Below are 53,381 nucleotides of genomic sequence, written 5' to 3' on the forward strand. Positions count from 1 at the left end.
ATCCCACACAAAAAAATCATAATCATGGAATGAAAGCCCTATTGGCTTGAGGTATTTGTGTTAGTCTATTTTCTGTCACTGTGACAAAATACTTGAGAGAAATCAAAGGACGAAATTAAAGAAGGAAGGATTTATTTTGGCTCATGGTTGCAGGCATGGTCACTTGGCTCTGTTGTTTCTGGATCTGTGATAAGGCACAGCATAAAGTTGGGAGCATGCGTTGAAGCAAAACTGCTTACCTCTTGGCAGCTAGAAGCAGAAATAAAGGATCTAGGAACAAAATACACCCTTCAAGGGATCCTGCCCCATGCCCTGGAAAGAGGAATGCTACACAGAGAAGCCAAGAAAAATGTTGAAGCAGACATGTCTTGCTGGGTTTCCCCACCCAGTCTATTAGCATTAGATCATGCCTTTTATGTCCAATCATATTTTGACATGGCTGCCCATGCTTCAACCATGCCTATGCAAAGAAATCTTTATACCTCCAAGGACCTACTTCCTCCAACTAGGCCTCACCTAAAGTTTCCACCACTTCTCAATAACTATAAATCCATCAATGGATTAATCTATTGATGAGGTGAGAATCCTCTTGGTCCAATCCCCAAAGCCCCACCCTGAATACAGCTGCATTGGGAACCAAGTTTTCAACACATGAGCTTTTGGGAAACATTTCAGATCCAAACACAGCACAATTTTTGTCCCATCAGTTGACTTTTAGGCTATTCAGGGAGAGGTGACCTCTAGGAAAATAATTTTAAAATTATTAAAAAAAAATTAAAAAATTTATTTTGCAGTTGTAGGGATTGAACCCAGGGGTGCTCTACCATTGAGCTATATCTCCACTCTTTTTATTTTGAGACACAGTCTTGCTAAGTTGTTGAGACTGTCCCCAAACTTGGACTTCCTGCCTAAGCCTCTGGAGTAGCTGGGATTACAGGCACATACCACCACATCTGGCTGGAATTTAGCCATTTTTAAGAAAAAGAAACTGAGCAGAGATATCACCAGACACACACTTCAGAGGAAAGAGATTTCATAGATTTAGCTCAGGCAAGTTACTAAACAAAGAAACCCACTGACCAAAGCATACTCTCGAGAGAGGAAATCAGAGTACAGAATGTCTATATTATCTAAACTATCCAGTTTTCAATAAAATATGCAAAGAGATGGGAAAATATTATCCATTCTCAGGAAAGGCAACAATCAACAGAAATTGAGTGTCCAAAGCTGGATTTAGCAAGCAAAGGCAAAGAAACAATTATAAATATGATCAAAAACTAAATTCACATTTAAAGAATCAAAGGCCAGGCAAGGTGGCACATTCCAATAATCCCAGTGACTCAGGAGGCTGATCCAGGAGGATCCCCAAGTTTGAGGGCAGCCTCAGCAACTTAGTAAGATCCTGTCTCAAAATAAAAATAAACAGGGCTGGGGCTGGGGTTGTGGCTCAGCGGTAGAGCACTCGCCTAGCATGTGCAAGACCCTGGGTTCAATCCTCAGCACCACATAAAAATAAATAAATAAAATAAAGGTATTATGTCAAAAAAATAAAAAGGGCTGGGGCCAGGCACAGTGGCCCATGCCTGTAATCTCAGTGGCTCTTGAGACTGAGACAGGAGGATCACAAGTTCAAAGCTAGCTTCAGCAATGGAGAGGCTCTAGGCAACTCAGTGAGACCCTGTCTCTAAAAAAAAGTGCTGGGGATGTATCTCAGTGGTAAAGTACCCCTGGGTTCAATCCCCAGTACCAGAGAGAGAGAGAAAAAAAAATTTAGTTTTAAGAGTAGGGCACCTGGGCAATTTAGTGAAATCCTGTCTCAAAGAATAAAAAGAGCTGGGGATGTAACTCAGTGATAAAGTACCCACTGGGTTAAATCCCCAGTGAGAAAGAGATGTATATGGATACATATGGAAAAATATATGTATGTATATATGTGTGTGTGTGTGTGTGTGTGTATAGAGAGGAGGGGGGGTCCATGTCTATATCTTTACTTGACTGGGAATGTAGCTCAATGGTAAAGGACCTCAGGATTCAATCCTTAGGACAAAAGAAAAGAAAGAAACAAAGGAAGACAGGCATGGTGGTATGCACCTGTAGTCAGTCTGGAGGCTGAGGCAGAAGGATCTCTTGAGCCCAGGAATTCAAGGTCAGCCTGGGCAACATAGACCATATCTCAAAAAAACTAACAAATAATATAAGAATTAATGGCATAATAAGGAATACTAAACAAAGATGGGAGTGTTGGCACACACCTGTATCCCAACAACTTGGGAGGCTGAAGCAGAAGGATCAAAAGTTTGAGGCCAGTCTGGGCATCATAGGGAGACCTTGTTTCAAAACAATAAAACAAAATAATATTTAACATAAAAGTTTGCAGTAAAGGAGGAAGAGAGGAAAAAAAAAGACAGGGAACTTATAGAAAAACAAATGCCAAAATAGAAAATGTAAATTCATTCCCATCAAGAATTACATTAATTATGAATGGCCTAAACACCCTAAATAAAGAAACTGTGACTGGATGAAAAGCAAGATATCTACAAGATACATTTTAGGTTCAATGGTACAAATAAATTAATAGTAAAAGAATAGAATAAGGTATTTCATAGAAATAGCAACCATGAGAGAGCTGTGGTGGCTATATTAATATAAGACAAAATCTCTGAAGACTCCTTACCACCTAAAAAAGACTACTAGAAACAAAGAGAAATATTTAATAAAAATAAAAGGATCAATTCATCAGGAAAATATAAAAATACTAACATGTAGGAGCTCTAAAATGCATGAAACAAAAACTGACAATTGAAGGGAGAAATAGACAAGTCAATAATATAATAATAATTGGGACTCAATAGACAAGTCAATAATATAATAATAATTGGGACTCAATACTCCACTCTCAATAGTGGACCGAATAAATAGAAAATCAGCAGGGATCTAGAAGGTTAGAACAACACTACCAACAAACTTGACTTAATTAATGTCAGGCCCTCTGACTGATGACTTCAGAATTTATTGTTTGTTAGTGTACACACAGGACATTCTCTAGAGTAGACCATATATTAGTACATAAAACAATACCCAATATTAAAAGAATTGAAATCAGCAAACTGCATTCTCTGACCACATGGAATAAGGTTATAAATCAGTAACAGAAATCTGGGAAAACCCTAAGGATTTGGAAATTAAGAAGACTTCAAAATAGCCCATGAGCCAAAAAAGATATCAAAAGGGAAATTTTTAATTGAATTAAAATGAAAATATATCATATCAGAATTTATAGGAAGTAGCTGGAAGTGCTTAGAAGAAAACATCAGAAAAGAAAAAGAAAGAGAGGTCTTAGGATATTGTGAAACATGTATTTGGTCTTTGTTTCTGTTTCATGGCACAGACCCCCTAAAATCTCTGGAATCTCCAGAATGATCTTTTTGTTTGTTTGTTTGTTTGTTTTGGTACTGAAGATTGAACAGAGAGGTTCACTGATCAACATTCTCAGCCCTTTTCTTTTTGTTTTGAGACAGGAGACAGGATCATGCTAATTTGTTAAAACCCGCCTCCAAATACACCATCCTCTTGTCTCAGCCTCCATAGTTGCTAGGATTACAGATGTGTACCATTGTACCTGGGGAGGCCAATGATTTAACCTTTCCTACATAATGAAGCTTCCATAAAAATACTCTTAGTCTAACAAGGTATAAATTTCTACACAATGAATCCCTCTCAATGTTTGTTCCTCCTCGTATTAGGATTACCTACAAACTGTCCAAAAGTTTAGAAGGAGTTTATACGTTCAAAATTGGGCTGTGGAGTGAGGAAAACCAGTTGTGTTCCAACCCCAAAACATACAGCAGGAAACTGCTTTCTTAACTCAATACAATTCTGATACAAAACGTATGGGTTTTCTTCCCCTGTACCAGGCAATTCTCAATTATCTGCAATCACAAACCTGAATGTCTTATAATTTAATTCAGGGTTTTTTGTTGTTGTGTTGTTTGTTTGGTACTGGGGATTGAACCCAGGGACCCTTAACCACTTAGCCACATCCCCAGCCTATTTTTTTTTTTTTTTTTTTTTTTTAAAGAGAGAGGAGAGAGAGGAGAGAGAGAGAGAGAGAGAGAGAGAGAGAGAGAATTTCTTTTTTAATGTTTATTTTTTAGTTATTGGCGGACATAACATCTTTGTATGTGGTGCTGAGGATCGAACCCGGGCCGCACGCATGCCAGGCGAGCGCGCTACCGCTTGAGCCACATCCCCAGCCCCCCCAGCCTATTTTTTAATGTTTTGTTTAGAGACAGGGTCTCACTGAGTTGCTCAGGGCCTCACTGAGTTGCTGAGGTTGGCTTTGAATTCACAATCTCCTGCCTCAGCCTCCTGAGCTGCTGAGATTACAGGTGTGTACCACCACACCAGTCTTAATTCAGTTTTGACACTAGTCACCAAAGTTAGCACAGACCTTGCAAGTAAGGGCTCAGGCCCATAAGACTGCCCCCAACTTCAGATGTCAGTCACAGTATTGGGCAGGTACACTTCTGTCTGACTTGACTACAAATCAGAGGCTCCCACAACCCCCTCCACAGATTTGGTTTGCATGTACTGGGGATTGAATCCAGGGCCTCACACATGCTAGGCAAGTGCTCTACCACTAAGCTACCAGCTCCCTCCTCAAGTTTAGAAATTTGCTATAATGGCTCACAGAACTCAGAGAAACACTTGTGTTTATTGATTTATTATAAAGGATACAAATGAATAGTCAAATGAAGAGATGCATAGGGCAAGGTGTAAAAGGGTCTTGAGTGCAAGAATTTCCCTGTTCCCATGATGTTGAGGTATGCCACCCTCCTGACAAGGGGATGTGCTCTTTTTTTTTTTTTTTTTTTTTTTTTTGAATTTTTTAATATTTATTTTAGTTTTCGGCGGACACAACATCTTTGTTTGTATGTGGTGCTGAGGATCGAACCCGGGCCGCACGCATGCCAGGCGAGCGCGCTACCGCTTGAGCCACATCCCCAGCCCGGGATGTGCTCTTCTTTACTACCCTGGAGCTCTTAAGGAATTTTCAAGGAGATTTTAATCATATAAGTCTGATCAACTCTTAACTCAATCTACAGTGCCTCTCCCTCCTTGGAGGATGGGGAATGGAGTTAAAATTTCCAAGCCTCTAATCATGAACTGATCTTTCTGATGACAAGCTTCTATCCTGAAACTGTCCAAGAGCCCAACAAAAATCACCTCATTAGAACAAAAGATGCTTCTATTACCCAGAACATTGTGAGGTGTTTGGAACTTTGTGTTGGGAACATAGAGTGCCATACTTTAGCACTGAGCTATATCCCAAGCCCTTAATTTTTTTTTCTTTTGAGACAGGATTTCCCAAAGTTGCTGAGGCAGACTTCAAACTTGTGATCCTCCTGCCTCAGCCTCCCAGCTGCTGGGATTACAGGCATGAGCAACTGTGCCTAGCTTTATTTCTTAGTATATCACAGAGAATTCTTTTTTATATATATATTTATTTTTTAGTTTTAGGTGGACACAATATCTTTATTTTGTTTTTAATGTGGTGCCGAGAATTGAACCCAGTGCTTCATGCATGCTAGGCGCTACCACTTGAGCCACATCCCCAGCCCCACAGAGAATTCTTAAGGTCAAACTTGCACACATACTTAAATGTCTATGTCCTGATGGACTTCTATCTCCAGTTCCAAGAATACAATCTGTGGTCCCAAGGCAATACTTGGGGCCTTATTTTAAACTGTATCACCAGCCTAGATTTTTCATTTCTTCAGGGTGACTTTATTTTGGGTTTCCTGGCCTTTTCTACTCTTGGGCTATTATCTTGGCCTGCCCTGACTGGATTTTCTAATATAGAAGCTTAAATATCTGGGTTGGAAGTTTGGGTCCCTTCCCATCCTGATATCCTTGTGAATATTGATTAATTTCCTGCCTCAGACCTCTACTTGTAGGTCTAAGAGTTATCTTAAACTTAACAAAACAAACCCTCCTTGCTCCTCACCACCCTTAAACCTGTTTATCCCAAGTGCTCCTCATCTAAGTAAATATCTGCTTATAGATTCCAGTTGCTCAGGATCAAACCATTGTCATTCTTTTTTTTTTTTTAATAACTTTATTTATTTATTTATTTATTTATTTGGTGCTGAGGATCCAACCCAGTGCCTCACATACGCTACTCAAGCACTCCACCACTGAGCCACAACCCCAGCCCTCATGGTCATTCCTGACTCTTCTTTTTCTCATAACCCCCATCCAATCCATCAGAAATTTCTATCCAGAATCTGGCCACTAATTACCTCCATTGCTACCGCTCTGTGATCCTGCTCAGATTATTGTAGTAGCCACTTAGCTGTTTCTACCCTTGTCTCCCTATACTCTATTCTAAGTACAGAGACCAGAGTTGCCCTGTTAAAATAAAAGTCTAATCTTGTCATGAGTTTTCTTAGAACCTTCCAGTGGCTTCCAGTTTCAGACAAATACCCAAAATATTTACGGTGTCTGTAAGGACCAACACAATTATGGGCTCCATTTTTCACTCTGGCCTTGCCTTCTAATTATTTTTTTCCTTCCCACATACTGCTCCATACATTCCTTCTGTCTAGAATGCTCTTCTCCTGACATCTAAATTATTCACTTCTTTCTTCAAATCAGAGATATCTTCTATCTTAGTCTTCTATTACTGTAACAAAATACATATGACTGGGTAACATTATAAAGAAGAGAGATTTGGACTGGGGCTGTAGCTCAGCAGCAGAGTGCTTGCCTAGCATGCGTGAGGCACTGGGTTTGATCCTCAGCACCACATAAATATAAACAAATAAAATAGAAGCATTGTATCCATCCACAACTACAAATTTTGTTTTTTTAAATAAAGAAAGAAGGGAGATTTATTTAGCTCACAGTTTTGGAAGCTGAAAGTCCAAGATGGGATGGCTCCACTGGCTTGGTCTCCAGTGAAGGCTAAAGGCAAATGGCATCATGGCAGGGGTGTGAGCAAGAAGGGGAGAACACATTACCAGACAGAAAGCCAGGCTCAATCTTTTGTAACAGCTTGCTTGCATGACCTAACTCAGAGGTCCCACAAGAACTGCCTTATTCCCTTCTGAGGGCAGCACCCTCAATAACCTAAGAACTTCCCACTAGGCTTCACTTCTTAGAAGTCCTACCACCTCTATACCGTTAAACTGAGGAGAGAGCCTCCAACACATGAACTCTTGATGGACAAACCACATATCAACTATAGCACTTCTCAAGACTCTCTATCCTTCTCACTTGGCTTTATTTTTCTTGATACATAGTGTCTCTTTCCCAAATGCAATATAAGCACCTTAATGATTTTGTCTTGTCCTCAGTTCCTAGTATAGTTAATGCCATCCACATGCTAGGTGCCAAATAAATAATATAACTTAGCATTTCTAGAAAATCTTTATTTTTCAGAGAGCTATATAGAATACTAAATTATATTTAATTTTCTAAATAATGAGACTAAAATTCACTCAATCAGTTATGCTATAGCTAAAATCCAGGTTTTGCCATCTCAATCCAGGGATCCAAGCTGTTTCAGAACAAATATTAATCCTCACCCTGAAGATGGGGAAATTCTGATAAAATATTGCTAGGGACACTGGCAGAGGTCATGCTATCTAATCACACTAGAAGTCAGATTTCCCAGTTCCTAGCAATTGTAATGGCCCTGAGAGGTTTTACTCTTATCTCTGAGGAATCAATAAAGTCTTTACTATAATATTGTTATTTGAATTTTTATTTTCCCTGTCCCACAGTGTTTTTCCATCTACGTTTTACCCTGTCCTTTAGAGGTCAGAATTATTCTGTTGCTTGTTAAGAAAGTAATCACTACCTTCCCAATGAGCTAAACTTCTCATCTCAAGTCTCCATAACAATGAGCTTGGGGCCAGGCCATTTGCGCCTGTAGACCATGAAGCCCCCAGTGCAATGGAGCAAACCAGCACCAAGGAAACAGCTTGCATAGCTTGTTAGGTGACCTCTATTGCAGATAATTTTTTTTTTCCTCTCTGGAACAACTGTGGTTTACTATAAGTGATTTCAGTCAGAATAAAGAGGAAAAGCAGCCTGAATTTAAAAATTGTTTCTTTGTTTTGAACACAGTTTTTTCCTCCACACTATATGAGCTGGGCTCTCTGTCCCTTGGGCTCTGTACAAATAAACAGAGCTGCTGAGGGAGCATGGTAAGTTGATTTTTGTAGTTACAGGCTGTTCCACATCATCCATTTACAAGGTCAGTGGGGACCACAGCTTACCAACACAGAGAACTATGTAATTTAACACAAAGAAATCTTGATCTATCAGAAACATGTGAAGACTCTTCAGGGTTTCTAAATCACTTATATTCCTGACTGTAGTGGAACAACATATGCCAGAGGGTAAGGAAAAAAAGTATATGGATTAGAGGATCAAAATAGCAAAGTGCTATAAATTTATTTTTATAGCCCTGTATGAATAGATCCACATTTATTGGAGCTCTGAGCTACATCTCCTAACTGAGGAGTTTAGGGACAATTCCAGATTTGGATGATTTTGGGGAAATAAACATGTAATTAAAGTTGTAGATGTAAAAGTGGTTCCATACTAATGTTTTTGGAGAGGGGATAGTGGTTCAGAAGTGCTAGCCTTGAAGCCAACCTCCTGAAGAAAAAAGGAGGTGTTTCCAAAGAAGGCTGGGCTGAAGGCAGCATGGGCCAGTGTATGACCTTAGATAGTTATTTAACCCCGTGAGCCTCACTTTCCTCTACTGTAAAAATGGAGGTAATAACAGCTTCTACCTCATAAGACTGTCATGAAGAATAAATAAGTTAAAGCATGTAAATCCCTCAGTCTAAGGATGGAAGCCATGTGCAGTGATACCTGTGCTAGTGGTAGAGGAGCTGAGCTAGATGAGGGGTGAGATAGTAAAGAAGTCAGAGGGTGTTTAGAACCCAGGAGATAAAAAGGACTAGAAAAGAACCTTGAGGGCAGCTGTGAGTGTAGTTCAGTGGCAGAGCATGTACTTGGCATGCAAGAGGCCCTTGGTTTCATCCCCAATACCAAATACAAACACCATGCCAGACACTGTGGTAGTGCCCTATAATCCCAAAGACTTTGGAGGCTGAGGCAGGAGGATCACAAGTTGGAGACCAGTCTCAGCAATTTAGTGAGGTCCTAAGCAACTTAGCAAGAATCTATCTCAAAATTAAAAATTAAAAGGTCTGGGGTTGTAACTCAGTGGTAAAGCACCCCTAGGTTCAATCCCCAGTACCAAAACACCATAGAAAACACCATGAATGAGGGGATTAATTAGGATTCAAGAGGCTGGGAGAACACCTTTTCTTACCATGAAGAGCTGAATCAAGAGGAGCCAGGCTAGCTCTTGGGCTTTAGTTGGCTGTGAGAGAGGGTTCAGCTTTAAGCCAGGGAATGAACCAGGCTCTGAGAACAAAAAGACCTTTTTATGCAAGGACCAAAAAAAGAAAAAAAAAAAACTAAGAAAAATAACCTAATATGGACAAGTGTGAAGATAGGGATAATGATGTTTTGTTGTAGGAAAGTTTTCAATTTTACACTTTCCCCTCTGAAATTTCCAGAATTTTGGTCTATGGAATAAACTGACATTGTACAAAAGGTACACAAATTTATTAATGTGTATATAATAAGCACAGAAGCCATATATAGAGTATGAGACTCAAGGACAAGATACCTGAACCTTATATAGAGCTAAACAAAGGGATCAGGGCTTGGGCTTCTAGAGGTAAGGAAGGGACAGACTATGGAAGGTTTCAAAAAGAAGGTGCACAGTGGGTAAGGGATGCCTTTTTTATGCAAACAAAGTCATCCAGGTAACAGCCACCAATTCTGGGTCAGTTGTAAGACCCCTAGTCTCTTCTTCCTATGGAAAATATCTTTCCTAGGCAGAAGGGAGCTATCAGAAAAATTTTTGTCTATAGGGTGAGGAGACACACACCTATAATCCGACATACCAGAGACTGAGGCAGGGGATTACAAATTTGAACCCACTTGGGCAATTTATCTCAAAAGAAAATAAAACTTCAAAAGGGCTAGGGAGGGCTGGGGATGTGGCTCAAGCGGTAGCGCGCTTGCCTGACATGCATGCTGCCCGGGTTTGATCCTCAGCACCACATACAAACAAAGATGTTGTGTCCGCCGAAAACTAAAAAAAAATAAATATTTAAAAAAAAAAAAAAGAAGGGAAAGTTTATTTAAAAAAAAAGGGCTAGGGACTGAAATTGAATTCCATGCATGTATGAGTTTGTAGGGATGAACCCAACTTAAAGCTCTAATAAAAATAATAAGTAAACTGGAAGCTATGGAGCATGCCTGTAATCCCAGCAGTTTGGGAGGCAAGTCAGGAAGATTGCAAGTTCAAAGCCAACCTCAGCACAAGTGAGTCACTAAGCAACTCAGTGAGACCCTATCTCTAAATAAAATTTAAAAATAGGGCTGGGGATGTGGCTCAGTAGTTGAGTGCCCCTCAGTTCAATCTGTAGTACCCTCCACTCCTAAATGAGTGAATAGATAGATAGATAGATAGATGTGAAGTTCACTGGTACTAGTGCTTTTCTAGCATGCATGAGGCCTTAGTTTCAGTCTCCATTACCACACACACACACAGCCTCTGTCTGCATTGCTGTTTACAAAGGCAGATTTCTTTTTACAAAAGGACAGCTTTTTGGAGCCATTCCTATGTCTGCTGAAGTCTGTAGTTTCTCTGAAAAACAAAACAAACAAACAAACAAACAAAAACTTGAAATATGTACAAGAAATAAATTAAGGGTGAGATGTTTTAATCTCCCTCATAATAAATGTTAAACAACCAGCTGGGAGTGAGGTGTAGAAGCCTAATTTGTACCACTCGCTAATTTCCCTGGTGTAAATACATCTACCATCACTAGACTGAGGATGTAACTCAGTGGTAGAACACATTTTTAGCATGCATCAGGTCCTGGGTTTGATCCCCAGCATTAAAACATTGCTGACTTCAAGCTACCCAGGTAATGTCTAGCTGGCTCATGAAATTCCTAAAAATCCAACAATGGGCTTTAGCAGGCTCCAGCATACCAATGAGTGGGGGATTAGCACAAAAGAATTATAAGGGGGTGAGATGAGGGAGTGGGAAGACTTGGGCAGGCACTGAAAGAGGCTGATAGCTTTCAGCCAAATTTAACTATCAGACTAACAGGAGACTATTCTTTGCCTCTTAAGTTTCCTAACTGTAATTTTGCCATGATATTATCTCATATTGAGGCTCTATTTTCCTAATTTTGTGGGAAAAACCAAATACTTTGTGTACTTGAAAATGGTTATTCTGTGTCCTGGGTGCATGCAGAGGGGGAAGGAAGAAACAGCCAGAAAAGTGAAAGGGAAAAGATTACCCTGAGATTCAGAGACTCTAAGAAAACCCTCACTGTCTCAGCTGATGACAAGAAGTTATAATCACAAAGAAAGAAAAACCCTCAGGGAACTTCCACTTTGGGCTCCTTGAGTACTTTTTATGTGTATGAATAAATAAGATTATTAAATAAACATTGTTATAAATAGAAATGTTTTCCAGACTCCAGTATATAGTCCACTTACTAGAATCAAGTAGATAATTGAAGACATAAGACATAATTTTCTTTCTTTCTTTTTTTTTTTTTTTTTTAACCAGGAATTGAACCCAAGGATTCAACTACTGAGCCACAACCCAGCCCTTTTTCAATTTTTTTTTTTTTTTTTTTTTTTAATTTTGAGACAGGATCTCACTAAGTTACATTGGGCCTTGCTAAATTGCTGAAGCTGGCCTGGAATTTGTGATCCTCCTGCCTCGGCCTCCCAAGCCACTGGGATTATAGGCATGCACCACCATGCCCAGAAAATTAAATTTTCTGCAAGAAAAATTTACCTGTGTGGTCTAAAGGAATGGGGGAGGGGGAGTTTAACAAACTGGTTATTAATTATAAGAAATATTAGAAAGAACTTACAAAAGAAGGCTTGGATGTAGTGATACAGGGTGGAAATATAGAGCAAATGCAACCTACTCAGTTATATTGAGTCACTGGGAGGAAAGGATTCCAAACCATTGTATTTTTAGGAAATGCAAAGCAGGTCAGAACAAGCCAAATGAGACCTCATTGGAAAGACAATGTGAATTTTCAGAGATGATAACCAATCTTCTGTGGTAATCTTCCAAAGTGGAGTTAGCATGGCATCAACGAGGTCCTGGTGAAAAGGAAGTGGCCAAAACACTGCTCAGATCAGTAAGGAGAACTTGAAAGAATTTGTAAAGCTGTGCTCAGAGGTCCATACCTGTAATCCCAACTACTCAGGAGGCTAAGACAGGAGGATCACACCTTCCAGGCCAACCTGGGCAACTTAGACCCTATCTCAAAATAAAATTTAAAAAGTGGCAGCAGAGGTGTAGAGGTGTGATGGGAGGAAAGGTGGCTGACATGTGGTAGAACACTGGCCTAGCACATAAGAGCACTTGGGTTCAATCACCAAAAAAAAAGAATGTATTACCTAGAAAAAAATGTCATGCTATTTTGTACTTACTAGGGGTAAAAAGGAAAAAACAAACCGCCTTTTAATACATAGATTTAATTTTTTTTTCTTTTTCAATATTTCTTTTATGGGCTAGGATTGTGGCTCAGCAGTAGAGCACTCGCCTAGCATAAGATTATGCTTTTGGCCTTGGGTTCAATCCTCAGCACCACATCAAAATAAATAAATAAAATAAAGACACTGTGTCCAACTACAAATAAAAAATAAATTTAAAAAATTTCTGTAGAGCTCATGTATAATGGCATAATTTGGTGTGAACATACTTTATATACAGAGTTACAAAAAATTAAGCAGTGAATGGATAATTATAAATATAATGCACTCCACTATTGTCATGTATGTAAGAAATAACTTTTAAAAAGAAAGAAAAAGATATATTTTAAAACTAAAAAAAAATTCTTTTAGTTGTCAATAGACCTTTATTTTATTTATTTATATGCAGTACTGAGAATCGAACCCAAGGCCTCACACATGCTAGGCAAGTGCTCTGCCACTGAGCCACAACCCCAGCCCTTAAAGCACAGATTTTTAAAATGCTTTTATTAGAGGGATTGGGGGTATAGCTCAGTGGTAGAGTACTTGCTTACCATGCCCTAGGCCCAGGGTTCAATTTCCAGCATTGCAAAAGAAAAAAATGTTTATTTTAAAGAAGTTTGTTGAATGCAAAGAGTCCTGGCTATCCTTTGGATGTCTTAAAAGTCAGACAAATTCCCTTTGTTTTTTCTTTTTCTTATTATACTAGTAGTAAGCTTGCCTTAAGATAACAAATTCAATAAATGTCTTTTCTAGGACTTCCTGTCCCTATGAACTACAGTGAGTAACAGTAATTGGCTTAGGAAGAGGGCCTAGAAGAAAAGACAACTCTTCTTTTTTCTTTCTTATTTATTGATTGATTGATTGATTGATTGATTGCAGGACAGGGGATTGAACCCAAGGGTGCTTTACCATTGAGATATATCCTCAGCCCTTTTAATTTTCTTTTTCTTTCTTTTTTTTTTCCTTTGGTGGGGGGAGGTAGTTGTAGATGGACAGCATGGCTTTATTTTATTTTTATGTTGGTGCTGGGGATTGAACCTAGTGAGAGGCAAGACTCTGCCACTGAGCTACAGCCCAGCAGCCCCCTTTTAATTTTTTGAGACAGGATCAAACTTACCAACTTCAAACTTGTCATCCTCCTGCCTCAGCCTGCCCAATCTCTGGATTCACAGGTGTACACCACCTCACTAAACACAACTCTCATTTTAGGCATTTATTCTGAGTTCTACCTCTTATGGTTTGAGGTAAATCATTTCAAGTTCCAGGACCTGATTTCCCACTGTCAATAATAAATAACTTTCTTAGCCAGGCATGGAGGTGCTTGCTTATAGTCCCAGAATATAGGGAGGCTGAAGCTGGGGAATCACTGGAGTTCACAAGTTTGATAACAGCCTGGGCAACATAGAGACCCTGTCTCAAAAGTGAAATAAATAATTTTTTTTTTCTTTCAGTACTGGGGATTGAACTCAGGGGCTTATGCATGCCAGAAGCACTCTACCACTGAGCTATATCCCCCAGACCTTTGTATTTTTATTTTGAGATAGGATCTTGCTAAATTTTCCAGGTTAGTTTAAAACTTCTGATCCTCCTGTCTTAGCCTCCCTAGTAGCTGGGATTACAGGCATGTGACACTGCCTTTGGCTCCAATTTCTTCCTTCCTTCCTCCCTCCCTTCCTCCCTCCCTCCCTTCCTCCCTTCCACTCAGGAGCACTCAATCATTAAGCCACATCCCCAGCCCTATTTTGTATTTTATTTAGAGACAGGATTTCACTGAGTTTCTTAGCACCTCACTTTTGCTGAGGCTGGCTTTGAACTCATGATTCTCTTTCCTCAACCTCCTGAGCCACTGGGATTACAGGCTTGTGCAACCGCGTTGAGCACTTGCCTAGCTTGCTTGAGGCCCTCAGTTCCATCCCTAGCATCACATACACAAAATAGAACAAAACAAAAACCTTACTTTTGAAGATTTTACCAAGGCATTATTGGAGTAGATAATATTTTGTTATAAATTGTTATATGAACACAAAACATTCTTATACCTTATTTATTTGTAACATGTAATTTATAACTGAGTACAAATTCCTCAGTATTACTAGTATTTTAGCACAGAAAACAGTTTTTTAAAAATATTTAAAGGGCTGGGGATGTGGCTCAAGCGGTAGGGTGCTCGCCTGGCATGCGTGCGGCTCAGGTTTGATCCTCAGCACCACATACAAACAAAGATGTTGTGTCCGCCGAAAACTAAAAAATAAATATTAAAATTCTCTCTCTCTCTTTAAAAAAAAAGAATTAAAAAAATATTTAACTTTTTTTAGTTATTAATGGACCTTTATTTTATTCATTTATTTATATGAAGTGCTGAGACTTGAACCCAGACTCACCACATGCAAGGCAAGCACTCAACCACTGAACCATAACCACAGCCCCAGAAAACAGTTTAAAAATTTTTTTTTCACAATAATTTTATTCTATTTATTTATTTTTATGTGGTGCTGAGGATCAACCCATTGCCTCACACGTGCTAGGCAAGCGCTCTATATACAGCTCCAGCCCCTGAATTCTTTTGTTTTTTTTTTTTGAGACAGGTCTCACTGTTACCCAAACTTGCAATGCTCCTGCTTCAGCCGCCCAAGAAGCTGAGATTACAGGTGTGTGCCCTTACACCTGGCATTTTCCTTTTACTAATGTTTGTGGATATGCTATGTGCCAGCAATTTATAGACCAGGTTCTCAATGGGAATGGTGGCACATGCCTATAATCCCAACTATCTGGGAGGCTGAGGCAGGAGGATCACAAGTTCCAAGCCAGTGTGGTCAATTTATCTCTGTCTCGAAAAGAAAAATAAAAGGACTGGAGATATATAGCTCAATGGTAGTACAGCTCTCAGTTCAATCCCCAGCACACACACACACACACACACACACACTAGTTTAAGTTCTCCTGATCCAGAATAGGTATGTGTTGAGGGCCACAGCTGAGTCAGGATGACGCATGGCATATTGCCAGAAGGGAGTGGTTGAGAGGTGAGGCCAGTGAGCCATTGAGATGATGATGGTTATGTTAAGCTGTGTATTCAATTGTATATTTGACCTTTACTATCCGCTACTTTGGAGTTCCTGTGGAGTTCTCACGGGGTTCCGAGGGAGAGTGTGCTCGGACCGGACCCGGACCCCGGTGGTGAGGAGAGTGTTCCCGGGGAGCGTGTGTGGAGTGCTGGTGGAGTTGCTGTTTTGAACCTACAAGTGCTTCGTGGTGGCTCGGTTATTTGTGGCCAGCCAGACTGCGGCAGATATGCTTCTTTCCTTTAAGCATTGTAACACTCCATCAAAATCCCAATCTATAATGTACTGGTGACTCTTAGAACCCTTGACTGAATGAAACATGTTTTCACCTTTGCTCATTTTGCATAGCTCACATGGACTGCAGAAGCTGAGTCTCAGCTTTAAAGGATGTTAAGTTGGAAGAGGCTTTACAGATAATCTGTCCAATCCCCCCATATTTCACATGTACACCATGGAGTCTGAGGAGGAGAAATGTCTATCCAAAATTATAGAGCTAAAAGTAGCAGAGCACTGAACTAGGTCTTCTGTCTCTTTGTTAATAATTCAAAATGTTGGGACTGGGGTTGTGGCTCAGTGGTAGAGGGCTTGCTTAGCATGTGTGAGACGCTGGGTTATTCTCAGCACTGCATATAAATAAATGAATAAAATAAAAGTCCATCAACATCTAAAAAAATAAATAATTCAAAATGTTTTTAGTGAATTCTGGAAATTTTCAATCAGAAAGTAAAGTCAGTTTCTGCCTCTCTTCACTCAGTAATGTTTAGAATAAAGATCTGTTTATATAAAGGTTAAAGTTTTAACTATCTACCCAGGAATGTTTTCCCCTCCAAAAAAATTCCAGCAGAGGGCAGCAAGCCTAAATGTGAATCCCAATACTTAAGATGACTTTAAAATGCAGAGAGGCTGGCTACTAAGGAGGCTGAGGCAGAAAGATCATAAGTTCTAGGTCAGCCTGGGCAATTTACTGTCTCAAAATAAAAAGAAGGGCATCATGGGGCACACCTCTAATTCCAGCAACTCAGGAGGCTGAGGCAGCTATTCTTGAACTTGGGTCCTATCAAGAACAGCTTCTATAAGTTAATGAAATCCTGTCTCAAACTAAAAAAATAAAAAGGGCAGGGAATGTAGCTCAGTGGTAGAAAGCCCTGGGTTCAATCCAGTACTGGAAGTAAAAAGGCTCACCCCTGTCTGGGGGCCTTTGTTCCAACTGCTTGACGGTTCTAGGACTATACTCCCAGGTTAAATACATGACATTTGAGTCTGTTCAAATCTCACATATTAAAATTAATGCTGGGGCTGGTGTTGTGGCTCAATGGTAGGGCGCTTGCCTCGCAACTGCAAGGCCCTGGGTTCCATCCTCAGCATCACATAAAAATAAATAAAGGTATTGTGTCCAACTACAACTAAAAAATAAATATCTGAAAAAAAAAAAAACTAATGCTGCCTACCTTGTTATATTGCAGCTTCCTTCCTGCTCCATGCCCAGCACACTCATTCTCCTTTATTTTATTTGTGTGTGTGTGTATGTGTGTATATATAAATTTTTTTTTTTTTTGAGGAAAGGGTAAAGGATAGTTTGTTGCTTTGCCAGCAAAGGAGAAACACGTGGGGACTCCTGCCGCAAAGGCTGTGATTCTGCCCATTTGCAGGAACAGGGGCTTTTATAGAGGTGATTCAGAGAAAATGAGATTAGGGAGAAGAGATCAGGAAGGAGATCAGGGAAAAGAAGATCAGGGAGAAGAATTTTAGGGCATAGAAGATCAGGGAGAAGTTTAGGGAAAAGAAGATCAAGAAAGAGAAGTTTAGGGAAAAGAAGATTTGGAAAAAGAAATAAGCATGTAAGTTTGAAAGCCACAAGGGATATAGTCAAAGTATCAAGTGAACCCCTTTACAAATTCCCCACTGTCAATTTCTAGCTTCCATGTCTATGGAAAGTGGATGATGACATCTCCAAGCTACTTCCTGCTGGTAGGGGCCATGTTGGGGGAAGTAACCCAAAGTCCTTTTTCTCTATCAGGTGGGGTGTGGACAATTAAGGGCATTCAGAATCAGATCAGTCCAGAGGTCCACAGTGGCAGATGGCTGGTGACTGGACAAGGCATATATAGGGCAGGGATATTCTATATTTTTCTATAGCATTCTTCACTTTCTAGCAATTAGATAAGTTTTTAAAAATATTTTGTTAGTTGTCAATGGACCTTTATTTTATTTATTTATATGCAGTGCTGAGAATCAAACCCAGTGCCTCACATATCCTACAGAAGCACTCTACCACTGAGCCACAACCCAGCCTCCAATTAGATAATTTATGTATTGAGTTTACTGTATCACAAGAAAGACTTACAACAAATTTAGTTTAATGATCTTAATTATCTTGTGATTTTGTGATTAATCGGATTTTGTAATTCTAGAATTAGGCAATATCTCACACTATATTAAAATAGTTAAGTGTGCTGATGAGCTGAGAAGAGGACATTGTTTTTTTTAGACAGAAAAGAATTGAAAAAAGCAAAAACAACAAAAAAGTGCATTGGTCATTTCAAAGTTACTTTCATTGTAAAGACAGGATGGGAAGACAGAACAATAGAAAAATAAGCCAGACATGTTGGCCTATACCTGTAATCAGAACTACTCTGGAGGCTGAGGCAGGAGGATCGAAAGTTAGAGACCAGTCTCAACAATTTAGAGAGACCCTGTTTGAAAATAGAAAAGGGTTGAGGGGCAAAAAAAAAAAAAAAAAATCCAAAAAACAAAAAACTTGATTGGTTAATGTTAGGAATATTAGGTTCCTTTTTTTTTTTTTTTTTGTACCAGAGATTGAACCCTGGGGCACATAATGGGCACATCTCATCCCTTTTTATTTTTTATTTTGAAACAGGGTCTTGCTAAATTGCTCAGGGCCTCACTAAGTTTTTTTTTTTTTAAAGAGAGAGTGAGAGAGAAAGGGAGAGAGAGAGAATTTTTTTTAATATTTATTCTTTAGATTTCGGTGGACACAACATCTTTGTTTGTATGTGGTGCTGAGGATCGAACCCGGGCCGCACGCATGCCAGGCGAGCGCGCCACCGCTTAAGCCACATCCCCAGCCCGGGCCTCACTAAGTTGCTGAGGCTGGCTTTGAATTTAGAATCCTCCTATCTCAGCCATCTGAGCACTGGGATTACAGGTGTGCACCACCACACCTGGCTAGGTTCCCTTTTGTAAGAACCTAAAGCATAGGGAAGGAACTTCATTATCATGTCTATTGATTGTTTTTAATTATTTGTTTGCTTGTTTTGGCAATACTGGAGATTGAACCCAGGGCTTTGCATATGCTAGGTAAGTACTATACCACTGAACTATATCTCCACCCCTCATACCCATTTAAACTTGTCAGTTTGGGAAATATGGCTGTTATCTCTCTCCTCATGTCTCAGAAGACCAGATAACCTTAGTTTTGATTTGGTAAGGGTTTTTTTTGCAGGGACTATGTGCATGTGTGTGGTACTAGAGGTGGTACTAGGGGTGCTCTACCACTGAATGACATTCCCAAACTTTTTTTTTTTTTTTAATGTTGAGAAACTGTCTCACTAAATTGCCTGGGCTGGCTTGGAACATGATCCTACCTCAGCCTTCTGAGTAGCTTGGATGACAATCATGCACTATGCCATCCTGCCCCATTTTTACTTTTGTGCTGGTCTATTGGGACCTCATATAGGAGCTTAGTTCAAAACAATGACCTCCAATTTTTATTTAACAATTGTTTGGCAGATGCAGTGATGCATGCTTGTAATCCTAGTTACTCCGGAGACTGAGGCAGGAAGAACATAAATTGGACGCCAGCATTGGACAATGTATGGAGACTCTGTCTCAAAACAAAAAGTAAAAATGGGCTGGGATTTTAGCTCAGTGATACAGTGGCACTGGGTTCAATTCACAGTATTGTAAAAAATAAAAACTGTCTTTTCACCATAAAGCCCTCTAGAATAAAACCTCCAGTTGGTTAACATATATATTCCCTAAGCATCTAGATAATGTGCTAAATATACTTTAGTTGAAATATTTTAGTTGAAAAACTACTAATTTAAGAATGAAGGGGCTGGGGATGTGGCTCAAGCGGTAGCGCGCTCACCTGGCATGCGTGCGGCCCGGGTTGGATCCTCAGCACCATATACAAACAAAGATGTTGTGTCCGCCGAAAAATAAAAAATAAATATTAAAAATTCTCTCTCTCTCTCTCTTTAAAAAAAAAAAAGAATGAAATATTTAACAGCAGATTAAGACACTAATTATTCCAAATTCAGAATATTATACCACATAATATAGTGAGTGAATAAGCATTTGATAAGTGTAGTGTAATTTGAAAGGAAGCTCCACAGGTATTTCTTTTTTTCTTTTTTAGTTTTAGGTGGATACAATATCTTTATTTTATTTTTATGTGGTGCTGAGGATCAAACCCCGTGCCTCACACGTGCTAGGTGAGCACTCTACCACTTGAGCCACAACCCCAGCCCCTCCACAGGTATTTCTATAGGTGCCATTTGTTGTGAGCTGGCATGTACCTTGAATTCTGCCTGCTCTGTATCCAAAACCCATTTTCACTTTCACTTTGCCTTTCTTACTTCAGGAAAAAGCCATGTAACGTCTATTCTGCAGAACAATCACTTTTGTTCTCTTAATATTTTCATAAACTCCATGTCCTAGAGATGGTTAAGGAATTTAAGAGCTAAGATTACATGATGAAGGTGCAGAAAAAAAAAAGAATAATGAAATAAAATAAAGGGTGCTTCTGAGAAATCAACTTTTGCAGGGCTGGTCAGAATGATATATTCAGCAAGAAGCAGAATAAAGGTAGTGCTGAGGGGCACTCATACAGAGCTGAGATCTATCTCCCACCGTGTGACCTTCAACTACTAGTTATTTCCTTGAGCCCCAATTTTCCTATCTGTAACATGGGGACAATAGCAATCAGGTCTTGTGGAAGGATGAAATGTGGTAATGCATATGCAAAAAACCAACTACTCTGCATCACAAACAATAGAAACATGGAAGCTACCAGATCAATGGCGCACTTGTATTCCCAGTGACTTCAGAGACTGAGGCAGGACGATGGCAAGTTCCAGGCCAGCCTGAGCAATTTCATGAGATCCTGTCTCAAAAAATAAAAAAGGTGCTGTGGTTTGTAGCTCAGTGGTAGAGCACTTGCCTATCGTGTGTAAGGTACTGGGTTAGATCCTCAGCACCACATAAAAATAAGTAAAATAAAGGTACAAAAAAATACAACAAAAAATTTTTTTTCTTTAAATAAAAAGAGCTGGGGATGTAGTTCAGTGGTAAAGCACCCCTAGGTTCAATCCCCAGTACCAAAAAACAAACACCAACAGGTTTATTTAAAGGGTAGGTAGGAAAATAAGTAAAGAAAGACAACCACAAAGGTGAAAATAAAGGTTTAAGACCTGTTGGTGATCATTAAGACCTACAATAGAAAACAAGGCGTTCTCTGGAGATCCTTCATTCGCGGGGAATGAGGGGCCGGCGGCCAGGACAGAGCGTTGGGAGGAGAGGGAGAGGGACTCTGCGAAGAGGAACTGGCAGGCGTTAAGCCTCCCCCCGGGCGAGGCCAGGCCAGACCTTGTAGGAAACTAAGGCCGATGGCAAGTCCGGGGCGCGGGGATGGGGCGGAGTGGGTGGCGGGAAGGACTTCCCTCCTGGGCGCGGCTGCGCCCCGCTTTACCTGGCTTTTCCCCTCGCTAGGACTCTGCGCACCTGACAACCCCCACTTTCTAAAGGTAGCGCAGACGCCACGCCTTCCTCTACCCACCAGTCGCCGTCCCAACCCCTTCCTGCTCCACCTAGCCAATTCTCCGGCTTTGGCCATCTTCTCTCCTTCCTGGATCCTTACGCAGAGTTTGGTTTGAACTTTTGAACCCACCAATCAGCGCTGCGCGCCTCTACCCTTTCCGCTGGCCCGGGCGCCGGGCTCCGAGGCGGGGCCGCAGAGGCCCGGGGCGGGGTCCAGAGCCGGCCCTCCAGACACGTGGCCGCGGGAGGGCTATAAATGGCCCATCCCGGCAAGTCGACCTCTCGTAACTTCTCCCCCGGACTCCTTGGTAGTCTGTCAGTGGGAGCTCCTGGTCGTCGTCTCCTCGCCTCATCCCGCGCCGCTCAGCCCTACAAGAGCCCGTCATGGTGAGTGAGGGCCACCCAGTAGTGGGGCAGGGAAGAGTTAAGTGTCCCAAGCGACGACTGGGTCCGCGGGCTGCACGTGGGACTGCTCCTGCGAGGGCAGCCGACGGCTCCCGCCGCCTCTGGTCAAACTGGCTTCCAGCAGCCGGCATGAAAAAAGCCGAGTTCACCGGACCGATACCGATTCTGGCTCGAAGTTGCGTCCCCAAGACTTTTCTTGGTGTAAACAGAAAGCCCTCGATCCTTGTGAAAGGGCCTCTCCAGGCCCTGCCACCACTCTGGGAAGGGTAGGGCGCCTTTACGTTGGTCCCCAAGGACTTGAAGCCAAATTTCTCCCCACTTTTCCCCAAATGACCTCACCTTCACACTGCCTTAGACATAAGGCACGGGAGGACTTCCGGGCACTCCCTCCACGCCCTGTGGCTCGCTGCTGAGTCACCTGTGGCCGCCTTTGGAGAGTGCTTCCAGTTGCACCAATCCACCTGGAGAAGGAGAACTCCTTTAAAGGGTATAATTAACTGTCGCGTTGCCTAATCCTACCTTTCTAGTGTTAATTTAGTGGAATGTTTATAGCTGAAGCTTTCTACTTAAACCAGCTTTCAGAAACAAGTCCGTAAAAGGATATTTTCTTAGAAAACTGTAGAGTAGGGCTGGGGCTGCAGCTCAGCGATAGAACGTTTGCCTAGCATTCGCAAGAACCTGGGTTCAATCCCCAGTAATGTGCAAAAAAAAAAACCAAACAAAAAGCCCCACAGAGTACACTAGTACCAACAACGTGTTCTTAGTTCAGTTTTCCAGAAACATGGAACTGGGGCTCTGATTTGGATTCCCAACACACACAAAAAGAAACTATGCACAACTTGACCCTTATTTAAATAGCTTCTCAAAGGTATTTGAAAAAACTAAGAACACCTGTTGACGGTATCTAAAAGATAGTTGGGTTTTTTGGTTGTCCCCCCACCCCCCACCCCCGCCCCGTCTGTACTGGGGATTGTACTCAGAGGTGCTTTACCACAGAGCCACATCCCCAGATTTATTTTTTCTTTTTTTTTAGACAGCTTACTAAATTGCTGAGGCTAAGGACAGGAGGTGTGGCTCTGCGGTAAAACCCTTGGGTTCAATTCCCAGTACCCCCCCCCCCCAAAAAAAAAAAGTATCCATTGTATTCAATGTTTGGAAACAGTATACTTTTAAAAGCTGGAGAGGATGGATATAGTGAGTAGCTGACCAGAGAATCTTCAGACTAACTAACCACTGTTGTCAAAAGTGGGGCTGGAGTTGTGGTTCAGGATTAGAGAATTGGCCTAGCACCTTCAAGACACTGGGTTTGATCCTCAGCACTACATAAAAATAAATAGTATTGTGTCAAAAAAAAAAAGTGTGCCTGATTGTAACATGCTTTGAATGCTTTGCACCAAGAGGAAACCAAAAAGAAACAGGTAAAAGTGATTGAGAAACCAATGGATTGTTTGAAGGGCAGGAGAGCAGAACAGCACACCTGTTTAAGCAAACTGATTAATACAAATTTTTTTTTTTTTTTACAAGTGATAGTGGCTGCTCATCCAGTTAATGCTAAACTAACTGGCTCACCTGCAGCTTTATTTCATCTCATCAGTGGCCCATGAAGAGTGGAAAGCAAGCAGTGGCCACTGACTTTGTCTGCTAAGCTTCAAGAAAGCAGTTTAAACAGTGTATGGTCCATGCCTGAAATCCCAGCAGCTCAGGAGGCCTAGCCAGGAAGGTTATGAAACCCTGTCTCAATTAAATATAAGAAGGCTGAGGATGTGGCTCAGTGGTTAACATTCCCCGCCCCCCAACACACACACCCATTCAACCCCAAGTTTAAAACTGGTGATCAATGAAAGAAAAGTTGGATGTCAAGGTTTAGTTAAAGTGCTTTGTTAGAATGAGTGAGTCTTAGGTACTAGATACTGTATTTCTTTGGTTCTGGTTGAGGATCATCATGGACAGATAATCTGGTTTTTTCCAGCTTTGGGGGCTGTGGAGTTTCAAAGTCCAGATAAACATGATGCAATAGTAAATAGTCAAGATCTCTTTAGAACAAACAGCTCCTATTCTCCCTATGGCTCCTAGAGCTAAGCAAGTAGACACAGATAATATTGAGCTTGCTGGTATGGCTGGAAGAGCTTGATTGATTGTTTTATGGGGAATGTAGGTGAAAAGGAGATGATAAATCAAAGGTTGTGAGTAATGTTTTTTTTTTTTTTATTATTGGATTATGAAACTAGGCCCTTGGAGAACATGACTGATTTTTTTTTAAGTTTACTAATTGGAAGCTTTTATTTATTTATTTTTTTTAATTTTTTATTGTTGGCTGTTCAAAACATTACATAGTTCTTGATATATCATTTCACACTTTGATTCAAGTGGGTTATGAGCTCTAATTGGAAGCTTTTAAAAACTTTACTATTTAGGAAAAGTAATGGGAGATTATTAGTGTCAATATTTTGAAAGTTCTCTGCTAGTCTCTAGATTAAGCTAATCTGATTTGTGATAAAAATAATAAATATCCTTTTGTTTTCCTCTTAAGTCTGTGAGTACAGATTCTATCTTCATTGCCTTATTTTACCAAACAGGAATGAGTTTGGTGATTTCTATTTTTTTTTTTTTTTTAAAGAGAGAAGAGAGAATTTTTTTTAATATTTTTCAGTTTTTGGCAGACACAACATCATTATTTGTATGTGGTGCTGAGGATCGAACCCGGGCCACACGCATGCCAGGCGAGCGCGCTACCGCTTGAGCCACATCCCCAGCCCCTGGTGATTTCTAAATACCCATGTTCACCTAGGAAAGGAAAACAAATAGTTCTCCACTATTCTTGAAACCAGATTTTTTAGTGCCAGAGATATATGTACATTTTACTAGGAAACTTAAATTTCTCAAAGCATTGCACTAAAAGTCCTGGCAACCCTTTTGACTTTATTAACACTCCCCTCTCTCCAAGATGGGCTGATGGTAAAGGAAAAATGTTCTTCCTAAAGATTAGATTCTTCCACAGGGAAGAGGCTGCCTCGACCACATATTTTAAATACAGCTAGCTACTGCTTATCTAGCATTTTCTCCATGAGTCATGGCAGGAGTTTGTTGGTTTAAAAAAAAAATTCTCTTTTTTCCCTTTTTTTGCACTCAGAGTGAGTGCCCCTGGATTAATCCTATCACTAAACTATATCCTCAATCCTTTTTATTTTTGAGATGGGTCTCACTAAAGTGCTGGACTGGCCTTAAGTTTGTGATCTCTAAATTAGGTCTTCAGTAAAGATTTTTGCTTGTGAAATAGTCCCTGGGCAGGAATAGCCTCCAAAAAGTCTTTGAAGGTTAATTAGTCATTTAGGTGTGAACCCTTCCCAATTTCTCATCTGATGTGTCATATTCTGACATTTTTCCTTTCATCCTCCCACAGCGTGAGTGTATCTCCATCCACGTTGGCCAGGCTGGTGTCCAGATTGGCAACGCCTGCTGGGAGCTCTACTGCCTGGAACATGGCATCCAGCCTGATGGCCAGATGCCAAGTGACAAGACCATTGGGGGAGGAGATGACTCCTTCAACACCTTCTTCAGTGAGACGGGTGCTGGCAAGCACGTGCCCAGGGCAGTGTTTGTAGACCTGGAACCCACAGTCATTGGTGAGTTGATGGATCTGTCCTGGGTTCTCCATTGATCACATAAAACATATTGTCTTTCTTACCTCCCATCCTCTCACCAGAGTTGAGCAGGTTTGTGCAGGTTATTAATGAGGAGTGACTGGTTTCCTTTTCCAGATGAAGTTCGCACTGGGACCTACCGTCAGCTCTTTCACCCTGAGCAGCTCATCACAGGCAAGGAAGATGCTGCCAATAACTATGCCCGAGGCCACTACACCATTGGCAAGGAGATCATTGACCTCGTCTTAGACCGAATTCGCAAGCTGGTAAATATAGCTTTAAAGTGGGATGAATGACAGTTTTATTTTATAATTTTAGAGACCAAACTGTGATCATCATTCTTTTGCAACTAAAATGAGATTTGGTCTGCTCACTAAATTAATTGGGCTTCTTAATTGTATAGTCCTGGGTTATGGGAGCAGGAGCAAATAATCTTTTCCCTACTTCTGCATGTTATAGGAAGCAGATTTGGGGCAGTTGGTGATCATTCGGTAAAGATAGTTTACCTGGTGTCAGGATGAGAACCAGGAAGGCTTAACATTTTCACTAACAAAACAATTAAACTTCCATGCTTCAAGCTGAGACATACCCCTTTTTAGATCATCTTAGTCACGATGTGTAGGTGGCTGACTCCTACATGTAGCCAATTGATTGTTCCTGCAATACCAGCTACTTGGGAAGCTAAAGGATTGCAAATTTAAGGCCAGCCATGGCAACTTATACCCTGTCCCCAAATGAATAAGGGCTGGGGATCTAGCTCAGTAGTGGAGTACCCCCGAGTTTAATTCCCACCCAGTACTCCCCCACCACCACACACACAAAAAAAAGAAAAGAAAAAAAAAATCTGGGCTTGTCTCTGTTAATGAAAGTCAAGGAATAGAGGGTGTAGTTCAGTGGTAGAGTACTTCCCTTGGCATGCAGGTGGCTCTGGGTTCAATCCTCAGCACTAGTGTGGTGTGGAGGAAGCTGGGGAATTCAGAACCCAAGAAGCCAGTGTAACATTGTCTAGAAACAGCCAACAAGGGGAACCTCCAAAAAAAAGCTAAAAGAGTTGGGAGAAGCTTCCTTATGACAGAAACAAAAATCAGTCATTGAAACTTTGAAGTTTTAAGATGTGATCACAGAAAAGTAATACCCTAGTTTGTCTCAGATCTCAGCATTGCTGGCTCTGTGGCAAGAAAATCTTAAGCCACTTGTTTGTCTTAGGAAAGTTAAGTGTGTTGTTTAGATGATTTTAATTAGGAGCCTGGCAATCAGATGACTCTTTGCTCCTTATGCATATGGGCAGCCTGTAAGTAATTAACCAAAAATCAAGCACTGAAACTTGGGTAGAGTAGCTTATCAGGAAAATCACATTATACTAAACTCAGCCCCAAAAGAATGTCCTTGCACCACCATTTATGGCTTCATTTTTTTCTCAGATGTTTATCTGAGGCTTCTCAGCAAAATTGGGTTAATGGTTCCTATGCTTGCAAATCAAGCTTCAGTTATAAGTATGGTCTGAAAATCAAGAAGGATCTGCCTTAAGGGACAAATCAACCTAGTATAAGCCATTTAGGGTTCTGTGGTGATGTTTAGTTCCAAAACCATTGCATTTTTCCTTTGTTATTCTGTGTATAGGATGTTTAATGGGTATAATCAGCAGACTAGGATCTGCCTCATAGATGGATCTCATGTGTTACTCAGAGTATGGATCCACCAGATAAGTGAAATGAGGGATCAGTAGATAATGTCAACAAATCTGAGCTCCTTTAAGAAGGATTATCAGGGCTGGGGTTGTGGCTCAATTGTAGAGTGCTTGCCTCAAATATATGAGACACTGGGTTTGATTCTCAGTACAATATATAAATAAATAAAATAAAGGTCTATCAATAACTTTTAAAGGTCTATCAATAACTTTAAAAAATATATTTTTTAAAAAAAGGATTGTGTGCTAGGTGTGGTTGGGCACGCCTATAATCCTAGTGGCTTGGGAGGAGGATTGAGAGTTCAAAGCCAGCCTCAGCAAAATTGAGGTGCTAAGCAACTTAGTGAGATCCTGTCTCTAAATAAAATACAAAATAGGGCTGGGGATGTGGCTCAGTGTCAGTGTTCGAGTGCCCCTGAGTTCAATCCCTGGCATCACCCCCGCCCCAAAAGGATTGTCAACACAGTACTTCCTTTGAAAGGTCAAAATGCTGTTTGTTAGTCAGAATATCCCATATGAGTGGGAAAACTCCAGTAATCTGAGATCTCAATGAATTTGGTAACAGTCATACAGTGAGGAACTAGTAAAGCCAGATCCATACCCAGCCTGACTATCACCAGAGCATCGGAACTTGACTATTTTGTCGTATTTTAACTCAAAAACCCCTTCCAGGTCTTTAATATTTATTCTTAAGTTTTAGATTGATTTATGTGGTGCCTCATGGATGCTAGGCAAGCACTCTACCACTGAGCCACAACCCCAGCCTCCCTTCCAGGTCTTTGAGACATCCTTATACTTATCTGATAATCCAAGACCTGTGGTGACTCTCCAGCTGATAAGTTACCAGAAACAGCCCTGCCCTCTTTGGTGGGGGTGGAGTGTCTCACTGAGTTGCTTAGAGCCTTGCTTTTGCTGAGGTTGGCTTTGAACTCTCAATCCTCCTGTTTCAGCCTCCCAACCCACTGGGCTTACAGATGTGTGCCACCATACCCAGCCAGAAACTGCCCTCTTGGTCCAACACTTGGATCTGTGTTCATCCTAGATCTTTTGATTCCTCCTCAGGAAGTGCAATTGTATCATTTTTTTAAAAAAAGCTTTTATTTTTCTATACTAGGGATTAAACCCAGGGGCACTCTACCACTGAGTTAATCCCAGTTCTGTATTTTGAGACAGGATCTCTGCTACTACATTGCTAAGGCTAACCTTGAACTTGAGATCCTCCTGCTTTAACCTCCTGAGTCACTTGGAATATAGGCATCTGCCATCATGCCCAGCAGTATATCACTTTTAAATCTGCCTTTTAAGCAGATTTTCCCTTCAGTTTTAAAAGCCCTGTTAGTAAACTGGGCATGGTGGCACATGCCTGTAATCCCAGTGGCTTGGGAGGCTGAGGCAGGAGGATCACAGTTCAAAACCCTCAGCAATTTAGTGAAGCCCTAGACAACTTAGTGAGACCCTGTCTCAACAAAAAATAAAAAGGGCTGGGGGTGTGGCTTAGTGGTTGATATGCCCTGGGTTCCATCTCCAGTACCCTAAAATAAAATCCCTGCTGGTCTAATCATTGATTTATAGAAGTTCATTACCATCTCCACCAGATGTCTATCAATGATAAAATTAACTTTTTTCCTTTTTTTGCAGGCTGACCAGTGCACAGGTCTTCAGGGCTTCTTGGTTTTCCACAGCTTTGGTGGGGGAACTGGTTCTGGGTTTACCTCCCTGCTGATGGAACGTCTCTCTGTTGATTATGGCAAGAAGTCCAAGCTGGAGTTCTCCATTTACCCAGCCCCCCAGGTTTCCACAGCTGTAGTTGAGCCCTATAATTCCATCCTCACCACCCACACTACCCTGGAGCACTCTGATTGTGCCTTCATGGTAGATAATGAGGCCATCTATGACATCTGTCGCAGAAACCTTGACATTGAGTGCCCAACCTACACTAACCTTAACCGCCTTATTAGCCAGATTGTGTCATCCATCACTGCTTCCCTCAGATTTGATGGAGCCCTGAATGTTGACCTGACAGAATTCCAGACCAACCTGGTGCCCTATCCCCGCATCCACTTCCCTCTGGCCACATATGCCCCTGTCATTTCTGCTGAGAAAGCCTACCATGAACAGCTTACTGTAGCAGAGATCACCAATGCTTGCTTTGAGCCAGCCAACCAGATGGTAAAATGTGACCCCCGCCATGGTAAATACATGGCTTGCTGCCTGTTGTACCGTGGTGATGTGGTCCCCAAAGATGTCAATGCTGCCATTGCCACCATCAAGACCAAGCGCAGCATCCAGTTTGTGGATTGGTGCCCCACTGGCTTCAAGGTTGGCATTAATTACCAGCCTCCCACTGTGGTTCCTGGTGGAGACCTGGCCAAGGTACAGCGTGCTGTGTGCATGTTGAGTAACACCACAGCCATTGCTGAGGCCTGGGCTCGCCTGGATCACAAGTTTGACCTGATGTATGCCAAGCGTGCCTTTGTTCACTGGTACGTGGGTGAGGGGATGGAGGAAGGAGAGTTTTCTGAGGCCCGTGAGGACATGGCTGCCCTAGAGAAAGATTATGAGGAGGTTGGAGCAGATAGTGCTGAGGGAGAGGATGAGGGTGAAGAGTATTGACCTTGCTGCTATGATTTCACACTCCATTGTCTTGGATTTGTCTTATCTGTCTCTTTTAACCCTGAGCTATCAATAAAAGCATTTCCATTTTAAATGTCAAACTGGCTTCTGAATCTCAGTGAATACTTGACCTGCCTAAGACCAATTGAGGCTGACAGATAAGCTACCTGAAGAATTGACTGATATTGCAAATACCTACTGTGTGCAATCTAGACCTGAATTGATGAAGGGTCATAAAGTTTTTTGTTGAGTCAGTCCCTCTTGAACTAAGAGGCTGTGAATCACCTGTAGATATTAAAATGAAGACTGTTAATTCTGTAGATTTGGGGTTTTTGCTTAAGGTACTATATTTTATTACTCATTAGAAGGACTTGCTATGTTAATTTGTTTTATACTTAGACAAAACTTACAGTGGCACATACTGAATTAGAGTTATTGGTTGGAGTAAGCAGGTCTAGCTGAGACAATTTTAATTGTCACAGGTTGATGGTTGATAATGGTTTGGGTTTTTTTTTGTACTGGGGATTGAACTTTACCAAGGGAAATTTACCACTGAGCTACACCCTCAGCCCTTTGAAATGGTCTAAGTTGCTGAGGCTGGCCTCAAACTTGGTGATCCTCATGTCTCAGCCTCCTGAGTGAGTCACTGGTATTACAAGCGTGACCCACCACAACAGCTCCGTTTTGGTATTTAAACCTAATGTATGTTGTGGAGAAATTTTGAAGTAGGGAAATTGTTTCTGTAGAAAAGATTGAAGAATATTCATTAATTTGGACCCTCTACCAAGCACCTGTTAGAAGCAGTATGGTACTTGAGGTCAGAGGGATAAAAGCACACCTATGTGTGTGGCTGTAGAGCTTGAAGATGGGTATTCATGTGTCTGGTGTGATCTGCAAATTTTGAATTGTCAATGACTGAAAAGCCAGGTGGTGTGCAGAGGAAGCCAAGTTTGATGCTTGGGTGCTTCCTGCATGGAAATAACTAAACATAGTGGCCTAAGATGGATGGGGGCATGCAGAGTTGCAGACATAAGTCACTTGTTCTCCATGACTTCCCTTACTCTGATGGTACATCATTACCATCTCTTCCCTGCTGGTGTTTTGTACTCCTTACCACTGCTTACTTCAGCCCCTCTGAGGAGCACATCAAGACTGGGGATGTGGTTCAGTGATTAAGTGCCCCAGGGTTCAATCTCTAATACCCACCCTCCCTACCGCACCCCCCCAAAAAAATTGCATGTTATATATGTGAACATAGCATGACATACTTTTAGTATCAGATAATCTTTGTGCTCAGTGAAGTTTTTTAGGGGTTTATGCCCCATCTCTAAGGACGAATTGACCTATTGGTTCTTCTCAGAAGGACCACATTCTTTCTGCAGCCAGAGCAGGGGAGAGAAGCTAGAATGAAAATAAAACTTGGAGAGGTTGGCCAGCGGGTTTCCCAGAGACCTCCTAGTCCAGGAGATCTGGGTACCACAGTTCAAGCACCGTAGCAAACAGGATGCCTTCATAAGAGAAGGAACAAATTGCTTCAGCCAGTGTGACACCCCACCATACCTTAGAGATCCATTCTCTGAACCAGTGTTTCCAAAGCAGTGTGCCTTGAGAATGGGATTAAGGGGTGCCCATGCATGATCCCTTCAGCCTTCAGAATGATGTGGGGAGCCTGGAGAACTGGAAGCCCTTTGACCAGGAGCAACACCCTCTAATTACCTCAGAAGCCTTACAGATGAATTGTTTTATACTTGTGTCAAGATTTGAAAAGAGTTGGAAAGCTTTCAACAGCCACAGCAGCATAAGGTGAGAGAAGAGTTTAGCTGAGAAAAAAATGTTACAGTAGAATAGAGCCTGGGGAATTGGAAGAGCAAAGTGCCACGGTTGGGGAGGGATCTGCCCTTGTAATGATGATTTCTCCTTTCCTGTGTGGGTGGGAGAGTGAATAAAAGTTAGCCTGCAGCAAGAACAGATATACCCCAAGGTCGAGGTCACTGCTTTGTTGCTGACAATCATCTGGTCTGCCCTTGAGCACAAATGGAAAGTCTGGACTCAAAACTGCAGCGGATGCTGATGCCTGATGGGAATAAATGGACACAGCCTAAGAGGATACAGGCTTCTGAGGTTGGCTGTGGCCCCAGATTCTGGCTATCCAGACAGAGGGCATAGACTGCCCTTACCTGACCTACTAGAGGAGCCAGCTGCTTCCACAACATGGTGGCTGCTAATCACTTGAGGGTAAGAGGACCTGGGCGGAGCTGCTCTGACCCCAGGCTGAGGAAGAACAGAATGATTTTGAGGGACTGGAATGCCTGCCTATGGTCTGCAGTGTTAAAACCTTCAGGCACTAGAGAGTTAAAAGTCCAGCTTTTGCAGTGATGTATGCCTGTAGTCCTGGCGACTTGGGAAGCTGAGGCAGGAAGATCACAAGTTCAAGGTAACCTGAGTGACTGAGATCCTGTTTCAAAATAAAAGGCTGGGGACTTAACTCAGTGGTAAAGCATTTGCCTTACATGGGTGAAACTCTGGGTTCAATCTCCAGTACTGCAGAAAAGAAAATTAAAAATTTAGCTGGGAAAGAGCTCTGCCTTCAGGCCTCCAACTTCTATAAGGTTGTATGGCTTACCTGATTTGGGTGGTTGGTAGTGGGGAGGAGAAAATTCATAGCTTTGGTGTTTTTGTTTTTGCATTATTGGGGATTGAACCCAGGGGTGCTCTAATACCAAGCTACATTCCCAATTCTTTTTATTTTTTATTTTGAGACAGGGCCTTGCTAAATTGCCAAGGCTGCCTGGACTAGTGATCTTTCTGCCTCAACCTCCTGAATCTCTGGGATTACAGGTGTGCACCACAGCACCTGGCCAACTTCAGTGTTTTATAATCATCACAGGGCTGTTTACCCAGGGAGGGGATATTATTATATCCTTTGCCAAAGCTCAGAGAGATTAAATACCTAGCCTAAGGCTACAGAGCAGTAGAATTTGACCCCAGAATTCTGACTCCAAATCAGACTCAGAGGAAGTCACCTCCACATCTGGCAGCCTTTTCAGGCCAAGGACATGAGGCCCACAGAGGTCAGGCCCCACTTAGCAGGAAGGGCACTGGAGTACTGGATGGAATCACAGCCACTAAGAGGAGATCTCATTATGTCATTATTGTCAGGACACCTCCCAGGAGTCCTCCCAGGCAGCAGGTCCCCACCGTCAAGCCTGAAGCTTCCCTCCTGAGGGCATTTTTGTTCAGGTCTCCTAATATTTAGTGCACCGATTCTCAGATCATGGGGTGTTACCATGTCCCAGCTGCTGCCACTTGCCTGGATTCCTGCTGACAAGACTCTAGGCAACATGCAGCAAGACAGCTCATACCTTGAATGTTGCCCCCAGAAGCCCCGGGGCCAGGATGACCAGTATCTGTCACCTGAGGCTACAATGTGAAGCTGGCAAAGATGACCCGGGCAAATGGCTCCTGGGTGTCTAGGAGACTTGACAGCAGAAGCTGAAGGGAAGACAAGCCCTGTGTTGGGGTGGTGGGAGTAAGAATTTGCCTTCAGCCCCATGGAGAAATTTTCTTTTATTGACATCTCATTATCCTGTCACTGCCCCCATTCATTTGAAGAGCCTACGAACCCGACGAAGGTTCTGGGAACATGTCTTCCTCTAACACCCCCTAAGTCTGTAGCCAAAAGGAAATATTCAGAATCAACACACCTTATAGAACTGGACATGTCTGTCACAATAGAGAACATGCATTTTTTAAATACTTGTCTCACCAGAAATTTTTTGTTGTGGTGGTGAGCTGCTGCTGAGGATCCAACTTAGGTCCTCACAGAAGGTAGGCGAGAGCTCTGCTACTGAGCCACACCCACAGCCCCCCAAAATTTCCTCTTCTCTTTTTAAATTTAGGACAGGATAGGACAGGCAAGGCAGCGCATGCCTGTAATCCCAGCAACTTGGGAGGCAAAGACAAGAGAATCACAAGACCAAGGCCAGCCTCAACATTTTTTGGACTGGGGATTGAACTTGGGTGCACTCAACCACTGAGCCATATCCCCAGCCCTATTTTGTATTTTATTTAGAGGCAGGGTCTCATTGAGTTGCTTAGCGCCTCATTGTTGCTAGGGCTAGCTTTGAACTCACCATCCTCCTACTTCAGCCTCCTGAGCTGCTGGGATTACAGGCGAGCACCTCCATACCTGGTTCAGCCTCAGCAATTTAGTGAGAGCCTGTCTCAAAATAAAAAGGGCTAGAGATGTGGCTCAGTAGTAAAGCACCATAGGTTCAAACCCCATACCAAGTAATAATAGTAAATAAATAAATTAGGACAGACCATAGAGAGAATAAAAAGTTTTCCTAATTACACAAAAGTTTTGTCTACATTGACAAATCAATTTGAGTCATGGAGGAAGAGTGGGTACAAATATGATCTCACTGCTGTCACCCTGGGCCCTTCTCCCTATGCTTGTCTTTTCTTATCAAATATCTCATTGGGCTAGCAGATGTCTAGAGAACATAATTTTTTTTTTTTTTTTTTTTTTTTTTGTGGTGCTGGGGATTGAACCCAGGGCCTTATGCATGCAAAGCAAGTACTCTACCAACTGAGCTATATCCCCAACCCTTAGAGAAAGAGAGAGAACATAAATTTTATCATTCTAACAATCATTTCCAGTTCTTTACATTTGATTGATTGACTAATTCATTCATTCGTTCGTTCACTCAATGTTATTGAGGCACTTATTTGGTGCAAGTCAATATTTTTGTCCCCTTTGGATTGTACATATAGATTACACATGCACAAACCTAATTCAAGGCAGTATATGCCACATGTCACAGAAGAGACTATCACATGCAGCAATCACTATTGCATATCTATCCCAAAACCATTCTTCCAGACTCACTGTTGCACCTGCCAAAACAACTGGGTTCTCTTCAGGTGTTAGGCACTCAGTGCATCAGAAGGGGCATGGCCTCCCCACCACCAGAGTCAATCTATGTCCAAACTAACCAAGGCAATTCTAGTGCTCTTACCACGGATTGGTTAAGGAAACAGCAAGTGATGAGTGATGTAATTATGGAAATGAGGGGTGAGGTAATGTCTGCTGGTTGGGGAATAAAAGGAAGGTATTACTGGAAATTTTTTTTTTCTCTTGAATAGGAATGCAGAGAAAGGATTTTCTCTCTTCCAACCTTTGGACATTATTGTGGGAGTATATGATGCTTGCACAGGATGCTTCAAGTTGCTGCAGTGCAGCCATCTTGTAACCACAAGGGAACAAATATGAGAACAAAAGCTAACAACTTGAGCATGGCAGAGCAGAAAGATGAACTTGAGTCCATGATAGGGTGCTGAGCCCTTGACTATATTTCATATAGTCAGAAACTGTTCTCTCTCTCTCTCTCTCTCTCTCTCTCTCTCTCTCTCTCTCTCTCGTTATTTTATTTATTTATTTTTTATTATAGGAGATTAGGACACTGAGTTGGCATTCTCAGGGATTTGTGCATGTTAGGCAAGTGCTCTACCTCTCTGAGCTATATCCAAGCACTTGAATTGGCTCTTCTATTGTTTACTGCAAAAAAACAAAAAAGATTCTAATTAAAATAAAAGCTTTATGCAATCCTTCATATGAAATTTTAGTAAAATAATAATAAAAAAACTAAATTCCTTTTACTTTGAAACAAAGTCTTACTTTGGCCAGGCTGGTCTCAAATCTCTGAGCTCAAGGAATCCTTCCACCTCAGACTCCCTGGGATTAGGCTATGCACAAGACAGCTGGCTTAGGGCCCCTTAATTTAATTCAAATGATTTTTTTTTTTCATAGTACTGGAGATTGAACCCAGAGCCTCCTGTATGCTAGTGAGCACTCACCACTGAGCTACATCCCCACTCCTTTTTATTTTATTTTGAATAGGATATTGCTATGTTGCTGAGGATGGCCTCAAACTTGAATCTTCCTGCCTCAGCCTCCTCAGTAACTGTACACTCACAGTACATGTGAGCCACTGTATTCAGCTTTAAGGCCCCTTTAAATGTGTGTAACTCCTTTTCCAGAGCAAACAGTACCTTGAAAGAGTAAAAATTCCATTTGAATTCATCTTCCTTCCATTCTTTCCAGGAGTCCTGGCCAAATTCAAACCAGAAATCAAAAATGTTTGCAAAATATATGCCACTGTCTTCCTTTTAGTAGGCAACTATGAATAGGGGCTTGGTTTATCTGTGGAGGTATGGAAGAGCAAGGAGACTGGCTCAGAATCATCACCCTGAAGCCTGACACAAATAGTGAACCTAACCCCAGGACCTCCCACATCTTCTAGAGAAGATCATTGAGCTGTCCTTGTAGACAAAGGGTGGTGACATAAACAGGTTAAAGATCTCAAGGTGAGGTCATCCTGGATTACCTGGGTGGGCCCTAAATCCAATGATCTCTGTCTTTATAAGAGGGAGGCGAGAAGACATAGAAGCAGAAGACCACATGAAGGCACAGGCAGAGATCAGAGTGGGCCACAGCCAAGGAATTCTGGGAGCTCCCAGAAGCTGGCAGAGGCAAGGACAGATTCTTTGCCCCGATAGCTTTCAGGACCATGGTTTTGGACTTCTGGATTTCACAACTGTGATAAAATAAATTTGTCTATTTTTTGTTTGTTTGGGTACAGGGGATTGAACCCAAGAGTGCTTAACCACTGAGCAACATCCCCAGCCCTTTTTTTAATTTTTAATTTTAAGACAGGTTCTCTCTAAGTTGCTAAGGGCCTCACTAAGTTGCTGAGGCTGGCTTTGAACTTGCAATCCTCCTGCCTCAGCCTCCTGAGCCACTGGGATTACAGGTGTGTAACACTGCAACCTGCTGGCAGTTTATTTTTTTAATATTTATTTTTACTTGTAGGTGGACACAATACTTTATTTTTCTTTATTTTTATGTGGTGCTGAGGATCGAACCTAGGTGAGTGCTCTACCACTGAGCCACAGCCCCAGCCCATCCCCAGCTGGCAGTTTTAAGCCAACAAATTTGTGGTAATTTGTTATGACAATGCCAGGAAACCATTTAACACAGTAGCACACACCTGTAGTCCCAGCAACTCCAGAGGTTGGGGCAGGAGGATTCCATAAGCCTAGGATTTTAGGCCAGCCTGGGTAACACAATGATATCCTGTCTCCTAAAAAAAAAGTCATTACCTTGATTTATCCAGGCTTCAAGCTCTGACTTCTGACTCATCTCCACCCCTCAAACCTTTCCTACTCTCCACCCTTGCCCACTCGGTTGAGCCTCACCAAGCACAGCCCAGCCTCATCCCTCTGTTCTGACTCTTCCCTCTGCCCAAGTGACAACCAAATATAACTTGTGATCTTTGAATCATAGATTAAGAGAAAATAGCTGTGAAAATTTTGAATTTGAATATGGCCTTTTTACTAGATAACACTTATATTGATGTTAAAGATCTTAAATTGGCTAATAATATTGTGATTATGTCATGCTGGGACAAATTTGACAATTGGTAAATCTGAGAGAAGGGCTTACTGGGGTCCATGGTAGTATTCCTTCAACTTTTCTCTGGGTTCCATGGAAATTTAAATAAAAATCATAATCCAGGGCTGGGGTTGTGGCTCAGTGGTAGAGTGCTTGCCTGGCACACCTGAGGCCCCGGGTTCGATCCTCAGCACCACATAAAAATAAAAAAAAATTAAAAATAAAGATATGTGTCCATCTACAACTAAAAAAAAAAAGTTTAAACAATCATAATCCTCAATCCATAATACTCAAAATGTCAGCATTAGAAATCAAATTTGAAATGCAGATTATAGAGTCAGAAAATCTGGAATCTGCTTTTTAACAGCCCCTAGGGATTCTGAGGCAGGTCCCAGTCCACACTTAAAGTGTTGCTTAGCATTTTGTAGTGGAATGTGCTTACAGGTCCAGCCCCTTGTCTTCTCCAGCTGAGGAGTCTCTGGCTGGAAAGGTCAGGCAGGCTGTGGAGATGCGGTTTCATGGTAAGAGCAGGAGTGGAGGTTGTGGGCGGGGTAGATGAGGGGCTGAGGTCCAGGATAGCTTTTGCCCTCCTGCTCTAGCTTTGCCTTCTGAGGGAAGAGAGGAGGCTCCTAGAGCCCAGGGGAAGAATGCTATTGCAGCTCCGAACTTCTAATACTAGTACTGCTACGACTCCTTTTTATACCTCCTTGGATAATTCTCATCTGTAAAAAGGATGCCTCAAAAAATAACTGTGAGACATCCCCCCAAGTTAAAACGTTCCAGTGTCCCTGAGTCTTCCACTCCTCCAGCACAGATGTATTCAGATGGCAGACACGTTGTTCTGGCCTCTGACCAGCAGGTGGCAGCAACACATCTTTTTATCTTGCTCACCAGCACCTGAAAGAGATTCAGGTGCCTCACATTTGCACTACAACACAAGAAGCAAGTTTAAGATCTGATCGCTATCCTCAAAGATCATATTGTTAGGGAATGGGAAGTCAGACATATAAATCAATAACTATTTCACTAGCTGTGTGACTTTGAGCAAGTTACTTAACCTTTTTGTGCCTCAATTTCTTCCCATTGTATTCTGTAAAATGGGAATAGTATCTAAATGATAGGGTTATTGTGAGGATTGGAAGTAATAAAGGTGTAAAATGCCTACCATGATACTTGGCATCTATGAAGCTTAGTTATTACTAAATAATTCAATAGGAGAAAAGATGAAATGGAAAAAGTGTCCAGGGTACTCCCTAACTGGGAGGGTTAATGCCCCCAAATGGAAATAATGGGGAAAGAATTCCACTGAAGCTATTCTGTCAGTGTGGACCCTGAAATCCACTGGGCTTGAAAATCACTCCTGAAAAGTGGGGAGCTGGATTCTTTATGGGTGAAGCTCCACTTGGATCCCAGAGCCCAGCACATCAGCAGGGCTGCTCAGGGCTTGATTTCCTAGAAACAAGCACTGTAAGACTCCAGACAAGCACCGTCATCTCTCTGAACCTCAAGTCCTACCTAAGTGGTGGGGAAAAGGGACCTTGGGAACCAAAGAACAGTGCTGAATTCCTAATCTGGGACAGAAACACCCCCATTGCCAGGGATTGCACCCAGTGGCATGCTACCACTGAACTATAACCTCATAAAATACACCTTTTTGTATTTTATGTTGAGACAGTGTCTCGATAAATTGACCAGGCTGGCCTTGAACTTGTGATCCTCCTGCTTCAGCTTCCAGAGTAGCAGGAACTACAGGTATATGACACAGGGCCTGGGTGGCAAAGGAATCTTGGGGAGGACACTAGCTTTTCCCTGGTATGTGGAGTGGAGGTGTGAGCCAATCCTCAACCTAAGGAGCAGGACCCCAGATGATAGTACTCTTGTCAGTAACCTAAACTTTGTTGTTCATCTTTCTTTTTTTTTATATTTATTTTTTAGTTTTCGGAGGACACAACATCTTTGTTTGTATGTGGTGCTGAGGATCGAACCCGGGCTGCACGCATGCCAGGCAAGCACGCAACCACTTGAGTCACATCCCAGCCCCATTGTTCATCTTTCTTGAAAATCCCTATGTGCATTCAATGGTTGTTTCTCTCAGAGCCTTCAACAGAGCAGCCAAGGGAGGCAGGAGAATATGGCTGGTGCTTATACAGCATGTACTATGGGCCGAGTACTAAGAGCTTCACATATTATAACTCATCAAATCCTCCCAACTCTATGAGGTAGGTACTATTATTATTATCTCCATTTATGGATAAAGAGGATGGGGTGAATAGAGGTTTAGCCACTTATGAAAGCCCAAAGCACACAGCTTATCAAATTGAGCAATCATGTTCAGAGTTCTGGGACACTAAGGAAGGATGAGGCTACCCCTGTCCCCAGTCATCAGCCAGGCATCGCTAGGCTCCTTCCATCTCAGGTCCAGCACTGCTTTTGGCCACTAGTTGAGACAATCCAACAGAAGCCCAGATCCTCACTGCACTTAGGGGCTGACAGTATCACTTGGGAGATTAGTAATAGTAAAATAATAAAAATGTAGCTCAGGGGCTGGGGTTGTGGCTCAACGGTAGAGTGCTCACCTCGCACGTGCGGGACCCTAGGTTCCATCCTCAGCACCACATAAAAATAAATAAAATAAAGGCATTGTGTCCAACTACAACTAAAAAATAAATATTTTTTTTAAAAAGTAGCTCATATTTGCAGCCTTTACAATGTGTGTCCTAAGCATATCCATATATTTATTCATTTAATCTTCCTAATACTACAAGGTAGAAGCTACAGTTATCTGTATTTTGTTGAGATGGAGGAACAAGCCAGGCATGGTGGCACAGGCCTGTATTCCCAGCAGCTCAGAGGCTGAGACAGGAGAATCATGAGTTCAAAGCCAGCTTCAGCAACTTTGTGAGGCCTTAAGCAATTTAGCAAGACCCTGTATCAAAATAAAATATAAAAATGACTGGGAATGTGGCTAAGTGGTTAAGCACCCCTGGTATTGAAAAAAAAAAAAAAAGATGGAGGGAAGCCTAAATTTGTACAATAGAGAGTAGGGGGACCTGGAGAAGAGTGGCAGTTGGATTGGATCTTACCCATGACTTTTCCCACCTGTCTTCCTGCTCTAATATCTCCCAGGCCTGGCTTCTTTCCAGTAAGCAGAGGAGCCACCTCTGCCTGGCAGTTTCCCCTCCAGGTTCTGGTCTTCCTCACTCCATAACTGGCAGAGCCCTACTGAAAGACCCTCTGGTCTCCTCTCCTCTGAGGCATCTGAGGGTGGGAGGGGCTTAAGTAAGAAAGGGGATAGGAACTCCACCAGGGACTCCCCAGCTTGAGTCCCCTCTACTTTCAGAGGCCAGGTCTACACCAGCTCCCTACAGACAGGACTTGAGCTGGTCCTCCCCAGGCCTTGCCTGCCCTTCAATACAGAGTGCAGTGCTGGCTTTCAGTTAGTTCCTGGAGGGTGGGGCTGAATATGTGGTAGATGAGGCTTCTCACCAATGGCTGCTGGGGCTCAGAGCCCAGGGCTGCGGCAGAAAGCACCAAAGTTTCCCCAGCCCCCTCCTCACACCTGCCAAGCTCCTAACCAGAAGTTAGGACTTCTCATGAGACCACAGGGATAACTCCCAGTTAGTTAAGAGTTAGGATGGTTTATCCATCCTGTCCCCTTTCTCCCATCCTCCTTCTTCCCATTTCCCTGGCAACCAAACCAGATCAAGGAGAAAGACCTGGCAGCTGTGCAGGGAGAGACTAATAGCCCGGAAGGAAGGAGGGGCCTGGAAAGCAGGGGGAGGCTGTAGGGATGTGAGCTAGCTAGCAGGGCGTTGGCTCTGGCCCATCTCAGAGGACACAAAGGGAGTGGGGAGTTCTCTGTCCTGCAGTATGGAGGAGCTGGCCAGCCAGTGATCCAGCCTAGAACCCCAAGCCTGCTTCCCAAGACACCCAACTCTCATCCTCAGGGCCAATCTGAGGTGGACCTGTCCTTCTGGAGAGCCTGGGAATCCCCTGCAGCAGCAATCCCTTGGCTCCTGGCAAGCCAACAGGCCTCAGCACCCTGACTCCCGCAGAGCAGACCATTCCATCGGAGCTGCCTCTGGCCACTCCTGGGCAGCCTGTGCCTGCATTCTGGAAGCTGTGTGACATGCAAAGGCCAGACATCAGCCTTCCCTCCAACTTGGGGTGTGTGTGTGTGTGTGTGTGTGTGTAAAGGAATGTATGGTTGTATATTTGTGTGTATAATGTGTGTATACATGTATAGGGGCTATGCATATGTATCTGTTTATGGATCTGCCCAGGGCCTTTTCTCTCTTTTTTAGATGGTGTGGGGAGGGAGGGGGGTTAGGCACCTTCTCTTTTCCCCAGTCTCCCCCATCCCCACCAGCTCAGCTCATCCCTGGATACCTGTAACTCCTCAATACTGGAAACCGGTTCCGGCCAGTCTGTTCAGCCTTGGCAGTAGCTGCTGCCCTTCAGCCCCCTCCCCTTGGTACCTTAGGAATTGCCCTGGTTCCCGTAAAGCCCATGACTGAGCAGCAGTTGGTAGGGAGGGGGGTGGAGAGGCAGACAGCATATCTCAGGCCCACATAGCTTTCAGGCTTTGGCTAGCACACATCCTCCAAGAACTGGGCCCAGCCCTCTTCAGGCCCCTGTGAAGTACCGGCCCTGTTGCAGCCTGGGTTAGGTTCAGGTTTGGGGCTGTGTCTTTAAGGTGGAAACATCAGCAGCAGACAACCTCTGCAGGGATAGGGGGAGGGGGAGGGGAGTTGGTCAGTCCATTAGCGGCATAGCTGGCGCCAATCACTAGCCCTTCACAGGGCCCTGGGGAATAGGGAGAGATCAGCCCTTCCCCAGCCCCCTCTGCTTCTGCTCTCCTGTCCCGTATTTCTTCTGGGTATGGTGAAGGAGGCAGCCACAGACAGCAGGTGAAAGAATGGCCCTGTTTCCAGCAAGTGGAAGCACGCGCAAGTGGAGGCCCAGGCCAGGCCAGCTCTCCATCCACCTAACCTCATTATTCATGTGCCAGAAGCTTGCCCTTTAACCTCAGGTCCTCCTATTCCATAATTTTTATCAAATATTCCGGGCAGGGACCCCAGTTCAAGTCAAGACTTCCCATCCTAGGCTCTAGCTTTGAATGCTTGCTGGAAGGCGCTGACCCCTACCCCACTCCACCCCCGTCTATAGTTACATTCCCGCTTCTACCGGCTCCAGCAACAGGGGGAATCAAGTAGGCTGGGCGCCCCGCACCCAGGCGGGGGAGGGAGCGGCGCCGCAGCAAGTTCCGCAGGGTGGGGCGTCCCCCTCCCCACACAGCCCAGCCTTAGCCGGCCCTCAGGCCAGTGGGAGGAGCTGCTCGTGCTCCCCTCCGGGGGACCACAGGGCTATAAAGCCGCCCCGCAGCTGTCTGCGGCTCCTTTCCGCCCTGTCCTAACTCTGAGAGCGGTGATCACCAGCAGTCATGAGCCACCATCCGTCGGGCCTCCGGGCCAGCATCAGCTCCACCTCATACCGCCGCACCTTCGGGCCTCCACCCTCACTGTCTCCTGGGGCCTTCTCCTACTCGTCCAGCTCGCGCTTCTCAAGCAGCCGCCTGCTGGGATCGGCGTCCCCGAGTTCCTCGGTGCGCCTGGGCAGCTTCCGTGCCCCTCGAGCTGGGGCCCTGCGCCTGCCCTCAGAGCGCCTCGACTTCTCCATGGCCGAGGCCCTCAACCAGGAGTTCCTGGCCACTCGCAGCAACGAGAAGCAAGAGCTACAGGAGCTCAATGACCGCTTCGCGAACTTCATTGAGAAGGTGCGTTTTCTAGAGCAGCAGAATGCAGCCCTGCGCGGCGAGTTGAGCCAGGCCCGGGGCCAGGAGCCAGCGCGCGCCGACCAGCTGTGCCAGCAAGAGCTGCGAGAGCTGCGGCGAGAGCTAGAGCTGCTGGGGCGTGAGCGCGACCGGGTGCAGGTGGAACGAGACGGGCTTGCAGAGGATCTGGCGGCGCTCAAACAGAGGTCAGGGGGCAGGGCTGGGGCTGGGCGACGTCCGTCGAGGCGACAGTATCTCTCTCCCTTCTTCAGCAATCCAAGGGCGTGGTTCTCTGGGCCAACCCGAGTGTGTGCGGGCAGCATCCTCGTCCGTGTTCTGATGGTCTGGGTGGTGATGGGGATATCCATGCCTTCCCTGCATGTTAAGGGGACCCCTTCTCAGCTCTCAGAGCTTTGAAAAGAAAGTCGGGAGATTCTACCAGGCAGCCTCTTCCCTAGAAGTCCTGGGCAGTAATAACAGGGATCCTAGGGGACACGGTTTGGGGCGAGGGCTGGGAGAAGTACCTGAAGCTCAGTCTCTAAACATTCTACACATCAGGTTGGAGGAAGAGACGCGAAAAAGAGAGGAAGCGGAGCACAACCTCGTGTTCTTCCGCAAGGTGAGCCTCGGCTTCACGTCGAGTTCCGCTTCTCTACTCCTGTCGCTGACTTGCTTGCCCAGGGTCCCATCGGTTGGCGTGGGAAGGCAACCAAATTGCCTCCAGAGGCAGATAGGGAAGGCTCGGCCCTTCCTTGTCCTGAACAGTCCCTCCTTCTCTTGAACCCCCATTCCCACCCCACAAAGGATGTGGACGATGCCACCCTGTCCCGCCTGGAACTAGAGCGCAAGATTGAGTCCCTGATGGATGAAATTGAGTTCCTCAAGAAGCTGCACGAGGAGGTGACCGGGGAGGTTTGGGAGTGGCTTTGTTGGAGCTGCGGACATTAGTGGGTGGGGTTGAGGAATCGCCCTGGAGATTAGAAGTGAGATTTTCTTTGGGTAGACGCTGCCATTCATCACTTGCTCTACAGGTGGTTTGGATTCCCACCCCTGCGCCACCTGTTGGTAGGCATTGGAACTACACTCAACTTGACCGCTGGTTTAGCACCAGCCTGGGCGCAGGTTTCGCAGTCTTGTGCGCTCTGCGCTACCTGGAGTCCCATTCCGTTTGTCAAGTGTTTCCTCTCTTATCTGGGTGCAAACTGCGCACTCCCGCTCGGATTTGCGCTGTAGGCTCATTCTTTGTCTTGTCCTGGAGGATAGGAGCTGCGAGACCTGCAGGTGAGCATGGAGAGTCAGCAGGTGCAGCAGGTGGAGGTAGAGGCCACGGTGAAGCCAGAGCTGACCGCGGCGCTGAGGGACATCAGGGCGCAGTATGAGAACATCGCAGCAAAGAATCTGCAGGAAGCAGAGGAGTGGTACAAATCCAAGGTGGGAGAGCTGCGGGAGTGGAAGGATGGGGAAGTGGAAGGAAAGAGCCTGAGGAGGGGAGACGCTGGGGAGTGTCACTTGTCCCAGCCCACTCCAACCCTGGTTACTCTTTCACCCCGCAGTATGCAGACCTGTCCGATGCTGCCAACCGGAACCATGAGGCCCTGCGCCAGGCCAAGCAGGAGATGAACGAGTCTCGACGCCAGATCCAGAGCCTGACATGCGAAGTGGACGGGCTGCGCGGCACGGTGAGAAAAAGCTGCACTCCCGGGCCAAAGGTGGGGAGGGGCGGACAGAGGATGAAGGGTTCCCTGGTTGACTCCTTTCTCCTTCTCCACTGCAGAATGAGGCGCTGCTCAGACAGCTGCGGGAGCTGGAGGAGCAGTTCGCCCTGGAGGCAGGTGGGTATCAAGCCGGGGCCGCGAGGCTCGAGGAGGAGCTGCGACAGTTAAAGGAAGAGATGGCGCGGCACTTGCGTGAGTACCAGGAGCTTCTGAACGTCAAGATGGCCCTGGACATCGAGATAGCAACCTACCGGAAATTGCTGGAGGGCGAAGAAAGCCGGTGAGGGGTGGGGCTTTGGGGGTGGGGCAGGGAGTGATCCGCTTGGCAGGTAGAGGGATGGGAATGGCCTGGGCAGAGCACGCTCGCTGACTGTGCGCTTGGTCCACAGGATCTCCGTGCCCATCCATTCCTTTGCTTCTTTAAGTTTAAAGACAACCGGTGAGTCCTCTGCTTCTGACTTCCAGCCTGTACCTCCCTTGGTCCTCTTGTGCTCTGATTGGACTTTTCTTGTTCTAGCTCCGCTCAGGGATCAGTTCTCTCAAGGAAACTACTGAGTCCTGATTTATACTGGTCCCTACTCCTCTTGACATGCCTTACCCACCCTTGGGAATGGGAGTGGGAGCCTGAAAGAAGAGACCCCCCCCCCTTGGGAATGGGAGTGAGAGCCTGAAAGAAGAGAAACCCCCAAGTCATTTCCCTTCTATCCCTCACCCTGCTTTCTCTAGTGCCTGAGGTGGAGCCTTCCCAGGACATCCACAGCCGGAAGATGGTTCTAATCCGAACAATTGAGACCCGGGATGGGGAGGTGAGACAAGTCCCCTGTCCCAGGTACCCATGGTACTTCTAAACCCCAGCCTGGCTATAGATCTTGAGAGTATTGAGGATGAGTGGTTCCTGGGGAAGCGATGGAGACAGAGAAGGGGGATGGATAAACTGGCCTCAGCTGGTTGTACTAGGCAAGGGACCCCAGGAACCTAAGGAGCATGGTGCTGAACCTTCTGCCCCTTGTATACCTTGCCCCCAGCAGGTGGTGACAGAGTCCCAGAAGGAGCAGCATAGTGAGCTTGACAAATCTTCCACTCACAGCTATTGAGCCCCTTGGCTGGAAGGTCCCTGCTCCTGCTCTAGGCCTACTCTAAGCCTGGACCCTAAAACTATCCCTGAATGAGTTTCCCCTCCTCTGCATGTGTCTGGGGTGGCATCAATCCCCCCACCCCTGTCTCTTAGCTAAGTCCTACCTGGCCAGCACTAGCTGAGCCTCTTCCTGACCTGATACATATACTTATTTCTTTGTGTCTTGGTAAGAGGCTGATGAGTACCAGGACAAGTCTGCTCCAGTCATGATCCCATGGTGGGGATGGGTAGGGTCTGAGTCTGAGTTTCACTGTTGAGTCAAATAAAATTGCTATTAAGAGAAACCTCCAGTGTATTTGTGTCTGTGGAAAGGGGAAGAGCCTCAGTAATTTATCTTTTTATCTCCAGTCATTTCTTTCGTTGTGTTGGGGATCAAACCTAGGGCTTTGTGAATGTCAGGTTGTCATTTATTTATTTTTTCTTTTTTTAAGATTTTTTTCACAATACCTTTATTTAATTTATTTTTTTATGGTGCTGAGGATCAAATCCAGGGCCTTTCACATGCTACACGAGTGCTCTGCCTCTGAGCCACAACCCCAGCCCCAGATTGTCATTTATTTTCTGATCCCCACTGTCTTGGCAGAAAACTGAGTTTTCTCCTATTTCTATATTTTATCAACTTCTGTTACTCACCTGCAGCCCTGAATACACAGCTGCCTGCTGGGTATCCCATAGGTCACTCCAACTCAAACTGTTCCAAACAAACTCCCCACCTTTCTCTCCATCTGCAATCAGACTCTATCTTCTGGGTTCTCCACCCCGAAAGAAAGCACCACTGAACCTCTCTTGTCAAATTAAAATCTACTCATCTTGGCTGGGGATGTGGCTCAAGCGGAAAACTAAAAAATTCTCTCTCTCTCTAAAAAAAAATAAAATCTACTCATCTTGTACACATTTCTTTTCTTTTCTACTATAAATTCTGTTAAGAATCTAATTTTTTTCCCTGTGTGTGTGTGTTTGGTATATGTATGTGTGCACACATGTGTATGCTGGGTTTCATGTGCATACTAGGCAACGGCTCTAATACTGAGCTACACCCCTTACCACCACCACCATTTGCTTCTTAACTTTTTCAGGTTCTCCCCCTTCCTACTATCACCACCTTAGTCCGGCTATCATCATCTCTTGCCTGGGTTACATTAACTACATTATCAATGGTTTCCTTCCCTGGCCTTCCCCTGCCACCCATCCAAATCTATTCAATACACTTGGACAGCAAATTGGATTCTGCTACCCCCCCCACACACACACACACTGCTTGAAATGTCTTATTTCCATGCTGTCCTCCAATTCCATTCCAGCCTAACTCTGCTGTCAAGTAAAAATCCACTCTGGGTTTAAGATTTTCTTCTCCATTCAATTATACTGCTAGGTTCAGAGAATAAGCCAGAATCTCTGCTTTCTAGGAGCTCACATCTGGGGTGATAGACAAATAAGCAGAAAATGCCAGCCCCATGAGCGTTACATGTGGAAAAAGCACATAGTGGTACAGTAACATTAGGAGGGGCTCTTGACCCAGTCTTTCGGGGTAGGGAGGGCTTTGGGAGATGAGATCACATTGAGCCCTGGTGAATGAGCAGGAGAACTAGGTCGAGAACTCAGCCAGGCAGTAAGAACAATTTGAAGACTGAAAGTGGTTCTAAAAACATGAGTGGAGGATAAAAAGGAAGAAATAGTGCTGAGGCTGGAAAGACAAAATAGGAGCCTGGTCATATGTAATAAGCCATATTGCAGAGCATAGTGGCACACACCTGTAATCCCAGCAACTTCAAAGGTTGAAGCAGGAGGATTGCAAGTTCAAAGCCATACTCAGCAACTTAGAGAGGTCCTAAGCAATTTAGCAAAGCCCTTTCTCAAAATAAAAAGGGGATGTGGCTTACTGGTTAAGCACCCCTGGGTTCAATCCCCAGTACCAAAATAAGTCATAAACCATATTGAGTCTTTCAGAATTTATCCTAAGGAAAAGGGGAGAAATGTAAGGAAGGGTTTTGAGAGGAGAATAAAATATTCAGATCTGCATTTTAGAAAGATTATGCTGGTGAAAAAATGTGTAGAAAGAATTAGAAGGAGAGATGATGATGAACAGGGTAGTCAGAAAGGAATTTGAGAAATACTCTGGGACAGCCAGGCAGATAGAAGTTAGCACCTTTCACAGAAAGAAGGTGTTAGAGTCTGTAAACAAGTCAAAAATAACACCTGGCATTTTGCCAGGGGAATGTTAGAGTTCGTAAACAAGTCTGGATGGTGCCTGGCAAAATGCCAGAGGGAGTGGTTTGAGAAGTAACAAAAGCGAGCCATTAAGTGTAGAGATTCCTGATTGGTTGACTGATGTATCTAGTTTATGTTAATTACATAAGCTGTGTGGAATGTATAAATACTGCTCCTGTCCTGCAATAAACGGCTCCCACTCCTGCTGTATCAATGTACACAAGTTGCTCCTCACCCCCCCCCCCTTATTCTGCTGCAGCCAGACTGCGGCAGAAGGAAAACCTGGAGCTGGGGGAGGGAGCAGAGACCAATACGACAAAGTCAGGTTTTTGTTTTTGTTTTTAACCATACGATTTATTTTTATTTTTTTTAGTCATACATGACAGCAGAATGTATTTTGACATATAATACATACATGGAATGTACATACATCAATCATAATGTCTATTCTATTCTGCTGCCCTTCCTATACCCCCTACTCCTCCTCTCCTCTCCCATCCTTTCTCTCTATCCAATCTAATGTGACACACTTTTTTTTTTCTTTTTCTCATCACAACATCATATATGTATTCTGTATAACAATGAGGTTCTCCTTCCATCTTCCATGCAACTCCCCTTCTCCCTCTTTTTCCCTCCCACCTCTCTTCCCTATTTAGTGGTAGTCTTCTTCTCATGCTCTTCCTCCCTATCCCATTTTGAGTCACCCCCCTTATATCAGAGAAGATATTCGGCATTTGTTTTTTAGGGATTGACTAACTTCACTTAGCATAATCTGCTCTAATGCCATCCATTTGCCTGCAAATACCATGATCTTGTTAACAAAGTCAGTTTTAAACTTATGGAATGTTAGACACAGTGGGACAGCCAAGAGGAAGGTATGATAAGCAGTTGAATCCATAAGTCTAAAGTTCCAGTGCGACTGGAACTTGGAAATACAGAATATATCAAAATGCATTATGTTGCAAGGAACAGTTAATACCCTTAAAAGGGAAGAAAAAAATATCTCAAATAACGAGGAGCCAGAGGTAGGAGTTGGGCTCTGAGGTTGGTTGATTCAGCAGTTTAATGATGACATCAAGGACCCAGGCTCTGTCCATAGCTCTGCTCAGCCTTCTTCCTCAGAGGGAGCTTTGTCCCAAGGATGGTTCTGTTCATGATCCCAAGATGGCTTTCAGACCCTATTCACATCCATGGGAGGAAAGAGAAAACCCGCCTTCCACAAAAGATATAAATCCTTTCCTTTGGACTATTTAGCTATAATGGTCACTCTTAGACCAATAAGAGGAAAGCTGCTGATTGGCTTGACCTAATCATCTGGTATGGAATGGATGCAACATCTGCAGATATAACTCAGGCTTCTCATCACCTTCACCCCTCTGCATAAGGACACAGAGATATGCAGTCTTTATACCACCTGACTTTCCTCCCTTTTATTCAGTGGTAGATGTGTTGCTTCAGAGGAGAAATGTTGCTGCAGAAAACCAAGCAAAACTGTAATTTCAAATGTTTAGGTTTCAAGTAAGCAAAATTTCAGGTTTGGAAACTTCCACATCAGATTTTGTGTTATGATTTGTACCAAATACAAGGAATAGAGATTGATTTAGAGATTTTGTAGGACTTTTATGAGCTTATCAGGATTCACACAAGAAAGAAAGCACTAGGGATCCAAGATGGCAGGCCAGAGGGAGGCAGCATTCTGTGTTGCTTTGTGACCTGGGATTCACATAGTGAGAATACTGCTTCTCTGCAAGCAATATTCCTGCACCCATGTGGGAATCACCAGGTAGTCCAGGGCTCCAGGCCTCAGCCTCAGAGTAGGTCTCCCAACTACTCACCTACGCAGGACTATCGGTACCGGAGCAAGACCATTGGTAGCACCAGTACCTGCAAAGAACTTTCAGCCACCCACACAAGCAGAAATCACAGATGCTGCTCCCATGCAGGACATCCAGCAGCTTCACAGGAGTAGGAACTCCCACCACCACTCCTGTGTGGACTCCCATTTACCAACGTGGTACTCCCTGGTGGCCATCATATTGGGACTCTTCAGCAGCGGAGATAGTTCCCTGCGCATAGTAGCCTGCCTGCACCCGAGAACCTCACACAGGCTCTGAAGTCAGCCAACAACCACACACTGAACACCACAGAGCTCTTCTCTGAACTCATGGTCCAACGCCATTGCCCAGCTCCCCCGATCCAATCTGACACCTCACTGTTAACAGCAGGCGCCTCCATCTTGGGCCCCCTTAATCACACATCTTCAGTGGAGGCAACTCCCAGTTTGGAACTCTGGCTGGTCAAGTACCCAGTTTCTAACTCCTCCCTCTCCCCAGCAGCTGCTACTCCAGCACAGTGATACCTTGGTTACCTTCACCATCCTGTGGGTGGAGATACTAGCTAACAACAGATGATCCCACCTATTGGATGAGAAGGAAAGCAGGAAAACAAACCCTGTTTCTCCAACCAAAACAATCCCTGTTTCTTTCTTCAAGATTTTTTCCCCCGTCACCCTCTCTATTCTCCTACTCTCACATCTCCAATATATGTAAAACCGAGTATTTTGCATGAATTAGGATTTTGAGGACTGGGACATCCGAATAGTATATTACAATTGTGTTTATATTCTTTTTTTTTCATTTTCTCTACCAATTTCTACTATTTTAACATTTTTAAAATTTTTCTTAATATATATATGTGTGTTTGTTTTATGTACTCTACTGTTTTTCCAATTACTTGTCTACATAAAATTACTTCCTCTCCCTTCTCCTGCTACTAATCTTCCTCTTTAGATTTCTCTTTCACACTTCCTAAGATATAATAATTCTATATCTCACCTCCTACCTCCTCAGCATATCATTCTACTCTTCACCCCTGGTTCTTTGTCCTTCATCAGAAACTGTAGACCCTTTTACAAACCTACTGAGTATACTGTAGGTAATAATTGAATTCATCATTTCTCTACATTGTGACCAAACTGTAAATGTCTTAATAGCAAACATTTGTTTTCAGGGTGTATATTAGTTATATTGAGATCTGTTAACATTGTCCTTTACCTCAAAGGAGAGGTATAGGGACACAGGGGCACTATAAGCCTATAGGGTAAAAACAATAATGCCTCCGATCCACAGTGTTAAAAGGGAGGACACACAAGCAATATGAAAAGACAAGGGAAGAAAGTACCTCAAACAAATCAAGATACCATATTATTAGAATCTTCTGCAGCAGAAGAAATTACAAAGAAGGAGTTCAAGATGTACATAATTAAAATGTCCTGTGAATTAAAGAATGATATAAGAGAGTAAATACAGGCAGTAAAAGATATTTTGACAATGAGCTACATAAACAAATACAGAAAGAAAAAGATTACTTCAATAGGGAGACAGAGGTTCTAAAACAAAACCAAATAGAAATACTTGAAATGAAAGAAACAATAAACCAAATTAAAAGTTCAACTAAAAGTATCACCAACAGATTAGATCACTTGGAAGACATGTCCTCAGACAATGAAGATAAAATATTAATCTTGAAAAGAATGTAGACTACACAGTGAAAATGGAAAGAAACCATGAGTAGAACATTCAAGAAATATGGGATAGCATGAAAAGATCAAGTTTAAAGAGTTATTGGGATACAGGAAGGCTTAGAGTTCCAAACCAAAGGAATGAGGAATCTATTTAATAAAATAATATCAGAAAATTTTCCAAACATGAAGAATGAATTGGAAAACCAAATTCAGGAGGCTTACAGGACATCAAATGTACAAAATCACAACAGATCCACACTGAGTCTCATTATAATGAAAATACCCAACATACAGAATAAGGAGAGAATATTAAAAGCCACTAGAGAAAGGAATAAAATTACATATAAGATGAAACCAATAAGATTATATGTAGACTTTTCAACCCAGACCTTGAAAGCTAGAAGATCCTGAAACAACATATATCAAGCTCTGAAAGAAAATGGATGCCAACCTAGAATCTTTTGTTTTTGTACAACTATTATTTTTTTATTAGCTACACATGACATTACAATAATCTTGGCAATTCATACATTTGAATCAATTGGGGTATAATTTCTCATTTTTCTGATTGTACAGATTGCAGAATCACACTGGTCATAGAGTCACCTATATACAGACAGCAATCATAATGTCTATAACCCAGAATCTTATATGCAGCCAAATTAAGCTTTTGATTTAATGATGAAATAAAAACCTTGCATGATAAACAAAAGTTAATAGAATTTACAACTCAAAAAAGCCTGAACTACAGAACATTCTCAGCAAAATATTCCATGAAGAGGAAATGAAAAACAACAATGAAAATCAGCAAAGAGAGGTATTACACTAAAGGAAAAACTATTCAAAGGAGAAACCAAGTTAAGTTAAATACCAAAAATGAACAAAAATGGCTGGGAATACAAATCATGTCTCAATAATAACCCTGAATATTAATGGCCTAAACTGACCAATCAAAAGACATAGACTGGCAGATTGGATTTTTTTAAAAAGACCCAACAACATGCTGCCTCCAAAAGACTCACCTCATAAGAAAATACATCCACAGACTGAAGGTGAAAGGTTGGGAAAAATCATACCACTCACATGGACTGGAGATGCAAGCAGGGGTTTCCATCCTTATATCAAGCCAAAGTTTAATCAAAAGGGATAAAGAAGGATATTTTATACTGCTTAAGGGAAACATTCACCAATGAGACATAACAATAATAAATTTTTATTCCCTAAACAATGGAGCATCTACCTTCATCAAACAAATTCTTCTGCGGGGGTGGGGTGGAGGGTGGGGGCTGGGGTTGTGGCTTAGTGGTAGAGTGTTCGCCTGGCATGCAGGAGGCACTGAGTTCAATCCTCAGCACCACATAAAAATAAAATAAAGATTTTTGTGGCCACCTAAAACTAACAAAAATATATAAAACAAACAAAAAATTCTTCTCAAGTTCAAGAGTCAAATAGACCACAACACAATAATTCTTGGTGATTTTAACACAGCTCTTTCACCACTGGATAGATCATTCAAACAAAAGTTGAACAAATAAACTATAGAACTCAATAATATGATCAATAACTTAGACTTAACTGACATATATAGAATATTTCATCCTTCAATGAACGAATACACTTTCTTCTCAGCAGCACAGGATCCTTCTCTAAAATAGACCATGTATTATGCCACAAAGCAACTCTAAGCAAATATTAAAAAGTAGATATACTAACCTGCATTCTATCATATCATAATGGAATGAAATTAGAAACCAATAATAAAATAAA

The 53,381-nt window shown here is 43.1% G+C and overlaps 2 protein-coding genes and 1 long non-coding RNA gene across 4 annotated transcripts in view; all 3 read left to right on the top strand.

Moving 5' to 3' along the window:
- The window catches only part of LOC124086943 (uncharacterized), a 23,103-nt gene extending 8,423 nt beyond the window's left edge, over positions 1-14,680 (top strand). Inside the window, exon 5 of the long non-coding RNA XR_006849976.2 lies at positions 11,687-14,680. This is a non-coding gene — a long non-coding RNA (uncharacterized LOC124086943). The remainder of the gene's footprint in view (positions 1-11,686) is intronic.
- Positions 14,681-21,692: 7,012 nt separating this feature from the next.
- On the top strand, positions 21,693-29,905 carry LOC124086941 (tubulin alpha-1C chain). Its single transcript, XM_046435438.2, has 4 exons — positions 21,693-21,845; positions 25,264-25,486; positions 25,622-25,770; positions 28,830-29,905. Exons 1-4 carry the CDS (start codon positions 21,843-21,845, stop codon positions 29,802-29,804), a joined length of 1,350 nt encoding a protein of 449 aa, XP_046291394.1. The 5' UTR covers positions 21,693-21,842; the 3' UTR covers positions 29,805-29,905.
- Positions 29,906-41,102: 11,197 nt separating this feature from the next.
- Positions 41,103-46,167, top strand: Prph (peripherin). Of its 2 annotated transcripts, none has more exons than XM_046436011.1 (9): positions 41,103-43,239; positions 43,592-43,652; positions 43,838-43,933; positions 44,297-44,464; positions 44,587-44,712; positions 44,808-45,028; positions 45,138-45,187; positions 45,475-45,554; positions 45,774-46,167. In XM_046436011.1, exons 1-9 carry the CDS (start codon positions 42,704-42,706, stop codon positions 45,840-45,842), a joined length of 1,407 nt encoding a protein of 468 aa, XP_046291967.1. In that variant the 5' UTR covers positions 41,103-42,703; the 3' UTR covers positions 45,843-46,167. The 2 variants fall into 2 exon arrangements, with proteins under 2 accessions (XP_046291967.1, XP_046291968.1); XM_046436012.1 differs by having other exon boundaries at positions 45,777-46,167.
- Positions 46,168-53,381: the final 7,214 nt, after the last annotated feature.

The sequence above is a fragment of the Marmota monax genome, unplaced genomic scaffold, assembly GCF_021218885.2.
Source record: "Marmota monax isolate L192 unplaced genomic scaffold, Marmota_monax_Labrador192_F-V1.1 WCK01_AAM20220418_F8-fsc00012, whole genome shotgun sequence".
NCBI classification, from domain to species: Eukaryota; Metazoa; Chordata; class Mammalia; order Rodentia; family Sciuridae; genus Marmota; species Marmota monax.

Excerpts from the sequence above, each read along its gene's own strand:
- LOC124086941 (XM_046435438.2), top strand. Across the intron at positions 25,487-25,621 it reads CCTGGAACCCACAGTCATTG|ATGAAGTTCGCACTGGGACC; the intron begins GTGAGTTGATGG and ends TTCCTTTTCCAG. Across the intron at positions 25,771-28,829 it reads TAGACCGAATTCGCAAGCTG|GCTGACCAGTGCACAGGTCT; the intron begins GTAAATATAGCT and ends CTTTTTTTGCAG.
- Prph (XM_046436011.1), top strand. The coding sequence starts at position 42,704 with ATGAGCCACCATCCGTCGGGCCTCCGGGCCAGCATCAGCTCCACCTCA. Across the intron at positions 45,029-45,137 it reads CTGGAGGGCGAAGAAAGCCG|GATCTCCGTGCCCATCCATT; the intron begins GTGAGGGGTGGG and ends CTTGGTCCACAG. Across the intron at positions 45,188-45,474 it reads TTTAAGTTTAAAGACAACCG|TGCCTGAGGTGGAGCCTTCC; the intron begins GTGAGTCCTCTG and ends TGCTTTCTCTAG.